The following is a 72,089-nucleotide window of genomic DNA, read 5'->3' as shown; positions in this document are numbered from 1 at the left end:
TATATACAGAATCGTGCAAAAGATTTTGTGGTGGTGGTATGTTGTTTCGTTTTTTTTTCTGGACCTATTTTGGAATTTAAGCTGTTGAATTTTACTTTTCCTCTCCTATTACAGTTCGAGATTGTCAAGGACTTTCTGAGTCATACCAATGTAGTCAGTCATTGCTCGGTGTTTTAATGACCCCGGTGAATTTTTCATTATGTTGTGGTAAAACTCAGAGAAGATAAAGCATCTAGATTGCCTACTGAAGGACAGAGGTATGAGTGCTCACCTAGCAAAGAGGACGAAGCTGCCACCGTGGATTGCCAGGGAAATCGAGGGAGGTGCATCTGTAAAGCTGGCAAGGTGGGTCTAAGCCAATGACACTAACCTCCATTGATCCCAGAAAAAGTTGAATTTATCAAAGGTTGACCACTGTTAAGCAGAACATGAAAGCTCGGTATTTCTTTATTCCCTCCTGTTTCTTCATTAGGCTAATGATACACTTCCAGATCGGTGTGCAGCCACCCCAAGAGGACCTCAAGTGTTTCATGTTCTTTTTGTTTGTTTGTTTGTTGTTGTTGTTTTTTTTTTTCATGTTCTTAGTTCCTCTTTAATCCCCTTTCGCCACCCCCGGCACCTGTGACTTTAACAGGCCCCCGGTTTGACGTGCCCCCTCGAGTACGCACGCACTCTACAAAATACCTGATTTTGATTGCAGAAGCATTTTAAATTTTGTTCATTTGCTGGGTGGCTTCTTTCTTTTATTATTCAGCTTTAAGTATGTAGCCTGTTACTAAGTATATCTCTAGTTCCTGGGGTCTCGAAGGGTTTGATCTCCAGACGTCCTTACACTCTTAAAAATGAAGATTCCAAAAAGCTTCTTTTTACCATTATAGTCCACATGTACCCACATTAAAAACTCAAAGTGAGAGCCTTAAAAACTATTAATTTCTTTGAAATGACAATAAAAACCCATTACACGTTAACATATATATTTTATGACATATAATATATTTTTATAAAAGATAACTAACCGTATTTTTAGAAAAAATTAGTGACAAGAGTGGCGTCGTTTTCCACTCTTTTTGTTTTGTTTTTCATTTTTGCAAATATCTTTAATGTTGAGCTTAATAAAAGATGGTTGGATTCTCACATATATTTCTGCATTCGATCTGTTGCGATATGTTGTTTTATTTGAAGTCTATGAAGGAATTCTGGTCTCAACGACAGGTGTGGCTGGAAAAGGGAGGAATATTCGAATAGCATTGTCAGCTCATTGTGGATATTCTTGATTGGTACCCTAACAATACTGACAAGTGGTAATTTCTTCAAGGTGAGTTGTGATGTGGAGTCTGAAACCATGCCAATTAAGTTTTCATGCTCATTTACATAAAACCCACTGGTCTGTCTGACACTGTGAATAGATCGTTTGCGCATGTCTGACAGCCTAACATCTCCCGTTGGTCACTTCAAAACTATCGATTCCCTGACGAATGCAGACTTCCAAGTGTTGACACACTCACTTCTGTAACATCCAATGACACCCATTGGGATCTCACCACACACATCATCAGAGAAGTCTGTGAAGTATTGGGAAGCTGTCGAAATCCCGAAATTCTCATTTTCGTCTGAAAGTTCAAATCTTACCATTGGGCACACATAATGTTGGATATGTTCCCCAAACTGACAGGTTCACTTTGTTCATTGGGTGGAAAACGTCTGCCCAGATCCGAGTGGGACAACTGTGGCTTGTCCTCCAGCGGGCGTGGCAAGCAGGAACGGTGTTCCATGAACACCTGCTGTTACCGCACAAGCCATTTCCTTGACACGCGATCCCGCCCCAGGGGCCCCGGCGAGTTCCACGTGGGTCCCATTTCCTCACACGGGATAGTAAAGAAGCACACCTACAGACTGAGGTTTAGTAAGACGAACGCTTTTCCCCGTTTCATTCTTCCGCGGGACTGGCTCTTGCTGTCATGTGTGCACATGGTAGTGCTGTCACGTCCGCACGTGTCCTGCTGTTGTTTGACTCACCCTGCGGCTCTGGCTGCTTTGCCCCCACTCGGCCTTGTACCATCATTGCAATGACCGACACACTGAAAAAAACCCAATGGCTGCCTTCGTTTTATTATGACGATGGCTTTGGCCTCATGAATTCTCTGAAAGAGGGGGATCCTTTGGGGTCCTCAGACCGCACATGAGAACTGATGATGTAGCTGACGATCTCTGCCTGCTCAGTACTATGAATGCCTTGACTACAGGGTTAAACCAATCCACTTATATATATAACCAATCCACTTATGTGATGAAAGCATTGAGACTTGAGAGAGGAAATCATCATAATGCTGGGATATAGATGAAAAATTCGATTTGATATTTAAAGTTTAATTTTTTAATAAAATAAGTAAATGGAATTTAGATAAACAGTACACAAATTAAACCATATGCGTTAACAATGAAACCTTTAGATCTAAAAAAAAATGAGGATGCCACAGAACGATTAGAAAAAATTGCAAAGATTCAATCTTGTAACACAGAATAATTATAAATATGACAAGAAAGGACTTCCACCCCCATTTACCTACTATTGTATTCTTACCGTAGTCAAGGTAAAGGGCTCCTGAGAATGCTTAGTGGGGCACCTGGGTGGCTCAGTGGATTAAGTGCCTGCCTTTGGCTCAGGTCATGATCTTGAGGTCCTGGGATGGAGGCCCTCGATGGGCTTCCTACTTAGCGGGGGGTCTGCTTTGCCCTCTCCCTCAGCCCCTCCTCCCTCCTTTCTCCCTGCCTCCTCCTCCCCCCTTCCCTCCTTCGTGTGCGTGCGTGCGCGTGCTCTTCTCTCCTCTCTCAAATAAATAAATAAAATCTTTTAAAAAAAGAATGCTTTAATGCTCTCTTTTATCTGTATAACATGGTATAATGTCATGTTTGGTGAATTATATTTTTAAAACATCTATGTCATTAGTCTTCCCAATATTGAAAGGTTTTCCATTCAATTCCTAAAGAAAATGTATGACTTTTGATGGCAACTGTAACTTTCATCGAAGTCCCATAGGCAGAGTCGGAGACATAAGGCTGACGGTCATTATTTGCCCGAAGGTCTTATCTAGTTACATCTGGTGTTAAAATTCCTGGGACGACTGACCCTCCTCTCTCTTTCTGAAACTGCTTCCTGGAAGAGAAGAGGGGTTATCCGTTTTTACCTTGCTGGGGTTTTGTCTGATTTGTAGTTATTTTCGAAGAAACATTTGTAGGTTTTGATAATATTTTCTATCACATGATTCTTTAATCCATCGATCTCTTCCTTTTTCCATTTCCTTATTTGATGGTATTTATACAAGTTTACCAAAACATGGTATTTGTCCTTTTATTTTTCCCGCTGAATTCTTGGTCCTTAAGAATTTTTTAAAATTTTTAAAAGTTTTTTCGTCTAATTCAGGTCCTCTTCTGACCTGACAGTCTTGCATTTCTTTCTGCAGATTGCTTTAGCTACCCTCGGCGTTCTTGATCTGTCACGCTCATCTCACTGGGTCGTGCGCATCTCGTAAGGTTCTTTTTTGAATTTCCACCCACAGGGTGTGTGATCACATGGCTTCAGTTTTCACACACACAAGCACGCACACAGAAACTCAGTGCCGGGGCTTCTGTGCCTGATTGGAGAAAGACATACCTGCCTTGAGGTCATGAAGATAAGCTCTATTCTGGAAGCGCCATAATTTGTGGGGATTTCTTTTCATGCCCTTAATCCGCCTGCAATCTGCATACTCAACTCTTCGAAGGTCTGAGTCACTGCATTTCTCCCCCGACGAGAGAGTTGTCTCAGCATCATGTCCCCACTTTATCAATAGGAATAGTGGGAAATAGCGTCGTAGGGGAGCCTCCGTTTCCGTGATGCTTAGCTTGGTTGGTCTATTTGATTCTCCTGGTGCAAGGACCTCACACCCTAATTACTCCAGCTTCACGATAAATTTCAGTATCTGTTGGAACAAGTCCTCCCAGCATGGCTTCATTAAGCATATCTTGACTGTTCTTGGCCATTTATAAATTTTAAAACTGGCTCGCCAAATTTCACACAAAAATCAGGGATTCTCATCGGCAATACACTTTGGTGGAAAGTGATGTATTTAAAATAGCAAGTATTCTAGTCCATGAACTTATTATATCTTCTCCTGTATTTCATCCCTTACTGTTTCTCAGTATGGCTTAGAATTCTCGCTATGTAGGTCTTGTCTGTGATTTCTTAGATAAATTCCTGGATACTTGTCTTTGTTACACTATTACGAAACCTATCGTTTTTTAAATACCATTATTTTTTAGTTCTTTGCTGTTGGCATATAAAAATACAATTGGGTTTTGTACATTGAGTTTGTTAATAACATTAAGAAGCTTCTTTTTTGGTTAATTCCCATGATGTATCTGTAGATTACTGGAGAGTAACTGCATGTAAAATGATGTCGTCTGCTACTAAGCACTCCCATCCTCGCACCTTTTATTTATTTATTTGCGTCTTCCTGAACTGACCGGCATCTCCACTATAATGCAATTTAATAGGCATCTCCACTATAATGCAATTTAATAATCAAAAGCAGTACATTTTTTTCAAGTTCTGGATCTCAAAGGAAATTTTAACTGATTTTTTTAATTTAGCCCTTCTATGAAGAATTTTATTTCCTGAATTCCAAATACAAAATCTTAACTTCCAATGTCTTTCGTTGATGAATTTTCTGAGAGGTAATGTCCTCTAAAAAAGATCAGCTGCAGATGTTATCATCATGGTCTGACACGTCCAGTTCTCGTGGCTTTGCACCACTCAAGCAAGGGCACGGGCAGCTCTGAGACGCTCACTCCCAGAAAGCATGACATTCAAGCCCTCCTAGGACCAATTATTTTCTACCACATTGTTTGTTTCACAAAATCAACCGAGGGCACAGCCCGGCAGTCCCCATAGGAAAAGGCATTCTTCGGGGCTCAGATTTTCAGCACACTCCACAGTTTTAGGGCTGGAGCTCTCAGTCCAAAAAGGCAATGTCCATGAGCCGTCAGTTGTTCATCGCTCCGATGAAACGTTTTCTACAGACCAGCACTGTTCATAAATTGGCCAAGAAATCCTGGCGATGATGGCATGACTCACAGAGTCCCACTGCTCTCATCACGCTCATGCTTTGTCTACAAAGACGCCGTTCACTCAGAACGATGCCTCCGCGTACGCCTGGCTTCAGACTTTTGATTTGTGTTTATGACGTAAGCTTAGAGGAACGATTTGACACTGTGGCTCTGAGCTATAAATCCCAGAGTAGGGGTTCCTCGGTGCGTAATGCGGTACTGGCAGTCAGCTGAGACATGGCTTGAGACCTTCAAACCCTTCTTGAGCCACTCGTATGAGATATCAACTTACACCTGTTCCCTTTGATTGGAACAAAACCCCCCATTCCTGTCGCTGGTCACTGCCGTGAAACACAGATTATTCTAGGCGAGTTCACTTGCAAGATGCTCAGGATTATGAGCTCGAGTTCTATATTTAAAACAAGAAAGGACGGTTATGTTTATCAGGGTCTAACTGGACTTCAGGAGTTCTTAGCATGCAAAGTGCTGCAGGCAAGTGGACCGAGGTGGTGTTATCGTATTTGTCAACGTTTTCCCACCCAGAGTGACCAGCCGTGAGAAATAAAGTTTTTAATGCCATCAGGTGATGAGCATTTTGGCAACATCTTCCTGAATATTCACCAAGGTCACCGTGAAGGTGAGAACGTTCCTTGGTTTCCAGGCGTGTTGCTGGAGCGGCTTACCTGCTATTTACGAGTCCTGGGATCCCACTTCCACATGTCATTTAAACAATGGCTCTTCAAAAGGGAAATTGCTCTCTGTTTTAATTTTTTGGCTCAGGGGTCATGTGAAAAGTTATGTTGGCAGGACACGGTTTAGTGACTTAGCTTCTGGGATCTACTGATTCAGTGATTTTGTTCCATTTTTCCATTTGTTAAATTTTCTACAGTGATGAGGACTTGAGAGTTTGAAAACATTTTATTCTCTGAAGAGGTAATATTATTATTTCTTTTTTCTATTATCCAGAACAATGCAAGTTATCCTGAGAGCATAAACATAGTCTCATCTCTGGAAAGATAGTAGAAAGGGAACAGATGACAAAGAAAAGAAGAGACTCTTAAACTCATTTTTCTTTCATATAAGAGCAAATGAACATTTTCTTTGGATGTTGTAACCCCCCCCCCCTTCTTGGATGTTCTAAGCAAGAAATAGTTCCGTAATACATGCATAGACTTTGCACATGACAGATAAATTTAAATGAGTCAGAGCCTCAGGTCAAGATTGCTTTACTTTGGAAAAACCATAGACATGCAAAGCTCTTGAAATCAACAGGAGATTCAGCAGATCACACTGCAGAGCAAAAATACATTTTCCTGGCCGAGCTGACATTTACAGAAGATTTCCCTCATGGCTGCAGCAGAAATTGGCTGAGCCCAGTGCCAGAATCCAGAGCGAGGGCCTCGGGCCCTTTCCTGTTTTTTAGTCTGAATTTCTCCTCCAAAACCCCCCTCGCTTTTCACCCCTCTGTTACGTAACCATCAGTAAAAGAAAAATTGGGAATAAGAATACGAATAACGGGAGAGACTTACTGAACCTTTAGTATACGTGTTTGAGGATGAAATCAGATGACTCATGTGAACGTCTTAAACATCGTATGTAGCGTGTGTCTAAGGATGAATAAACACGCGTCCTTGCTGTGCTTCTTATCTCTCTTGTTAACAAACACTTAGTAGGTAGTGTTTTTAAAGATGAGTTTACCTTGGTATTCAGAGCACACGGAAGTCTCTCTCTTCCCATCAAGCTCATCAAACTCAATTACCTGTATCTGAGCTCGTGCCAAGGACTTCTGCATTTTGGGGGTCGGGGATCCATGACCGCCACACGTGACGCGCCTGCTCTGCATCCTGCTTTATCGGCGTGACGCAGATGCACTCCCCGGACCAGATCTGTTCTGGATTCTTCTCTGAGTTCTGTCTCCATCATCAGCTTGACCCGGTGATTTCTGTTCTCACTGCCTCCTCTCCAGGCCTAGCTGAGTCCTGGCGCCCGTGCCTTTGGGGGGCGCCTTGCCCCGTGTGCATTTCTCCTGCCCACACTCGGTAGGACGGCATCCCTTGCGGAAACACTGCTCCTGCTCCTTTCGTGCCCGCCTCGCCAACGGCCGGATACATAATTTATGGTCAAAATGGTGGAATCATCTATGGAGGCTAATTTTTTTTAAGATTTTTAAAAAAATTTGATAGTGAGAGAGAAAGAGAGCGAGTGCACAAGCAAGGGGAGCAGCAGGAGAGGGAGAAGTAGGCTCCCCGCTGAGCAGTGAGCCCGATGTGGGGCTCGATCCTAGGACCCTGGGATCATGACCTGAGTGGGAGGCAGATGCTTAAACTGACTGAGCCACCCAGGCGCCCTGAGGCTAATTTTTTTAACAGCTTCTCTCGCAGATCATAAGCAGTTACTTCACAAGTATTTGTAAGTTGACGGCCGTTAAGATGCTGGTGTTCGACCACCCAGAATCTTCTGGTGCAGAAACCTCCATTGTACTCTACAGACCGCACGGTATTTCTTCTGTTCGTGTGGCCGGCTGTCACCAGCGTCACCGTCTAAATCACAGTGAAGTGTACAATTTACATTTTAGGATAAAAACAAACAGGGCAGAGATTCGTCTTGAGGACCTTCAAGTAAGAGTGCAGACCCACTCAGCTCATGGTCTGCTCTGAGTCTTCCGGTGGGAGGGACAAGACAGATTCCTGAGCACCAGGGGCACTGTTGGCCGCATTCTCAAGCCCCTAAGGTAACTTGACAGACTCAGCCTATTTTAACTATTACCTGCTTCATTGGCCAACACAACAAGCAACTATCACATGCTAGACATCACAAAGGTGCCAACACATCTAGAAAGATATCTGCCACGTGATTCGATACAATAGCTCCATTCGCAGTTCCTGGAGCAACGAGAATCTTATTTCAATATCCTGAAATCTCCAGTTCCTCAGGAAAGCCTTAAGGGCTGAGACCAGGCAGCTTCTGGGGTTGTCTTAATCTCTGGAATTTCTTACTCTCCCTGCATTAAATTCCTACGAATTCCAGAGCCAGCTGGAAGTTGTGTGAACGTCCAAGCTACACGGAAGAGAGAATCCGTAGAACAATAGTTCAATAACTAGACAGATGTCCGATGTTCCGTCTTATTTTTTGTGAGGTCCCATACAGCTTCCCATCTTCATGTGTAGGCAGGAAATGAAAAGCGTGATTTGTAAGAAACTCAAATACTTGCAGCTTTTAAAAAATTGTCAAAGAGGATGAGACAGGGAGACAGAAATCTTTCCCATATCCCTGAGAATACAAAAGTATAGATTCATAGTTGCTTCTTTCTATTGTATTTTAACATTCGGTGGTCAAAATGTGCCTTTTTTGGATGCTTATGCAGGAAGGCAGGAATCTGGAAACCCACATTGTGGTACAGGCGGATTGTACTCAACAGGTGTTTTTGTTACCCTTTATAAATTGAAATCAGAAACACAAAAAAGGTTGTAAAAATCAGCATTGTAATAAAAATAATAACGGACATTTAGTGAGAACAAAGTATATGCCAGGCCCCTGTGCCTATGCTCAGAGTGAACTCTTGGGATAAGTGTATTCGTCATTTCCATTTTCGTTCCCATTGTTTGGTAGGGTTGGGTAAATGCCTCTAAGTCATGAAGCTGGAAGTAGCTGAGCTACAAAGATGGTGATCTCACCTCTAAAATAGTGACAAAAGGGGGAAGCAAGTTCATCCCTCTGGACCCTTCCCTCAGTGTCTCTATCTTTCCCAGAGCCCCTTAGAACTCAAGCTGAGTTTGGCCAATGGAGCTTGACAAAGGATGAGGGAAGGGGAAATGTAAGCTTGGGGTACTTACTTCCTCCCCGCAGGGACACTGAGTCCACTGGTGCTAGTACAACCTCCCCCCTGCCCCGCCCCACCCCGCCCCTTCCGGCTTGGCTGTAGCAGCAGCACCTGGCACTTCCTAGCATTGGGATCCAGCCCTATCCCACCCACTTTGGGTGCCATTGCTTTCTTGCCAGTAGATCCACAGAGCCTCTCAGAATTGTTTTATCAAAATTGAGAGGAAGCGACAGATTTTCCATGTACCCACTACCCCACACATAACTAGTACCTCCATTATCAACACACTGAACAGGATGATACAAAAGTTTGTTGTTGTTATTGTTGTTGTTTTAACCAAGGACGAACCTACATCGATAAGTCATCATATCCCCAAGTCTTCCTTTGCATCAGGATTCACTCTTGGTGTTGCACACTCTGGGGAGTTGGACATGTGTATGACCTGTATCTGTCATGATCGCGTACGCGTGTTTTTACTGCTCTGAAAATCCTCCGTGCTGCCCATTCTCCTGTCCCACCTTCACTGCTACTCACTTTCATTGTCTCCATGGTTTTGCCATCTGCAAAATGTGATAGAGTAGGACCAGCTTCCGTCACTGCGTGACAGGCATTAAGTTTTCTCCTTGTCTTCTTAGAGCTTGGTAGCACATTAATAATATTTAAGCGCTAAATAATACTCCATTGTCTGAAGGTCCTGCAGCTTGTTTATCTACTGAAATACCACTTATTTATCTACTGAAGGACATACTGTTTGTTTCCAAATGTTGGCAGTTATGAATACAACTGCCGGGAACATCTAAGTGAGGTTTGCACGGACATAAGCTCTCAACTCCTTTGGGTGAACCCCAGCGAGTGTGACGGCCGGGTCCTCTGGGAAGGCTCCGTTTAATTTGGTAAGTCACCAAACTGTCTTCTGGAGTGGCCGTATCCACAAGCAAGGTGTGATACTCCTTCTTGCTCCATTTTCTCACCAGCGTTTGGTGTTGTCACAGCTCTGGATGTTGGCCATTCTGATGGGTGTGTAGCGATATCTCATCGCTATTGGAATTTGCACTCCCTGCCGGCATAGAACATGGCACATCTTTTCCTATGCTTATTTGTCATCTGTGTATCTTCTTTGGTGAGGTGTCTGTTGAGGTCCTTGGCCCATTATAAAACTGGCCTGTCTGTTTTCTTACTGTTGAGCTTTAAGAGTTCTTTGTATATCGTAGATAACAGTCTTGTCAGACGTGTCTTCTGCAAATATTTATTCCCAGACTTTAGAGAAGTTATCTGAATATTTTTAAGTTTAAAAAACAAAGCAAATAAAACAATTGACTTCTCTGGAGTAGTTTAGATGACTCAATCCACGACGGCCTGTTATTGCTAAAAATAAACAAATTCATTTGGGGAAACGTGTTTTTCTCTGATCTCCTGATACATTCCTGAAGCTGTTGACAATGCTAAACAGACATTTTAAATTTCACATCTATATTCCTAACAGAATTAGGAACCTAACAACATATGCTACCAAATGACAGCGGTTGAGACGGTGTTTTATCCGGCTTCCCAGTGAATGCCGCTACCATGGAATACAACCCGGGGACACGTGTGGCACCGGGGAGCCATGCATTTAAAAAATGGCAGGACATGAAGGACATGTACTTTCAGTTGAGACAGTGTGAACACGAAACTTTCCAAGCATGTTCCACCTCGCACGGAGGATACACTACCGGGCCCTAAAGAATGTGCAAGTTTTGCCCGAAATACGCAAGGAAAATTAGGTTCTACTCTCCATTCCTTGTCTGCCTCACAGAATCATCACGGCACTAGATTCACACCTGGTTAAGGGTACGTCAACATTTATCACATCGTCATCAGTCAAGGTCACAGTCATAACACAATGCCAAACATAGAATGGCTCAGATGATATAAAAACCTTCTTCTCAGTCAATTTCCAGATCGATGCTCTTGACTGGCGGTAGATTCCCTCTAGATGGTCCCTCAGGACCCATGCTCCTTCCACCGATGGTGCTGCCATTTTCAGGGAGTGGTTCTCAAGGTCACACTCCGCGCTGTCTCCATTCTGGCCAGCTGGAAGCGAAGACGGCTTGGAATATCCTGCCTGGCCAGCGTTAGGGTGCTGGACCCGCAAGGAGCACACACCACGTCTACTCACGTTGCGTTCTCTAGAACACAGCCCCGGGGGCACATCTCATTCCCATGGCAGAACGAAAGTTCAATGTAGCAGTGTGCTCCGTGAGAGAGGAGTCTGCTGAATGGCCAGCCTGTCTCTCACACGTCTACAAGGAGCTCGTGTGCGAGAAGAGATTTCTGTTCTCTCTCTCTCAATCGCTCCTTCCCTTGTCAGCTTCCATCGAGGAAAACATGCAAATTCTACCCTGCAAAAACGGAATGCCAAATACTTAGCATTTACTCTTAAATACATTGAAAGCCAAATGGCTAGGCATATGCATGAAGCCATCATAGTTGATCATATTTGCCGAGAACAACCACCCAAAAGAAAAGACTCCGATGTGTTGATCCAGAAAGCCCTGGGGGGTCCTCAGAAAAGTGATCAAAATGTCCATTTACCCCATGAAATCTAAGTAAGCATTGTCTGAAGACTATATAAATATACATTTTCACATATTCATGTCCTATTTTTTTTTCAGAAATAGCACAATCTAGTTAATGTCCTGCTGCATTTATAGCAATTTTTTGTTACCATACAATTACTTTTTTCTTTTATTTTAGGTGAAGTCTTACATCATGACGCTTGGGAATCACATTATTCTGAATGATTACCAGCTGTCATCATTAATTACTGAGGCTAAAACGACAGACTGTTTCAAGACATGAGTTCATTCAGATTTTGGAAAAGTCAATTAAATTATTTCTCTGCATTAAAATCTTACAAATTCTTGAATTCTCAAAACAACTTTTTTTTTTCCCTCCAGTATTTTTTCATTCTAAGAATCGAAAGGCATCAAAGCAGATTTCCGGTTAGGACACATCCAATGATCTGAGCAAGAAATATCAAGACCATTGATAGCAACACAGATTTGCCCTCGGGCAGGTGTCTCCAAGGAATATTCTCCTCTGTTCATCCCTTACGGAGCCTGTTAGCACTTTGCTAAGTGTTGAGACACACAATAGTGTGTTGTGCGGCCAGAGGCCGAGGCCCCTCTGCATTGACCTTCAGACCAGCCAAACCATCTTACGATCTGATATTCATGAGTCCCCCTGCTACTCACCGCACAACCCCACCGACGAGCAGGTCTTCACAATGTGTGTGTAGCAGTAAATTCTCCATGTCATTAGCTCGGTATAAAAATACAGCTTCATCGAAGTCACAGTCACATCGCACCAGGAGGAAGCATCATTACCTCTCTGAGGTGAGGAGTGTGCAAAGCCGGGAGTCCAGAAAGATGTGGGGCCTCCGACCGTCCCTCTGGCATCTAGATTTCCGTGAGGCTTGGAAATCAGAATCTGGCCATGAAGAGAGTAGGCATGGAAGAGATTCCCTAAACGTTATGATTTTTCAAAAATGTCTTTTTGCTTTCGTTCCTAAGGCAGATAAATACCTCTTACCGTGTCCTGTCAATAAATACAGCATTAGGATCTTGTACCTTTATCAGTAATGAACCAGTCGACTAAGGCAGATTACAAGAAGTTTTGATGCAGTGAAGGGAACTAAGAAGAAACGTTCCAAGGAAATCGATGCTGGGGACTGGCCCCTGCTTCTCCCTGGGAGCGCAGACCCCTCTCGTGACAAAGGTACGATGCTCAGAGCAGGTGACAGCTTGCAAACCAGAGAGAACATTGTAAGTAGTCAATGAACAAGCTTGTCATCTTGAGTTACTCCATTGCGTGGTGACCTTGAGCCCTCCTTGAGAACATAACCCGGACAGATACTCGCCAACAACTCCCGCCTAATGTTAGACAGTATAATTGGTATTATTAAGCCACTTTTTAAATAAAATTCAGAGTGCAGTATATTCTAAAAATCACAAAACCTGTCTCACGATCACTGGACTTGAACTTCCTTAAAAGGGTTTAAGATCTTAAAAGCCTTCCAGATCAACTCCTCCGGCAGCCCGTGGCTGTTGATACCATGGAGTTGCTCAGCTGACTCTAAGTGAATTGCTCCAACCTTGAAAGCTGTTCTCTTGCCGAGTGGCAATGAGAAATGCAAAATCATCAAGGACAGTTTTTAACAACCAAGAGCTAAGAAGCCACAGCTCCTAACACCCTTGCTCAATTACCTCTTAAAAGGCATTACAGACACTTTTCTCTTCGGAGTCCTGGGTTCCCTTTTGTGTCTCCAAATAGGTTTTGGAAAGAAAAAAAAAAAAAAGGCCACCATCATGGTTGTCATTGTTAATTAGTGTCTCCCGAGGGCTGCTTCCTGCCCAGGGGCGCTCGCCATTCCCTGCCCGAGGCTCCGGGGACATGCGGAGAAGTCCTGTTTACCCAGCGTGGCCCTCCTGCTTGTGCGATCTCATGGCATTCTCCAGAAGGACTCATCAGCGTCTCTCTGTAGGAGCCAGAGTCAATTTTCTATGTGGCGAGCCCTTCAGCTAAGCTAATCTTGGAGTGGTGAATCCTCAGCTGGACATGGCTTCTTACCAAAAAAAAAAAAAAAAAAAAAATCCCAAACCAAACAAAACAAGAAACCCGACTGCGAGGCAGCTTCTAAATCCCAAGCCGTGGAAACACTTCTACTGAGTTCTCTGTACAGATCTGTTTTCATCCAGTGTCATTTTACGCTTTCCTTCTTATTATTTCTTTTCCCTTTCTCAAATATTGTGCTGTAACTCATGAGAAAAAGACTTTTTTGGGGAAATGACATGCAAGTCTTTTCAGACCCGGCAGAGAGTTTTTAAAATTTATAGTTATAATTATTGGAATTCTTTCTGAGGGTTTTTGTAGACCCAGACGCACGCTGACGTGCCAAATGGAGCTGTATTTTTTATGAGAGGTATTTGAAGGGTATCTGCTGTTTTGTTCCCTCTATTCCATTTTTCCTTCTCCCAGTAAATAGGATCCAGCCCAGAGGTGGGTGTGGGATGCGTGAGGCCAGCTGTGACCTTCCCAGGACCTTTCCAGCTGCCCTGGGGAGAGAGGAGGCCGGTTTCTCTCCGGGTTCAAGCCTGAGATGGGGGAGCAGGGGGCTGGGGTCCTTCCTGAAGGTGAAGTCAGCCTGGAGACGGTAGATTTGGGGAGAGACAGAGGCTTCGGTGAGAGCCTGGGGCTCTGGCCCTTTATGCTTGTGGGTAGGCAGGACTCGTCCTTGCTTAGGGTACTGTCGGGTGATAACACTCCCTTTAATTTAAGAGCATCTGCATTGGGTGTCGTCCTGCAGCTGCCCTCATCAGCTTGGAAACCCAATGCCTGTCTGGGATGGAAGACCCCCTAGGTCTTTGGGGTGCTCAGTCCCTCTAGTTTCCCTATTCTCACCTGATTAGTGATTACTAGAAACAGATCATGGCTCCCAGAAATCGAAAACCTGCTGGGCATGGGGCCACGCAGGCCACCTGCATCCTCCCACTGAATTCTCGTGGCCATCCTGTGAGTCCGACGTCATCCTTCCCCCCTTTTCAGAGGTGCAGATGTAGGGCCAGCCACACGTCCAGGAGGTTGCCTGGCTCCGACCCAGGTGGCCAGGTGCCACAGCCCGTGTTCTTAATCCCCTCCCTGGCTCAGTCTGGAAACCTCATCCCTGGGCTGGCACTTGTTGGGGAGGGGGCGGGGAAGAGCACAGAGGTCATGAGCTACCCCTCACTCGGCTTCATGGGACGCGTCCTCTGATCTGGTTGAGACCAAACCGCCGTCGGCATTGGTGCACCTGACTTGTGCCTACAGCTTGCTTCTTCATGGGACAGAATTTGAAATCTCTTCCTGTGTTAAACCTGGAAAACAAATGAAATTCCATGTTTGGAACCTCAAACCAACTATGGAGTTGTTTTTGTTTTTGTTTTTGTTTTTTGTAGAGAGCTACTGCCCGTGTACCGCTATCTTGCAGAATGAAAAGCTTATAGTTTCCTGTGTGCTCAGTTTCACCAGGACCCGACATCAAGAACGACGTCCCCCGGTGCCCTCATAACATCAGAAACACTGATGTGCCCATTGTCAGTCGCGACATAACGTTCGCTTTCTCTACTTTCCTGGTAGAGAGGAAAGAGAAGCCTTGTGAGGTAACTATTCATTTATGGACTTGAGATTTTTCTTTTTAATTTCTGGGCTCTTGGTTTTGAGTCCCAAAGTCAGAAATTAGTTTTGCTCAATGGTTAGACTACTGGCTCTGCTTTTCATTAGCTGTGCGGCCCTAGCAAAATTCTTTAACCTCTCTGAGCTTGTGTTTCTTCAGCCGTAAAATGGAGATAAAAAAGCATCGTATGTTTGGTTGTTGTGGGAATAAAGGGTGATGTCAACACGGAGCAACCAGCCCCGGTGTGTTAGGATAGACAGAAGCCACTGTTGTTATTCGTATAATTAGCTCTGTGGGTTTATGCCCAAAGACACTCATCCCTGGGCTCGAGCGTGCTTCTCTGAACACTCCAACATTTCTTCGCTGCTCACAGCTGAACACAGGGCTGATCACACTGCTGTGTGTGAGGTAGGGGAGAGCCTGGGAGTGACAGATGCTTCGCTTTGCCTCTGAGCTGTCAGGGAGACAGTGAGGGAAGGGGACACACAGAAGACGAAGGTACGCTGCTTACGGTCGGCAAGCTAGTCCCGATAGATACTAGGACTCATAGGATAGGGGAGTGTTCCTGGAGTGTGTGTGTGGGGGGCTCACCTGCTCCTGGGGGGGCTCATCTGCTCCTGGGTAGGGCTCACTTTCTCCCAGGTGGGGCTCACCTGCTCCCAGGTGTGCTCACCTGTTCCTGGGAGGGTTCACCTGCTCCCAGCGGGGCAGAATGGACTGTACGTGGAGTCGTCAAAGAAGCACAGACATGTGGGCATCTGAGATGTCCCCACTGCCAGCTCCTTCTGTATTGTCAACTAACCATTTTCAGCTCCTACTACTTGGGACTCGGAAGCCACGCCACATCCAGGGGAATCGGTGGGCAGCTCATGGTCTGCAGAAGTTGGCCAGGGGAGAGCCACAGGTCTCAGAGAGAATGAGGAGACCAGGTGAAGGACTTACGCCAATGAATTCGAAGATCTGGGTGAAGTAGTTGTAGTTTTCAGAAAACAGTATAATCAAAACTAGCTCAAGCAGTAAAATACCTTAGGAGAAATTGTAAACCTAGTCCAGAAACTCTCCAGAAAATGCATCACATCTCATTCAAAGAGTGAGAGCTGTGACCTCCGTAGGAAAGAACTGAGTCCCAATGATCCTCGTTGACTAAATTTGCCAAATAACCATAATTAATCTACCGCATGAGACAAAGACGATCTCATCCGAGCATCTCAAAAAGAGGTAAATACATGAAGATAACGGGGCATTTCCGAAGGGTGCACTCGATCTGGCACTTCTCCCCGAACTGATGAGTGTAATGTAATCCTAATCAAAAGTCCAAGAATATTTTTATGGAGCCTGACAAGCTCATTTTAAAGTCCACACGAAGGGAAAATATGGAAGATGAACTAAATAAATGACAGGAAAAAACGAGGGAACTTGCTCAGCAGATAGCATGACCCAGGGTGAGGTATATAAAGAAATAAATACGGGTAAGAATCAACGAATAATGCAGAGGATACACACACACACACACACACACACACACACACACACAGAGCATATATATGTACGTATGCATAAATGGGCATCACGGGGGCGCCTGGGTGGCACAGCGGTTAAGCGTCTGCCTTCGGCTCAGGGCGTGATCCCGGCGTTATGGGATCGAGCCCCACATCAGGCTCCTCCGCTGGGAGCCTGCTTCTTCCTCTCCCACTCCCCCTGCTTGTGTTCCCTCTCTCGCTGGCTGTCTCTCTCTCTGTCAAATAAAAAAAAAAAAAGGGGCATCACGGTGGTTCAACGTGGTGATGAATGTGCGGAAGGGGACGGAAGTATGCCCGTGTCACCTGCTATCAGTTATTCCTAATGGATTCTGTGATACTGGGGACAGTAGAGACACGTCCTCATGTACTTCCAACTTTTTGAATCTTTCATACCGTTCACATTAAACAAAGTAAACATGAGTTTATTTCAGTAAAAAGAGAATTTATTTGGGCCTAACCGGAGCAGTGCAGTTCGGGACATGCAAGGTATGGTGAGCCAGGGGAGTCTGAAGAGACAAAGGGCAGGTCCGCTTTTCTCAAGTTTTAGGAGGAAATTGGGGAGGGCTGTTTTGCACAAACGTTTGCGGGAGTACAGGTGTTCTGGGTTGTGCTGGTGAGCACACTGCTGCTGGGGCAGGGAGGCACCATCGTTCTTTTTCTTAAAAGCAGGGCATAAATTTTCTGTATGAAAAATGTCCTTCCTTGTGGAAAAGACTCTTACCTTGCTTCTTCCCGCGGTGGTGTCCCAGCAGCCAGAGGGACGTGCGTGAGAGCGCCCCCTTCAGGCCTTCCTGACTCCATTTTAAATGAGATTGTCTTCATTTTCACAATACCAAGAAATACTTTAAATGAATTATACAATTTTAAACGTTTTTTTCCCAAAGCTTTCTTTGTGTGTTTTCTGTTTTATTTATTTGTTTTGCTGTTGAATTTGTTTACGTGAAATGGAGGAAAGAATTTTAAGAGCAAAGGCCTTCCCTAGACTGGGTTGGAATCCTGTGTGGCCCAGTTTCTAGCATGCGGTGCTGAGGTAATCGTAATTTCATCTCTCTGTCTCAGGCCCCTCCTCTAAAATGGGACTAATAATCCTGTGCGTGGCTGTGAGGAAGGTTAATTGAGCTGAGACACACCATGTGCTTAGCCTAGATTATTAACGAAGCCCTGTCAGTGGCTGGAATGGTTCCACGCAAGGGTGGAAAGTTTGTGCGGTAGTGCCCGGAGAAGGATTTCAGGTTGCAAAATGATTCCTAAAGGCAATGGGAAGCACTGAGATATTTCTATGCAATGAAAACCTGCCATCCTTTTAAAAGATTCGTCCTTTTAAAAGATTCCCTCGGCAGACTACAGCCTTGCAATGTTATTTATGCCATTTCATCGTTTAAGTCTGTGTTCCGTAATTAAATCTACTGTGTATCATCTGCCAGAAACCTTAGTCAATGGACAATATGGGCACTGACGTGTGAAAGAATATACATTTTTGAAAGCCCGTTAAGTGCAACTGTGGCCATTTTCGCTCCCAAGAACGCACTTTGTGACTCACTAGTCGGTTCAGAGGACCTGAGGTTTGCAGCCCATCCGAGTGCTGCACGAGGCCGCGGGTCACTAGCAGGCACAGGGCCTGCGTGCTCCAGGTCAGCTGCGGGGAGAGAGCCAGGCGCACCCAGAAAAGGGCCAGGAAGTCGAGTTTGTGATACTCAGGCTTTAAGTTGTATGTTCACTTTGCATTTTGTTATTCCATGTTTTACTTCGTTACTCTTATTACCCAGCTGATTATCCTAAGAAGCACCTTATTTGAACATGCCAAATACATATGCGTAACTAATTTAGACGTGCAAGCCACAGGCATACATGTCCGGATAGATATGATAGTAAGTTGTGATGAAATTGCTTTGCATTTTCAGAAAGGCTCAAAGAATGACGTGTTCTGGGGCGCCTGGGTGGATCAGTCCTTAAGCGTCTGTTTTCAGCTCAGGGCATGATCCCAGGGTCCTGGGATCGAGCCCCACATCGGGCTCCCTGTTCTGCTGGGAGCCTGCCTCTTCCTCTCCCACTCCCCCTGCTTGTGTTCCCTCTCTCACTGATTGTCTCTCTGTCAAATAAATAAATAAAATCTTAAAAAAAAAATGACGTGTTCTGGCTTTTAGACAGTAAATAATTTTAAATTATGTCTATTGTTAGCCCCTGAAAACAGCGGCGAAGGTTTAAAGAGGCAACATTACCAACCTGTCTCATTTTCATTTAACGCTAAATAAACAGGTGCACATCTAATGACATGGAGGGTGTTAGACAGGGCCGTTGCTCTAAGTGACTTTTGTCCCTCGGCCTTTGACATTTTAATCTTTCCAAAACATTTGTGGGATAGGCACAGGAAAACAACTCCCTTTTGTAATCCTAGGGAGAGAGAAAAATGTCCTGAACAAAATCTTGATGTAATGGGTATTTGCCCACAGAAGGTAAACACAGAGATAGTACTGTTACTATCGAGCAAAGAGAACAGAAGCAGGGAAGCGGGAGTACTTTGCTCATAGTTTTGACACTAAGAGAAGGGAAAGGCAGATTATACATATAAAAACACAGAGTTTTCCGTTACATGCTCCAAAACACACTTACCAGTTGTTTTTAAGAGAAGCGAATGGATTATAGGGCATATGATTCGTACATTTATGTTAGATGACTCAATATTTAATCTTGAATCAGTATTAGAAACATTTTTTCAAGATTCAAAGCTCTGCTTTTGTGAGACAAATCACGGTGTTATGTGTGAAATCGTCACGTAGAGTCGTGGTTACCTGGAGTCCTGGAAAAAGAGACTTGCGTTTGCCTCGGCAACAATGCAGATGCAACCTTAGTTTAAATGTGGGGAAATTTAATGAGATCAAATAATGTGCAAAACCGTCTGCCGAGTCCAATCACTGGAGCTCTCGCTCTCTGTGAAGCACGGATCCTTTGTGTGCTGCAAACATTATTGATGCGTGGCCGATCAAGTGATCTTCAAAGTGTTTATGATAGTTTCTGACTGTTTGTATTATTAGGGTTATTATTAAGGCTCCTTACTCAGAGACATGTAAATATCTCATGAAATGTTTGCTGGTTCGTATGTAATATGAAGAATTTCAAAGAAAAACTCAGAGTATGACCACCACAATGGTCCTCACTCCCTGTGTCTGCTTCTGCCACAAACCCGGGGAGAGAAGCCACTCCGGCCACCACGGAGCAGGTGCGCCTGTGTTTAGGCTTTGGGTCCCTTGGTTTGTAAAGCCTCTGCCTTAGGAAACAGTGTGCACAGGCCGAGTGCTGGCAGAAGGGGCCGTGCTGTCTGTTGTTCTGAACTTGGGCCCAGGGTCAGGTGGGGACCATGGGCGTTGTCACAGTAAGCATTGCCATGTCCCCCCTCCCCTTAGAAACGGGAATCCTCAGGGTGTCCCGGCCAGCCTCCCAGCAGTGGTAAGGTAAGCGAGGGGGCTTTGGGTGCCCTGTGCTCTGTCCTGACGGCAAGGGTGGAGGCCAGGAGTGGAGGGGAGGGCTACACTGGACGTTTTCCCCCTGATCCTCAGAGCACCGCCACTTCGCCGTTCTCTCCACCCCCTCTGCGTCCCGGAGCCCAGGGCACCGACCCCATCAACCGGAGGGGTGGTGGCAAGGGCTGGCAGATGCTGGAGCAGAGGAAAGATAAACCAGGGACACGATTCCTCTAGAAAGTTCTCTGAAGAGATGCTATTAAAGAAAAAAGGATTCCGACACATGTGAACATGGGAAGGGAGACTTGACTCAGAACTGTGCCCTGAGGGGCCAGGAGCACGGACCGCCTTGACACGGGCCCGAGGAGATGGGGCTCAACTCCGAATGTGCCAGAAGGAGCAGGCGGGGGGCCGGTGGATGGAAAACCACTCCAGAGCGGGCGCCAGGGCTGGGGGCGTTCTTGCTAAGGCGTCCTGCCTACCGCTTGGCCAAGGACTGAGTCTCGGTCAGTGAGCCCTCGCGCCCGTTCCCCCAGCTGCCTCCTGCCCTCTGCCCTTGCCCCTGAGGCGTGTGATTTGGGGTGGCTCCCCACCACCCCACAGTCCTTCACTTGGGCTGCACCTGTGTGAATAGCTGTACTGTACGTGTGCAGTACGGTATTTGTGAATAAATGAATTTAGAAAATGGATTTGATTTTCATTTCCATGAAAGAGTCCTATTGTATATTCTGCACTTTTTTTCCCCTTTGATAATATAGCTTAGAAATTTTTCCTTATGCTGGCACACCGGGGTGGCTCAGTTGATTAAGCATTTGCCTTCGGCTCGGGTCGTGATCCCAGGGTCCTGAGATCCAGTCCCACATCGGCTCCTTGCTCAGCGGGAAGGCTGCTTCTCTCTCTCCCTCTGCCGCTCCCCCAGCTTGTGTGCACTCTCTCTCTTTCTCTCTCTCTCACTCTCTCACACAGATAAATAAATAAAATCTTTAAAAAGAAAAGAAATGTTTCCTTATACCAACACAGCTCTATTACTTACATTATTTTTTAATGGGACACAGTAATCATTATATAATTTTACTGCAATGTGTTCAAATTTGACTATAACTTTATTTTATTTTATTTTTGACTATAACTTTAAAAAGTAGTTCTTTATTATCAGTTTGTCTTCAATTTAATTTTAATGTTGAATTAATGACTTAATGAAAGCACTCGAATTTAGACCTTGTCAAGTATACCCAATAAGGTAAATTTCTATGTGTGAAATTGGTGTCTGAAAGTATATGTCTACATAAAAATGTGATAGCATTGCCTCATTTCTTTAAAAAAAAATTAAGCTGTCATTGAAAGTACTTGAGAGAGCCTAGTTTCCCACGTTATTTTTTTAATAAAGATTTTATTTACTCATATAAGAGAGAAAGAGAGAGAGAGGCAAGGGGAAGGGAGAGGGAGATGCAGGCTCCCCACTGAGCAGGGAGCCCGACGTGGGGCTCGATCCCAGGACCCTGGGATCATGACCTCAGTGAAAGACAGATGTTTACCCAACTGAGCCACCCAGGCGCCCCTATTTTTTTTTTTAATTTAAAACTCAGTAATGTTAAGTATATTTGGGATGTGCAAGCATCATCACTACTCATTCCAGAACATTCTATCACCCCACGTGGAAACCCCACAGTCATTAGGGAGTCACGCCCCACTGCCCGCCCATCTGCGTCTGGCTCTGTGTACTCGTCTCTTCTGCATATTTCATATAAACGGAATCTGATCTTACTGAGAAACCGTCACGTTTGCCAATTGTAGGGCTTGGTTGTACATTGTCTCCTCTGTCAGGTAACGCGAGTCTCGGCAGATCGTCCCGGGAGCCTCTGGGGACAGAGGAGCCTGGGAGCCTGCTGAGCGGCTCCTACCAGCCTGCGTCTCCGGTGTTGCTTGGTCTACCAGGAGGCTGGCCGGAAGAGGAAGCAGGTTTGTCCTGCCGAGAGTCAGGCTGTGCTCCTCGCTGCCCTCAGGTTACGGCTGGGGCCATGGGTAGTGATCTGACCCTTTTTGGTTCCGTGTCACCTTGAGCAAGGACTGGGGCTCCGGCTCCACCCTGGCTAAGTAACAAACTCAAGCTGAAGACAGCTTGTTTCCCTCTCAGACGCTTGGCCTTGCCTTGTGTGTGACACGTTTGACTCTTTTTAACGACATCATTTTTAAAGTTTTGTTCTCATGACTTACTTCTGTTTCTTTGTAAACAAACAATAAACAATTTAGAAGTTTTGAATTATAGTTAAGGGCTATTTTATTCATTTCCCTCAACTAACCAGGAAGCTGTAAGCCACCGACGTGCGTTGAGAATGTTCTGGGCAGTTGCGGCATAACTTGCAGGACTCAGTATGCTTTATTTTCTTTATGATTGTTTTCCGGATTTTGATCTCTTCTTCGACTCAGCTGTTATTTATATATTTCACACATTTCCATGCATTTTTCATTCATTCTCTTCGGGGTTGCTCTCCACTTACCTCACACGATGATCAGAGAATGTAGCTTGCAAGGTGGACTTTCCTTCATTGGACTTTATTGGGGTCTTGCTTTGGGGTCTAGAGGGTTTGATTTCATCTGTGTTTCATGGGGCTGGAAACACGCTCATTATTTTCTTCAGAAGCTTGGTCTTCTCACTTGCTTGTGTCCATCCGACACACGGGCTGACAACAGGGTTTCCCGAGCCGCTTACTGTGGTGTTCACGTCAATCTCCTCTCAGCTCTTGACCCTGAAGAGACATGCCTTTTTTACTGAGTGCAACTTTTGCCATGATTCCTTGCCCCTCTTGTCTTGTTTAACAAGCCCTGCCCCAAGTGCAAGCTCACCAGACATTAGTGTCCACAGCCTGCTTCTTCTTCGTTGGGATTTTTCTATGATGTGTTTGTGCGTCCTTTTACTAATGACTGTGTTAGACTACCAGCGAGAAACAACATGCACCTGGCTATTGTTTTTTTTCACCTGTTTATTTTTTTTACTTTTTATTTTTTTATTTTTTATAATTTTTTATGTTATGTTATTCACCATACAGTACATCCTTAGTTTTTGATGCAATGTTCCATGATATATTAGTTGCGTATAACACCCAGTGCTCCATGCAATACGTGCCCTCCTTACTACTCATCACCAGCCTATCCCAATCCCCCACTCCCCTCCCCTCTGAAGCCCTCAGTTTGTTTCCCAGGGTCCACAGTCTCTCATGGTTCATTGCCCCTTCTATTTACCCCCCCTTCATTCTTCCCTTCCTTCTCCTACTGATCTTCCTATTTCTTATGTTCCATAAATGAGTGAAACCATGTGATAATTGTCTTTCTCTGCTTGACTTATTTCACTTAGCATAATCTCCTCTAGTCCGGTCCAAGTTGCTGTAAATGTTGGGTAATCCTTCTTTCTGATGGCTGAGTAATATTCCACTGTATACATGGACCCCAGCTTCTTAATCACCTGCTGTATTAACTGGCTTCGCTTTACTTGCACATACGTGTACATGAACACTTGCACTCCGGGCACAAGCTTCATAACAACTGTGACTTGTTAGCATCCCTGGCTCCTTACTATGAGTCTGGGATCTTTCTGGCATCTCGAATCTTTTTCTGTCCAAGTAAGTCTCCTTCCTCATGCAGAAAACCCTGATGACCACCCAGATTTTTCCATGTTGCACACACATATGATATGGGTGTTTGTCCCATCTGCCTCTGGGTCTGAGTGTGTCTGAGTCTGAGTCTGAGTCTGAGTCTGAGTCTGAGTCCGTGTCTGAGTCTGAGTCTGAGTCCATGTCTAAGTCTGAGTCCATGTCTGCGTCTGAGTCTGAGTCCGTGTCTGAGTCTGAGTCTGAGTCTGAGTCCATGTCTAAGTCTGAATCTGAGTCTGAGTCCGTGTCTGAGTCTGAGTCTGAGTTTGAGTCTGAGTCTGAGTCCGTGTCTGAGTCTGAGTCTGAGTCTGAGTTTGAGTCTGAGTCCATGTCTAAGTCTGAATCTGAGTCTGAGTCCGTGTCTGAGTCTGAGTCTGAGTTTGAGTCTGTGTCTGAATCTGTGTCCATGTCTGCGTCTGAGTCCGTGTCTGAGTCTGAGTCCGTGCCTGAGTCTGAGTCTGAGTCCGTGCCTGAGTCTGAGTCTGAGTTTGAGTCTGTGTCTGAATCTGTGTCCATGTCTGCGTCTGAGTCTGTGTCTGAGTCTGAGTCCGTGCCTGAGTCCATGTCTGTGTTCACACCCCGGTTCACACCCCATCTCATGACATCACTATGTGTCTCATCGCCTGCATGGCTCCTGCATCTGCGTCTTGGCATCTCTGATTCCATGTTCTTTCAGTTTTCCCTCTTTAATTTCTTAAGTTCTTGGGAGATTTAAATGGTTTCTAAAATTCATAAAAATCATATTCACTTTTTTCCAATTGTTTATAATTGTAGGATTGGCCTGGATAATCTAGTCTACCATCACTGGAAACGAGAAGCTCTATTTTAGAGTTTATCTTCATTCTATATCAATTTTTATAAAACCGACATGTTTATGAAAACAAATATTTTCATCCTTTTCACGCGCTCACTTCTTATTGGTGCTGTCTGTAACATCATATAGCTTTCATATATTTTTGGCCTCATGACGTTCTTGTTACATGTATTCTTATAAATTTTAAAGATTTTGTTTTTCTTGTGAATATGATGAGTATATTCATTTGTTTTTCAAGTTGTTTATTAGAAAAAAAGAAAAGTCTTCTTGATTTGCATATACGTCTGGTCAGTTCACTAAATTCATAACCTTTGCCTGGAGTGTCTTGAATCGTCTAGGGGCTCTTGTGTCATCAGCAAAGAGAAAAAACTTTAGCTCTGATATTCCAATGTTTGTACCAGCTGTAAATGTTACATTCAGAATGCTCAGACAATTTTGAAAGCTAACGGGTGCAGAGTGTGTGTGTCAGCTGTCCTGTGGTTCATTCTTCAGGTTTTTATTTAATTTGGGCATATAGTTGATGTCATCATGATATTGGTTGTGTCTTTCTCTTCTCAGTGCTGGTATTGTGGTCAGGATTTTCAGAGGCATGTTCATTCTTATTTTCTGTACTACGTCTGGGACTAGAGTCATGCCAACCTTACAGAATAAACCTGAAGCCTCTTCCCACGCCCGTGTCTCGTCTACGAAAGCGTCCACAGGGTGAGCGGACGCAGCGTGGTCCCCATGGCCCATCCCTCCGTTAAGGGTTCCTCTCTTTCCTCTCTCCCCTCTATGAAAATTGATCTTTGTCTTAAGTCGATTTGGGTGTTTATGGTTCTCTAGAGAATCAATTCTTTCCTCAAAGTATTTAAATATGTTGCATCACGTTGCCTGTAGAATTCACCGATGGCTCCTTCGATCACCTGCATTCAAGGGAAGGCCTCCTGCATCGTCCCGAATCTTGTGCTTTCTTTGCTAACTTTGCTTTGTCTTAATCGGGCACATGTAGAGTTCATCTTTCCCGTTTGACTTTCTAATTTATCTTCTTTTTATAGATGAGATCTTCCTATTTTACAATTCTGATGCGCCATGTCTTCGGTCTCTAACATAGCCTGCGGTCTTAAGCTTCCTCTGTGTCTATCTTTTGCTATTTGCCCTCCCTTGGCTATTTTAGAGCTGTTGTATGTATGAACATGTGTACGGGTGGGTCTATCTGTTAGTAATGTGGAAGTCATAGATTCTGTTTTTGGGTTTTGTAGTGGTTCTTTTTATAATTCTTTATATCGCACTTAGCCCTCCGTTTCTGAATTTAGAACCCTTACAGAGCATCTGTTGGCTATTATGACTAAGAGAAAATCACCACTCTCCCACTTCCTCTCTCTTCCCTCCACCTCCAGACTTTTCTTGGTTTTATTCTTATTTTTAGTCTTTCTGGTGGTTCCCCTCACAGCTCCAAGTGAAACTCAGAGGCTCCTCTCCCTGGCTTACCCACTCCTGCTGTGACAGGCGAGGAAATCAGCCTTCCATGGTCTTCTTCCGGTGCTGATTCTTGTTGGTTTTAGAGTTCCTTTTACTCTCCGGAGGCTCATAAAGTGTGCCCTCTGGAACCAGGATGCCGTGGGAAGCTTCTCATTTTCGGGTCCAATGTCTTCCTCTTGCTACCACTCCTGTTCCCGGCATTCCCTCCTGCCTTGAATCTCCAGACTGGAGCATCTTTTGCAAACAACAGGCAGTGATAACATACTCCTGAACTGCTTCCTGTTTGAGCTGTTCTAGCTCATGACTTGTACCGAAGTCACACCTGCACCTGGCGTCCTGCGGCCCCGTTTCTCCCCTGCACCTGGAACATGCAACATGCTGTTCAGTGTTTTTGGCGGGGGGGTGGGAGTCCCAGACCAGGCTGGTGTCTTGTCCCTGCCCTTGTCAGTCATTTGCTTTGCCCTCCGGAGACATCTGAAGAATGGCTGTGTTGCACAAGGACACCTGGGAACTTCACTCGCCCCTGTGCCTTTGCAGATCATTCTGTGCCAGTTTCTGAGGATCAGGTTTTGCCTTCTAGGTTTGCAGGTTGCTCTTCCTCGGGTTCGGGAAAATGCTGGTCTGTTACATCCCGGCAGGCGCGACCGCTGCCCTCTGACATGGCCACTGTGCGTGGACACCCGTGGTCTTAGTTTGGGATGTGCCTGCCGTCCACCTGTGTCCTCCCACCTCAACGGCATCTGTCTGCTTGCCTTTTCCCTTCTACATTCGTGGACAAGGACTTGAACCTTTTCCATTCACAGGTAACTTGGCTTGACAGCAAATCTATTCTGTCCCTTGACATTCCATTTGTGAGATTACACCAAGGATGTTTTGAAACGAAATTCTGATGTGAGCTGCTCCTTTTCTTCTGGAATAGATCTTTACATGGACAAGTTCATATTAGATTGCTACCGTATTCCTTTCCTTTGTTCTTTTTTTCCTTCTAAATATTCATCGAACCATTCATCTACTTATGTTGTACTGTATTTGTATAAATACCAAATTATTATTTTTTCCGTATCGCTTGTGCTTAAAGAGGGCAGTTGTCTGGATCGTCTTTCTGTCTTGACGCAGTGCAGTGGATTTTCTTTGATACCTTCCCCATCGACTCTGAGACCTGGCTCTGCGTCTCATGGAGCTCCAGGGCCTCTCCGAGGTGTCCCTGGGCTCCCGGTGGGTTTCCTGCATCAGGAGGGTGGTGCGAACAGCCCGGGCTGCATCGGCTTTCCAGCTTCCTTCAGCCTGTCGGGGTGCAGGATGACCCTCAGTGCTCTCTCCTGATCCGGGTACCTCTGCCTTCTGATGGTTCCTCCTCCTCGGCTCTGGCTGTCTTTGGGGACAGAGAGGCCAGTGTTATTTCTCCACCCAGTTCTCCTGTCTCTGTACACCACGTGCTCAGACCCACCTGGGACAGAAGGCTGAGAAGCCACGGGGAAGCAGCTGTGGGGTTCCCAAGGGGAGCCCACAAGGTGGAGAGGCTTTGCTTGGTTCTTTCCTGGCCCCCTCCCCCTTTTTTCCACTGACTTAGGTGGTTTTCCTATACATTTTGTCTTGTACCAATTGCTACTTCATTTTTGGAGTGTATCACCTCTGCTTTGTGACCTTTCTGCTCTCACTCCCCTGCTCTGGGGAAAAGCGGCAGTGATGCAGACGGCCGCCCGCTGCACACCTGTCAGGAGCACGTGCGACTCGGGAGAGACCGCTAAACAGATGCATGACTCACACGTGATTGTTTTCTTATTTAAACCTGAGATTATCAGGGTTGTTAGGTTGTCAAAAAAGTCAAAATGCTTCTATGGTGGGTTTTAAGAGAAAATTAATAAAATTGAAGAACTCTGGATGGATGAACATAGCAGTGTGGGTTCTGGAAACCACACTGTGGAACACAGACGTCAACAGCCCAGATGCCTGGAAAGGTCAGGTGATGAATCGACGTTTGTACAGTGGCCAAGGCAGTAAGGCCGGGGGCTGGGATGAGCTGTGGTGCACGTTTGTACTCACGTTCGCAGTCATGTGGGTCGACTGTAGTCACCCACGTGGGTGGCCGTTGGCAAGGGCACCCTTCGTGCCCTGGGCTAGAGAAGGTGCTCGGGCTTCCACAGTCCTTTGCCTGGTAGTTTTGATAATGCTTGTAACAGATTGTATGACCAGCTAGATTACGGTGTCGTCTGCAATGCACACACACTTCATATAATCCATAATGTCACGCACATAAACACAGATGTCCCCCTTCCTCCCCATAAATCATTCCTTTAGGCCTTGTATCTGTTCATTCATTTACGATCAGCAGCTAGTTTTCCAGCTGCTCCTGTGAAGGGCTATTGTTTTCCCCTTTGTCTTACGAGCACGATCGGGGACAGTTGAAGGTTTGGGGAATGACACGTCCAGAGGCTCCTGGCTCCAGCCGCCGCTCTTCTGCAGGCCACCAGCGAGGCTGCAGCTAGCCACCCCTGTCCACCGAGATCCCCGGGTAGACAGTCACCAAAGGCCGTATGAACAGATGCGCTGCTAGGTTTTAAAACACAAAGGTAAAAAAATAGGGCTGCAGGGAGAGAAGAGAGGCTTTCCTTCTGGGAAGTTGGTTAAATCTGGAAACCACTGAATTGCCATGTTGGTTTTTCCTTCTGCGGGCAAAACACAGCAAAGCAGCTATGGTTTCTTGGGGCGTCCATGGCGAGCCGTGGCTCTTCACACCAATCCCTTTATTTAATGCCATGTCCACACCAGGCAGCGTGGCGCTGGGGTCCGCCATGTCCACACCAGGCGGCGTGGCGCTGGGGTCCGCCATGTCCACACCAGGCGGCGTGGCGCTGGGGTCCGCCCTGCTCAGCGGCCACACGGGCAAGTTCACGCATCGCGCTGAGCCGGGGACTGGCTCTTGTTCAGTGGTGTGTCTCCAACCCCAGCTGCTTCTCCCACTCATTGGATCCTTCGATTAACAATCTGGGTTGATGAAGAATCTAGCTAAGAAGTAGCAGAGCCAAGAGTCGAAGGCGGGAGTGGGACTCCGAACACCGTGATCGTGGGACAGCGCCTGGCAGCTTCTCATGAATTCTTCACTGGGTGGTCACCGGCATCCTCCGTCAGGGCCAGCCTCTGATAATGACAGTTATCACAATCATCTAGACGGCCGTGGGTCTGGGCCTCTGGTTCCAAGCAAGTTACGAGGTCATTCCTTGAAAATATTTGCAGATGAACTGTGTTCGTTTTTAATACGATATATTTACATATGAGACCTATTTACAAAGGATTTCGCCGAATGCCCGGACATGCTGAGTTTTCAAAGAAACTCTGAAGAGCCCGTTTGCTGTATTGCTTGTAAATAACCGCGTCTACGACATAAGACAAGTGCCCAGTGACGTGGATGGACTTCACACACGCCGAGTCTAGGTAAGCGAGTTAGGATCTGTGAGGGCAAACATGCACGCGTGTGAACGTCGTTTGCAAGAAGTGGCTGGACCACAGAGCAGAGCCCCCTCGTCATGCACTCAATACACCAGGTGAGTGTGACAGTGAACACCAGCCAGTCGTTGGTGACATCCATTCTGTCCCCAGGTGTCCTTCGCAAAGAACGCCAATAAAATCCAGAGCTGCTCCCTGGCCCACATGGCGCTCTTGTCCCTGCATCTCACCAGTGGGGCGAGTGTGTGCATTGGCTCCAAGAACCTGCCATCTGTTGGGTCCCTGGCTCAAACCTCAACTCTAGTCCCTGTTACCACACCATGTGGCGGGAAGGCTGATGCTGGAGACAGACGGGGAGCGAGAGAGGGAACATATGGTTCTTGCAAACCCAGGATGCAGCAAGTGTGGGCCCCCCCTACCCGACTTGCTCCCCACTCTCCGTGTTTGCCCGCCCCTTCTCGCTCCCCTTGCACCTCACTGTGTGGTTCCCATCGATCGGGTAACCATGTGCTCCGAACACTGTAATGTGGTCTGGGAGCCTTCTGTTTTGTGACTGCCAGCAGAGGCTGTCCCACCGTACAGGGGGCTGTGCTTAGAGGCTGCCACGGGAATTCCCACCCATGGATTTTCGTGCCCGGCAAACTGAGCACGTTCTCTGTACTTCTCAAACATGCTGGAAACAGTTCTATTTCTACTGAGCCTCAGTGAATCAATGACTGTTGAACATAATCTCTCCCTCCCCGTACACAGACATTATGTTTTTAGTTCAAAAAATATTTATTGAGCTTGCCATATGTATGAGGCACTGGGCTGGATTTTGGAAACAAACACGACAGATTTCCCAGAGCTTACGGTCAAATGGTAGAGAAAAACAAGACTTTCCCATTGTGCTCAAGAGAAACTCCAAACCCCGCTGTGATAAGGCGGCCCTGCCCCTCGGACTTTGGCTCCCCTTTTTCTGCGTTCACCTGCTGCCCCCCGCCCAGCCCTTTCTTCCTGAGGTCCCCACCTGCTTTCTGCCCGTGGTCCTGCTCTGCGGTGCTGGGCCTGGGATGCTCCCGTGGCTGGCTCCCAGATCCCTCGGGTTGGAGGTGGGGGTGATCAAATGCTTTCCCTCCAGAAGTCACTTCCGGATCATTGCAGACGAGACAGCCAATCCGGTGTTTCCTTTCTCCATTTGCCTGCCTGTCGTTCTTCATGGAAATGTTATTATCCGAAATGATGGTGCTGCTTCCCCTGATAACTTGTTTCTGTCTGTCTTCTCTGCAATGCTCGGTACCTGTTATCAGGCAGGCAACCCAGTATCTTGCTTACTGGGTGCCCCCAGCACTGCTCCCCTCCCCACCCAGTGACCTCCATAATCAGGGCACATGGTGTCTGCTCGAGAAGTGACTTCCTGAATGAATGAATAAGGGTGTCACTTAGAAATGCATGTGGCTACAAGCTCCAGAACACAGAGTCACCGAGACGGAAACGAATCTGGGTTTAATCCTCCACATAATAACAGCTCAGAGAGCTGTTTGTGCAGTGCGCGCCTCAGGGGCCAAGCCATGTGATTTCGTTCAGCTTTTCTCTCGGTCTCAGTGTGCGTAGTTGTCCCTGTTTCTGGATGACAGAGCACGGCAGAGGTCGTGACCATGACCTTGCCAGCTCTTTGGGCTGAACTCAGCGCGGCCATCCCCCTCAGCAACTCTGGGACACTCACCGCGGTGAACGGACATCTTTTGAATAGAAGACGACAGGACGAAAGGAACAGGAAGAGTTTGTTCCCAGCCTTTGATGTGTTGAAACAGCATAACTTATGGGACGCAATTATAAAATATCTAGTCTTTTTACATCTATTTTCCAGAACTAGTTCTTCTCCTGCCTTTGATGAAAATTTGAGCAGGCCCATGAATTTGATCTTTCTTGGGTTCCACGAGAGCCTCTGATCAATAATTAAGCTGTCAGTCATGGGGCGCCCGAACACTGAACGGCTGCGGCTCACCAGCTGGCCCGGGCTCTGGGGAAAGAGGCTGGGCTCCTTCTCTCTCTGCCTCTCTTTGGGGATGGAGAGGAGTAACAGGCGTGGGCAAAGCTGTCCTTAACTGGTCCTGTGGTGATCTGGCCTCAGGCTCCCTGTGTCTGCAGAGGCTTTAAACTCACTTCATCTCTAAAGAATGTTCTCAATGGTTCTTCCAAGCGGCCTGTTTGCCCCATAGCAATACATCCCAGAGCAGAATGGCTTAAGCCAACCGCAACTTTATGCCATGTCATGATTTTGTGGGCCAGGAATTTGGGGCATCCACAGCTCGGTGCGTGGACTGGGATTCTCCATCCCAGGTGACCTCGCCTCCCCAGCTCTACCCACTGCAACTCCCATGCACTCCTCCCCACTCCCGAGGACCCCGTGATCTCTCTCTGCTGAGATCCGCCTACCTTCCAGCTGCCCTCATGGCAGACCCGAGGACCCCAGCTGGCTCTCTCTTCCGCCGAGTAGAGCACCTGGTCCACAGGAAACACTCATGCTCCCTTTGCACTGACAATTTCCCTGATATAATCACTTCCCACACTCTCGAGAACTTCTCTGACGCTCTCCCCTGGCGGCAGTCAGACACGTACTGCAGGATATCCTTATGTTCGTGCTCGAGAGGCAAACTCCAGCCCTAGCTTGGGTGGGAGAAGACGAGACCTCAGCTCAGATCTGAATTCCTCCCTCCTGCCCCCCTTTCTCTCCTCCTCCACCCGCTGGCCAACCTCACAGGTGCAAGTGGTCATCTCAGGCAGGAAAATATCATTTGGAACATGCCACTTTCGCAGCCCTTCCATGCTGCTCTCCCAGTAAAACATTGCCTTTCCTGCCTTCAACCTGCTGCAAAACAGATAGGAAGCTTCTCGTTCAGCGTCTATTAGCATTTTTTAAATGATGTGTGTGATTGCTTCAATAAAGTGGGAACTATCAAGAAAAGGTATAGCTTTGGTCTGCAGTGATGGTTTGGTTGACGCGGGGACATTTGGGCTACAGAACACATTGCACTCCTTATAACGTCCTCAGCTGGCCCTTAGCACGCAGGATGGGTGGCACTCGGTACATAGTCCGTAGAGAAACGCTGCAGTCTGAGTTTACGACTCAGCCTGTGCAGCAAGCTGTGCCTGATTGCATTATCATGCCTGGTGCATGAGCCGAGATCCCGCCAGTGACTTCATGCCCGGGCTCCCCGTCCTCACATGCAGGGCTGGAAAAACGCTGTATGCTCTGTAAGGATTACATAAGATATACACACAGAATGATGTGCTCGACCCCTTCTCCTAAAGGTGACAACAATAATGAGCAGCAAAAGTATCGGATTAACTTTTCACACATTATCAATAAGAAAACTGCTCTTAAAATCTCCTTGCCAATTGTCTTGCTTCGAGCGCTGCGATCCGTCATCCCACCGTGTCTCACGTGAGACCTCGTTGTCAGCGCGATCACGTTGCAGAATTAATTGGTGTTTTAGGTTGAGTTGCCCCATCTGTCCATCAAACTCATTTCATTTCTGTTTTGACTTTGTCGTTTTGAGAGCGGAGAGCTTGAGCAGGAACTGGCATTGAGGGAAGGGATGCCGCTCGTGAATATTAACTTAGCATAGAGTCCAACCTGCTTAATTTTCCAAACCTCACAGCTGGAAAAACCAAAGTGGTGATTCTGCGCTATTGGGGTCACTCATCAGTGGTGCACACGATGCAAGGACACGAGGAAGCCATCAGGACTCGTGCAGTTAAAACAGCACTGATTCTGCCTCCGGTGGCGTGGGTCCGTGCAAGACAACATGCTGGACTCATACAATGTGAAATCACCTTGTCGGATGGACATAACTTCCCCGAAGCCCAGAGTGAAATAGCAAGCCGGGCCTCAGCGTCCTCCCCAGCAAGGGGAGACTGGGCGGCAAAAGAACTGCAAGATTGCATTATGAGCCATTCATTGATTGACCATTTTTCATTCACCTATTTGTCTGCTCGTTCAGCCAAAAGTGATGGGCACCAGCATGGCCTCGTGGCCAAGTCTTGGCTCTGAAATAGACAGACGTGACCTTGATCCCAGCTCCTCCGTCTGCAGCTGTGTAGCTGGAGCAAGGTATAATTTCCATTCTGAGCCTCAGTTTCCCTTTCTGTAAAGTAGGGCACTAATGAGCTCTGGCTTCGCTAAGAGGAGTGCATGATATCAGTGGTTCTCATCTGAGCACTACCACCTCTTCTGCAAAATTTGGAAATTTACTGAGCACTTGGAGAGCAAGGAGTGGGTTTCTAGATACCCCATAACATCTGGAATCTTTAATGTCTATGAGATATGTCTCTGTACCCCAGGAAACCACTCCATGTCCCAGATTACTCTTGAATGTTCCAATGCAAACTATGGAGCAGGAAAACTTGAATGGGTGGAAAGCCTCGTTTTGTGTGTAGGTACAAGGTTTTGCACACCTTTGTGCACGGACCTTTCCAGAAAAGGATCTGGCACGAATCAAGGGAAGAGTGCACATTGCTTTATTTGGTGCTTTACTAAGAGTTGTTCCTGGTTTTAGAAAAGCATACGGCCATCAGGAATTTTCTCCTGGTTTCACCTGGGTGGCTCAGTCGGTTAAGTGTCTGCCTTCAGCTCAGGTCATGATCTCAGGGTCCTGGGATTGAACCCCGAGTGGGGCTGCCTGCTCAGCTGGGAGCCTACTTCTTCCTCTGTCTACCTCTCCCTCTGCTTGTGCTCTTTCTCTCTCTCCGATAAATAAATAAAATCTTTAAAAAAAGAATTTTCTCCTGGTTTGAGTCACCAGTAAAGCACACTTCATCAGCCTACAATTGTAGCTCTGGTATTTACAATAATTCTATGGATACATGCAAATACGCAAGTCCAGCCCTTATCTGAAAACGGTCAATACAAAGATACAATGCCAAAGAACGTTCACGTAGCTATCTAATATTGCTTTTATCCTGATATTCACTCTGCAAAAGTAGAGTAAAACCCTAAGTTAGGCAAATATTTTCCCAAAAATGCACCAATAGAGTGGTCAAAAATACATCACACTTTCAAGATATAAAGGGATGATTTGAAAAATGTAATAATGAAACTGAAACATGGAAAGCCTCTTTTGAACAGAAGAAAAAAGATTTCATTGCTCCCTAGCTCAACCACAAATTAATTTAAAATATGGCGAACTACACAATATGAGCCCAAACTTGTTTTGTTAGTGTTATGGGTGATTATTAATACGAAAGTGGAAATTCAAAAGAAGTAATTTTCCACCAAGCAGTTATCAGTGAATGAACACATCCCACGTGGTGACAAAGCTATGCTCTTGCATTAGTTGGCTTCGTAAGGAATGAAAAGTTTGAAGAGGTGATGTTGTTTTCCAAATTGCTAACAATGGATATAAGGAAATTTCGGATACCTGGGACTCTGAGAATTGATAAAAATAGCCCGTTGCTCACTGTGATGGCTGCAGCCCCAGGAGCGACAGCCACAGCAAACAGGGTGGAAGCGTCCAGGGGGCTTGAACCTGCTACCCCCGGGCGTGTTAGCAGTGTCTGCCCCATGTCGAGCAGCACCTCGGTGCCGAGATTGCTAGGCAAGGTCAGCGATTGGCCCGTGTCGCCGCTGTTCCTAAGGATGTGAAGAGTGATCTGTAGACACGTGGACCTCAGAGGGTCCCTGGACCTGTGGGAGTATCGGATGTCTCGTTCTGTACAGCAAAGGAAGTGCTTTCCAAAGGAGGATGCTTTTAAAAAACAAAGATCCTGTTCACTTCTGGATATTATGGAATAACATTTAAATTTCATTTTTGAAAAATTATACATTGAAACTGAAGTATTGAGAAAATATGCAATGTGTTTCAGACAACTTTAAAAATGTTAGATGAGTTCTTCCTTCGCTGTAAGGAAATGAGATCAATTTTATTATGGTGGAGGGGATAATCCTGGTTTTTATTAATAGGTATAGATTATTTAAAACAAAATTTTTAAAGATTTAATTTATTTGAGAGAGAGAGAGCACGAGCAGGGGGAGCAGCAGAGGGAGAAGCAGACTCCCTGCTGAGCAGAGAGCTGATGGGGGACTCGCTCCCAGGACCTGGAGATCATGACCTGAGCCGAAGGCAGATGCCTAACCGACTGAGCCCCCCAGGCGTCCCAATAAATACAGATTATTTAAACATAATCTCACTCATCGAGAATTACAGATGGATACACGTAGAGGTCCTGTTTTGGAAACATACTGGTGTAGTTAGATATCGCTTAAAGTGTATAAAGAATGGATTTAAAGATCTTTACCAACTTACTGTACCAGACCAGGTTACTAATCCATTTAAAATGAACATGTTAGACATTTGCTGGGAGTTAAATAAGTTAAAAATAAAAGTGACTTTGAGCCCCAAATATCTTCATCAGTATAGTTAGAAAAGGTTTCGTATTTAAGGTTTTTCCACCCACCCATTTGGAATGAAAGGAAATTACTTGTTTAGCCCCATTTCCAACTCTGTATTTTGCTAAAAATGGTTTTAGGACAGCCGAGTGGCTGCTAAAAAAAGCAGGAGAGCCAAGTGCAATGTCTGTAAGAAGGCTGAGACTCCCTCTGACAGTTGGGGAAGCAGCCATTGTCGAGCAGAGGGGAGCCCACGGCGCCCAGAGACCCCGCGGCGCTCGTCAGGGCAGCTGGCCTCTCCGATGGTGTCCCCACCACCTGTATTTCCATACGGCACGCTCACACGCCTTCGTGCAGCACGCTGAGAGGACACCCACCTCGTGGAAAGCGCATACTGGATCGATCTGGGGGTTCCGTGTCTTCAGTCTGTAACTGCCTCGGCGTATCACCCCACTTCAGTGCGCAGTACTCCCCTCTTTCCTCTACTGCCCACAATTACTTCTCCTCGCATCGGACTTTATTTTAGTGTCTAGCTTTCCCTCTGCATTTTCATTACCCCATGCCTCTTGTTAGAACGGCCTCTGAGTGCCTTTCTTCTCTCAAAGCCAGATTTATTCATTAAAAATAAGTGCAGGCATTTGTCTACTTAATTATGTCCTCCAGACACAGGACAGCTGTATCCGAGAACAAGCGCCCGTTGAAATATGTGCTGTGTAATTATAACTTCGTTCCCATTTATACCTCCCTGATAGCTCTACTCAGAGTAATCACACGAACCGGACATTTTATTGGTTGAACACTGTTAGATATTAGCAAATTCGTACAGTTCAACCAAATAAGATTATGGCATTATATTGATCTTTTTTGGCAATCATGTGGGGGCAGAGCTAGAGAAGCCCAGGACCATTCTCATTTCTGATCCCACCTGCAGAGTTCAGACGTCCCCAAGATCACCCCCAGATTCACCAATATACTAGGAGGACTCACAGAACTCCGTGAAAGCTATCATACTCACTGAGACAGGGTTGTTTTTTTTTTATGGTTTTGTTTTGTTTTACAAAAAAAGTGTACGGATTACCATCAGCCAATGGAAGAGCCATGTGGGGCAGGGTCTGGGGGGCATAGGCACCTGCAGCTTCTAGCTGTCCTCTCTGCGGAGCAGTGGACAGCTCTCACAGTCCGCTCGGTGGTGCGTGGCAAGGTGCGTGCAGTACTGCCAGCTGGGGAGGCTCGCCTCGCTTTGGGGTGCAGGGTTCTGAACCCATGGGACTCAGTCACGGAGACATGCTTGACTGCCTGCATGGCTTTTTCACCACAAAGCATTCTGTTCACATCTGCTGTGGCTCCAAGCCTCCAGGTAAATAGAGATACTCTTATCAAGCAGGACATTCCAGGGGCTCAGAGCTGACATCCCAGAAGCCCAGGGCAAAGTCCAGACCATTGTTCAGGCAAGTTATCTCTTTACTACACAATAGGATATGGATATTTCATGCCAGGGAGATGGGAAAGGGCACAGCACGCATCTCTTTGCATCAGGCAAAGACAGCGGTGATCTGATGGGCTGAGAAGCATCGGCCAGGTGCGGACAGAGACGCGCTGGGATGGCCGTCCCCTTCGGATCACCCTGAGCAGGCCAGTCATCGCTTACAAGATGACCATATCTCCTCCACTGGCATCTCAGCCTCTCAAAATACAGACCAGAAGGTGAGGCGGTTTCTTCCATGGCACAGAACTAGCTCGTACCACGAAATCTCCACAGCACCAGAGAGGCTCCGGTCTGCTGAGACATGGGATGCGCCCCAACTGCCGTGTGGGGACTTGCTAAGCTCGGTCTACTCTCTCCCTCAACCTGCAGAAATAGCAGTCAAGGCATTCACGTGCACCATCGTGTCGAAGCCTTCCTTCTGCGGACTCGGGGACAAATGTCTTCTGGGCAGATGTCCAACGGTCCAGAGTGACAGCAGGAACAGAATTTTTTTTTAAATAGATGATCTTTTAGTCCCACTTTATTTATTTATTTATTTTTTAAGTAATCTCTACACCCAACGTGGGGCTCGAATTCACAACCCGGAGATCAAGAGTCGGACCGAGCCAGCCAGGTGCCCCCGGCAGGAACAACTTTAAGACTCTTAGTGATACCACTTAGACTACTTAGAATAAATTGGATCCTATAAGCTAGTCAATGAAGCCTAATGATTGTAGCAACTTGTTTCTGCTACTCCAGAAAACAGGAAATTGGTCTAACGCCACCAAGTCTAAGCAATAATACAGTTTCTATAACATCCTAAGAGATTAAAAAGTGTTAGTGTTTCAGGCAACAAAAATCTAGCAACAAGATGTCCAAGGATGAGGGTCTTGGGCAATGTCGGCCCGTTTATCTTAGCTGATGACACTCGTCAGAGTCACGCTCCGGTCGCACATAAATCCAACCCTGGGCTTTCCTGTGCGATGCTGGTCTGCATGCACACTTCGCATGTGCCCTAAATCCCAATCTGAACCCCAAACAATGGGAAGCACCATCAGATTGATTTACTCAGGTATCCTGCCTTCCTCATTGAAATACCGTTCCGTTGTTTTTATTTTGCATATTTGTGAAATAAATGTGGCATGTTTTGCAATGGCATATTTTGCCGTAGTTAGAGGTGAAGTGAAACTGCGGAGGCGAGAAAATGATCTGTGGTGGCCAGGGGTTGGAGGAGAGGGAGGGATGAACGGGGGACCACGAGGATGTTTAGGATAGAGAAACTATTCCGTGTGGCACTGGAATGGTGCATGCATGTCATTCGACTTTTGTCCAGATCCAGAGAGTGTGCACCACCAAAGTGAACCCTAGTGCAAGCTGTGGCCTTCAGACGAGAAGGACATGCCCGTGCAGTTTCATCGATTGTCACACAAACACCGCGTGTGGTGGGGGGGCTGTGCCTGGGGGAGGCTGTGCATATATTGGAAATCTCTGTGTTTTTTCTGCTCAATTTCACTGTGAACCTAAAACTGCTTTCAAAAAATAAGGTCCATTAAAAAATTAAAATTAAAACACAAAAAATGGAAAGAATGGTACAGAACACATATTGGAATAAAAATAGCTCATAATAGATGGAACCTACTTTTTTTTTTTTCAATAAACTCATTGGTAGGGTTTTCCTTTTTTCAGAGTGGGATCACCAAATATCCGTTAGCACTGAATCCAGCCACGGATCCTGGGAGGAAAGGCTGAGTCCAGGACTGACCTAGAAAATGTGGACAGTAAGTCTGGGACTGAATGGGACATCAGAAGGACATGAATGTGAGAAGGCATCAGAGCTCAGTCCAAAGGGCTTCTGAAAGTCAAAACTGGACACCCTGAGAATCCGAAAGGATGTATTTGCAATGGGTTGGCCAATGTCAAACGTGTTCTAATTCATGAGTGCCCATGACATGAAAAATGACACTCTAGTCACCGTTAGAGCTGGCGGGAGAACAGCCCTGGCAACCTGAACGCCAGGGATGGCCAGAAAGTGCCAGGGTTTGCTTGGCTTCTCCGACAGGAAGTGCAGCTCGAGGGAAACAAAGAATTATTTAATTTCGTGCTTACATAAACATTTTATTGTCTTAAATTTGAATGTAAAATATTCCGAATTCATCTGTTTTCTTACAATGTGGATTTCACAGGTGTGTTCACTGAAATGTTTGAGAAGACACATCAAGGCAGTAGCAAAATGTGCTGGTGTCCCCCCTTCAAGGAACCAGATTTCTTGGGGAAATGGGCAGGAAACGTGCAAATGTATGAAAGCGTCCGTTCAGGGCTTGGGCCGGAGAGGTTCAGTGTGGGAAACTTCCCAAAGACAAGCTGATGGCGGCTGCAGGTGCTTGGTGGGGATCTTGCTGCTCAATATTAGGGCCCCAGGCTCAAGAGAAGAACAGTGATGGGCGTGGATGGAAACGTTGGTCCTGTATAAAATCCGGAATGACTTCTGGTTTCAGCTCCAAAATTTAAGGAGCGTGGACATTGTGATTCCCACTGTTACAATGGGGAAAGCTAGACACCGAATGTCACAGCTGCTTCAGGACCTTCCAGAGAACTAGGCTGCAGGGCAAACTCTGAAGTTAAAGAGACAGACACACCCAGAGACACAGCCGCTGAGACGTCTACATCTAGAGCAGAACGTGCCAGGACCACAAACCGCTGGGAGCACTTCCGTGGCCATTTTGACAAATCACTGGAGGTGGAGGGTGAACTAGTTTGAGGGGGGAAAGCCCAGGGCCCCTGTCTCCGGGGGTCTTCCACATTCATGGGATCTCACTCCTAAGCCCCACTAGACTCTCCCCGTGGGGATCTAAGAAAGATCGTGTCGTGGCAAAGCCCCCTCACTGATCACTGATGTAAGCAGAGAGATGGAGACTCTAAGAATCAGGAGATCCTGGAAGCAAGAACCATACTCAGAAATGAAGAACGCCTTTCACGGCTCATCAGCAGACTCAGCGCTGCCGAGGACAGGATTGGGAACGTGAAGGTGGGTCAACAGAAAATTCCCCAACTGAAAGGCAAAGAGGAAAAGTAATGAAAGAGAACCAACAACAGCACAACCCAGAAGACCCCAGAAGAATGGGACAATCGAAAAGGCATAACACACACAATTGGAGAGCACAAGGTAAGAACGAGAATGAAGGAGAGTACTTCTTATGGTGGCCAAGAGCTTTCTAGAAGTAATGAAGTCATGAGGAGGAAACCAGGTCCAGAAGCTCACAGAGCACTAAGCAGGAGAAATAAAAATAACACACCCAAGCCCATCTTACTCACTTGCCAAACAACAAGATGACAACGACAACAAAAACTCCAAAACCAAACCGGAGAAACAGAAATCTTGAAGGAAAAAAAAAAAAAAAAGAAAAAACCCTCACTTATAGAGAAGCGAGCATAAGAATAACAGCAAAGTTCTCAAGAACGATGAGAACAAGCAAGAGCAGAGTGGACTGAAATATACCAAGTTTTGAAATTTTTCTCCACCGATCTAGAAATTCTATATCCAGAAAAAATCTCCTTGAAAAATTAAGGAAACATACGTTCTGCAACCAACAAGCCCACAAACAACACGAGGGAATTTTTGGCCACTCTGACCACCTGTTTTCAATTAGTGTGTTCTGATCATTTGCTTCGAAAGGGATCGTTGAAACGATTGCATTACTATCCAACACACTCACGCTGTTTTCTGCTTGCCAGCAACCCTACCCCGATGCAATGCTGCTAGAAGCAGTCTTGTAGAGAAGGAAAATGATGCAGATCACAGGCTGGGTGTTCGGGGAAAAGGAGGAACATCAGAAGGACTTAAAATAACTTCGATATGTTGATTACTCTCAATTTATATAAGATGTAACAGCTTCTGGGAAGCAAGAGCAGTGCGGGCGTAGCAGGTGGTTGTTACCCGGGTTAACCCAGCTAAGGAAAACCAGTGACCACAAAGTTACAAGGTGGGGGGGGGGGGATCTGAAAGACTCCCTGATGAGTTATTGGCACCGCATGGGCAATGTTATTCTGCAGTTAGAAGGCGGACTTAAATATCTGATAGCACATATTGGAAACTCTATTGTAAACTCTATGGAAAAAAACAGAATTTTTTAAAGGAGAATGCGTGGTACAAGAAGAGAGCTGACAGACTAGAATGGAATCACATAAAATGCTCAATTAGAACCAGACACGGCAGGAAACATGGAGAAACATAAGGGAACAGGGCGTGCAGTGAACAGAACAGAGCTGTAATCACAGTAGACCTTTGTCTACCTGGATTCGTGATCACTTCACACGTGAGTTCAGCACAACTACAGGAGACAACGAGTTCCATATGCAAAAGTTCGTTGCTTTCCTGTATTTCTATTGTGAACAACGGGAATTTAAAATTCAAGAACAATACTGTTGAAAATAGCACCAAGAAGTCCTGAGGTATATATTTCCCCAAAAAAGGTGCAGGATCTCTATGTGAAACTCTGTAAGACACTAATGAAGGGAATCAAAGAAGGTCTAAGTAAACGGGAAGATATTCCGTGGCCGTGCGCCGCAAGACTTGACCTTGTGAAGATGTCATTCCTTCTTTACTTATTATACAAATTCCACAAAATCACATTCAAAACAAGCTAGTTTGTGTAGATCTAGAAACAGATTTAAAAATATATATGAAATAGAGAAAGACCTATGATGCCAACACAATACGAAGCAGAAAGCAAGTTAGAGACCCCTACTACCCGCTTTTAAGATTTATGAAAGCTGTGTACTCAAGACAGTGCAGGATGGATGAAAGAATAAGCGCATAGATCAATAAACCACATAGAGAAGGTAGAACCAAACCCACACAAAGGTAGCCAAGGGATCTTTGACAAAAATGGAAAGGGACTTGTCTTTTTAGCAACTTGTACAGGAAAAATTACATACTCGTAGGCTCAAAAAAATGAACTGGACACAGATCTTACACCTTTCACAGAAAGTAACTTCATATGGATCATACACCTAAATTTAAAAGGCAAAATTATTGACCATTTAGAAGAAAACAGGAAAAAATCTACGTTAACTACGTTAACTTGGGTTTGGTAATGCGTTTGTAGATGTAACACCATAAACTGGACATGACAAAAACGAAACACTTTGCGACAAACACTGTTAAGAAAATGAAAATGTCATATACTGGGGGAAAATATTTGTAAATTACGTACCCGATAAAGGACTTGTATCTACGATATACAGAGAACGTCCACGTATCGACGATAAGATGACAAACAACCCAATTAGAATGGGCAAGAATTCTGGATAGACATCTCACCGAAGCAGACACAGAGCTGGTAAGCAAGTATATAACGAGATGTTCAACATCATTTGTCATCACGAAATTGCAAATTCAAACAACAACGAAACACTGTGTAGAATGACTAACCTCTAAGAATGTGACGAGACTGGTGTCTGAGAAGGATGCAGGGCAACAGGGCTCGCCTTCACTGCTGACGAGGAATGATACAGCCACATCGCCACACAGCTTGCCTTAGGTTCTTACGAAACCGAACATAATCTCTCCTGCATTCCAAGAATTGTGTTTGTATTTATGCAACTGATTTGAAAACTTACGTGCACACAAAAACCTGCATACAAATGTGTATAGTAGCTGTATTCATAATTGCCCCAAACCGGAAGGTGTACACAAACTGTGTCATACCAATATAATGGGATCCTAACCTCTGATCAAAAAAAAAAAAAAAAGAATGTGTTTTGGGCACATAAAAACACGGATGCATTTTAAATGTGTATTGCCAAGTGGAAGAAGACAGTCTGAAAGGCCTGCAGATTGTATGATTCCAATTACATGACATTGAGCAAAAGGGAAATTGTAGAGGTACCACACAGATCAGTAGTTTCCAGGGTTCTCGGGCAATGGGACCATTAAGGTGAATCACACGGAAATTTTTAGGGCAATGAAATGATTCCCTGTAAAGAATATCCACCACTGTCATGGTGGATACAAGACGCTACACATTTGTCAAAACACATACAACGTAATGTCATAAAGAATGAATATTAATGTATCAAATTTCTAAATCATTTAGAAGTTTGGAAGATCCAGATCTTAGGATGAGATGTGCATGGTGGGAAGGAATATATATATATATATTTTTTACATTTATAGCAGCTTTATTCATCGTTGCCAGCTTGGAAACAAACAAGATGTCCTTAGTAGGTGAACGCATAAGCAAACTGAGGTACACCCATACTATGAAACATCGTTCAGAACTAAAAAGAAATGAATTATCCAGTCGTTAAAAAAATAAAGAACATGGAGGAATCTAGTCTGAAAAGGCAGTATGTAATATGATTCCAGCTACATGACGTTCTGGAAAAGGCAAAACCATGGTGATGGTAAAAGGATCAGTGGTTACTGATGTGGGAAATAAAGGCAGAAGAAAAATTACTAAAAACATTATTAAATTTCCTTACAGCCCACTGACAAGTCCTTGAAACAGACATTCTTTTAGGGACTCAATTATCTAGATGTTGACACTTTGCTAAGGGCAAAAGGCAATCCTAGCCCAACCCCCGCCCCAGGATCCTATAAGGCTACTTCAACAAGTAAAAATCTTTTTGGAAATTTCCCTCATGTCCACCTCCCAAGATACATGTTGGCAGTAAAGCCTTAGTCATGAGACCCTTCAGATGTACATTGGTGGGCCATATGCCTGGTGCGAAGGAATCACCTTACTGGAAGGGGCTAGAACACATGCTGGCCCAAGTCACGTGGGGGTGAGAGGAGCACGGATACTGCGCGTAAGTTGGCTAAGTCCTTCCCCAACTAAGTGTGGGCTGAGAACTCTGATGCTTCTGTATATGCCCGCTGCAAATGAACAGCTAAGTAACTGGATGGCAGATGGTGGAGTCAGATCTCTCCCTGTTGGAGTGGGAAGTTGCAGCAAAGCAAAGCAAATGAATGATCCATGCGATCGCAGACAAGGTGTGGAGACATCAATACGCACTGGCACTTAGCTCAATGGCAATGCCGGTGACACGTACAAAAATGCATAGACAAGTGAGCACGTGCACACCTTAGTCCACACACACCCACATTTCTCTGCTCTGTCAGCTAGGAGAGAGCAGAAGCAACAGCATCCCCAAAAGCAGTGAGGATGCCAGCACCAAATCATAGTATCTGAAACTATTCCCCAGCGAAAGATACCAGGACCCCTGGGTGAAATGGCTGGTTCCAGGGTGGGTCAGGGAATATCTGAAATGGGCTTGGAGCATCCTGGAGCGCCATGAAGGAAGGAAACACTCCCCAGATCCCACTACGATGGAGCAGGACAAAGCCACAGGAGCCCGCTGAAAGAGCTCCGAATGGCCAGAGCTGGGACAATTTGAGCAGCAAAATAATGTTGGATTATATCCTAAAGTTTAACATAAATATCCATAGGTCCATGCTATAATTAATTAGTTAATTATATAAATGATAAATTAATTAAATGCAAATGGTTAGATAAATAAATGGAAAAAAGAGAAAATATTCAGTGCAGGATAAATCCAAATAATCTATGTAGACAGCTCCCCAGTGTTTAAATACAAGCTATAGTGGGGAAAGAGCAACTTTTCAGTGGAGAAACCAGAGGAACATACCCCAGCCAGGCGATCAGATCAATATCAACAGTATACGTCATGCTGATAGCATGTGCCTTAATATGATGGGATTAAAATGTCACTTTACCCCTGTGGTCTTCCTTCCAGAGATCCATAACCTTGGTCCAATCATGAGAAGAACGTTAAAAAAAAAAAAGAAAACTAATTGAGAGACATTTTACAAAACATGTGACCGATACTCAAAACTGTCAAGGTCATCAAAAACTGAGAAAGTCTGAGAAATTATCACACTCAGAGGGGTTCTAAGAAGATGTGACAATTACATGTAGTGTGGCATTCTGCATGGGGTCCCAGACTGGGAAAAAAAAAAGCATTAAATTAAAAAGGAAGGAAATCTGAATATAGTAAGGAATTCAGTTAATAAGGATGTGTCAATATGGTTTCATTAGTAGTGAGAGCTCTACCATCCTGATGGAAGACTAGTAAAGACATTAGCTGTGGGGTATGGAAGTTCCCTTTGCTACCTGTGATGGTTATTTTATGTCAACCTGGCTAGAGTAGGTTACTCGAACACTAACCTAGGTGTTGCTGTGAAGGTGTTTTGTGAATGTGGTTAACACCTACAATCTGTGGACCCCCAGTAAAAAAGATCATTCCCCACATATGGTTGGGCTTCATCCAGTCAGTTGAAAGGACTTCAGAGCAAATTGTACCCCCCTCACAAACCACATGCTCTTGGTCTAAATTAGGTCAAAAGATTCCCAATTCTGATCTGGGAATGGCATAATTTTATACCCAGCCTCTCCAATATTATTTTTTTTCAGAACTCGAATGAACTAAAAAATAATAATAATACAGCACACCAGCTGTTTCCCACAGGAAATTCTAGCTCAAGACTGTAGCATCAACTGCTGTCCCAGAGTTTTCAGCCTGCTGGTCTCACCTACGGATTGTGGTCTCTCAGCCCCCACAATCACAGGAGCCGTTACTCGAAGCAGATCTCTTAATGATAGATAGATAGATAGATAGATAGATAGATAGATAGATAGATAGATGATAGATAGATAGATAGATAGATGATAGATAGATAGATAGATAGATAGATGATAGATAGATAGATGATAGATAGATAGATAGATAGATGATAGATAGATAGATAGATAGATAGATGATAGATAGATAGATAGATAGATAGATAGATAGATAGATAGATGATAGATAGATAGATAGATAGATGATAGATAGATAGATAGATGATAGATAGATAGATAGATAGATGATAGATAGATAGATAGATAGATAGATAGATAGATAGATAGATAGACTATAGATAGAGGATCATATAGTTCTAAATAGATGGTCTAGATTCAGATCCTACTGGCTCTGTTTTTCCTGAGAACGTTGATACACTATCTTCACAACTTTTCCGTAAGTCTAGATATATTGTAAAATAGAAAAACTTTTTAAAAAGTCCATCATGACAAAGTGATATTTGGAAAAAAAAAAAAAGATCTTACTATTCCCCATTGGTAATTGCTAAGATACCACCTCACTGCTCTAAAAATGTGAAAGTAACTGGAAAAAATTAAACATTCATCTGTCTTTCAGAGTAGACAACTGCTACATAATAAAAGGCTCTCTCTATACAAAATTCCAACTAATAAATGCAGAGGAAGTGATGGAATTAGGAAATCATTTTGTGGGGCGCCTGGGTGGCTTAGTTGTTAAGCGTCTGCCTTCGGCTCAGGTCATGATCCCAGGGTCCTGGGATCGAGCCCCTGCATCGAGCCCCTGCATCGGGCTCCCTGCTCAGCAGGAAGCCTGCTTCTCCCTCTCCCACTCCCCCTGCTTGTGTTCCCTCTCTCTCTGTGTCTCTCTCTGTCAAATAAATAAAATCTAAGAAAGAAAAGAAAAGAAAGAAAAGAAATAAAGGAAGAAAGAAAGAAAATCATTTTGTGACCGCCTATGGACTGAAATCATTCAAGGACTGGTGGACATGAAATTTTATATTGGGAACATTTCACTGACCCAACATGAACGCTCTTGTGAATTTTAGAATCACTGGAAGTGAGAGTGAGAAATCAAATTCCTCATCATGTAACGTGATAGGATGTTCATGATACCATCTGTGAAGCATTGTTGAAAAAATTAATTTGAATTTAATCATCACTCTGTGTCTCGCTACCCTGTTGATAGGACACACACTGAGAAAGAGAAGCGTGCATGGTGATGCTATGAAGAAGCCATTTAGCGAAGTCAGACTATGAGGATTCTACAGGGTAAGGGTTTCAGATCTTGCCCACCTCCTTAAAATAGCCAGTGGGAAAATCCAGAAGATAGAAGAACCAAATACAATTTACCGATATTGTCTGGATTCTGATTCCAACAATTTCACTGTGAAAAGGTATTATTGAGATAGTCAAGACCATTTGAGTATGGACCGTATATTGGACAATGTGAAGAAATATGTTAATTTTAGGCGTGTTAAAGGCATGAGAAACACGTAAAGAGAGCGTAGGTGTTAGCAGTGCACAGTAAACTATGTACAGGTGAAAGGGCACGATGCCTGCACCTTGCTCTGAAATAGTCCAGAAATCACAGAATGGAAGGGGAAGTGAGTGCACCCAACCTGTCCATGGGTTGATAATTACTGCAGATGGACGGTGGGTGCAGGGAGGGCTGTTACCCAGAAACATCAGCTTTGGGTATGTTTTAAATTTGCCATAGTACGAAATTTTTAGAATGACCTCTAAAATACGTTGAATTATGATCAGCGCCCACAGTCCCAGCGTGCTAACACAGATACTATAAACACAAGAAGAAAGCAAAGGATGAAGAGACAGAAGGAAAACCAGAGGGGAATGAACAAGAGGAAGGACACAGAATTACTGGTAGAGAAGTTTCCATCTCTTGAAGATGAATGCTTCAGCAAAAAATGCTGTTCTCTATTTTTAAATCTGCCAAAGCCCTTGTTTTGCCCAGCAACATCCTAGCCAGAGTCTTGCAAAACTACGATTTTGTTTCATTATTTGCTTGAGAAATAGACATTCCATAGAAGGAGCATGTGGCTGATGTGAAGCATAACCACGCCCCACGTCAGCCACCACCCATGTGGCAGAAACATCTTCAAGTGATGCATCGAAAAAGTAGTTCTCACCACTTTGGCCCTGATCGAATTGGAAAGATGGATGTTGGAATTTCACACAAGGTGTAGAAGGAACAAGATTTTTCCCTTCTCCGCAAAGGGCCCCGCACCCTTTTGTGTTCCGGAGTCCCGCGTTAGCAAGCCTGCTGGCTGGAAGTTAAGGTCACAAGGTCACAGAGGGAAAGAGTAACGTTTGAACAGGAGACGTTGGCAAATTTGTTGCCAGTATGGATTCATTAAGGAGATTTCTTTTGCAGAAGTAATTTACTTTTAGTTTTTGTTTTGCTTCGGATGTTAGCATTGGTGTTTAAATATCTCTCTGCATGAAATCGGTCTATCATCCTTCTGTCCTTTAAATATATTGCAATTTTCTTTGCTTTTTTTTTCTTAGACATAACTTTAAACAGTATACTTTACCCTGTTCTTGGTGTGTGTGATTTATTATCTTTCTACCTAACAAAGAACTGGTTCCTTGACCCCACTTGAGACCGGCTTCCTGAGCCATCTTTGTGAGGTTCATGCATGGTCCCCACCCTTGGGCTGCAGAGCCCAATTTTAGCAAAGACTCTTGCTGAATCAGTTCATCAAGAATCCCTCCACATGGGGAGCCTAGCTGTCTGCATTGGGCACCCAGCTCAGCGGGGAGTCTGCTTCTGCCCCTCCCCCATCCCCCCCCTTTCTAACTCTGTGCTTGTGCTCTCTCTCTCTCTCTCTCTCCCTCTCTTGATCTCAAATAAATAAATAAAATCTTAAAAAAAAAAAAAGAATCCCCCACCCTTGATATCCCCTCAAGCTCCTCTTCACCAACCCTTGATATCTAATTAGGTTCCATCCCCTCCCACCTTCTTCCTTGAACTCGGCCACATTCCACTTGCCTGGCTCTTTTTCAGGGACTGCTCATGGGGGCATGAGTTTCTTTGTGGTTGAGAAGGTCTGTCTTCTCTCCTGCCCTTGACTGACCAAGTGCTGAAGAGGGGCTTCCTGAACTCCACCTCTTTCCCTCAGAACTCTGTTTTACGATATTGCATGTTGCTCCGGAGACATCTGGGGCCATTTTGGTTTTCCTCCCCTTAAGAAACTTACTTTGTCTGTTGGTGGATGGAAGAAATTTCTCTTGTCTTTCATTAAAATTCACTCACACGGATAAGATATCTGTCCGTGTTGGTTATTTTATATCAATTTTCCTGGGACCCATTGGGCCTTTGTGATCTGTACAAGCAATTTTTCCTTTATTTCTATAAAAATCATTTCATTCTGTCTCCCAACAAAATTTTCCTTCCCTTGGGGGGATTCTTTACTACGAAGACATTAATTATCTTAGTTTTAGACGATCTGTTTGTTCTCCATAATACATTATCTTTCCTTCAATCGCATTAATCAACTTGTTCCTTATTCTGCATTCAGAGTAGACTTTAAATCCTCTTTTTTACAGTAGTAAGTCAGTTTTGCGCTGTTCTCCTTTCTCTTTGCTCTTCCTATTTTCTCCTCGTGTTCAGGAGTATATTGATTTTATTTGTAACTTTTTAATCTCTACAGTCTGTTATCATAGCTACTTTTATTTTAATACCCCATGCTTTGAAGTCCTTTAAAAAATAAACCCATTATTTATAAATGCTTCTGTATAGGGCAAAATATTAGTGAGTTTCTTATTTCCTTGGATTTAGATTTTTTTCTAATAAGACACTTCATCTTTTTCCTTCCTTCCTTCCTTCCTTCCTTCCTTCCTTCCTTCCTTCCTTCCCCTTGCCTACCCTCCCAGTCTCCCATCCTTCCCTCTCTCCCTGCTTTCCTTGATGTATCCATGCTGCAAAATTGCTGCGTAAATACCATGACATTGGAAGTGGCCCATTCTGTCCAGAACTTCTCTCTGTCCTGATGTGGTGAATTCTCCTCGACAGTCTCCTCATGCCTCATGGACCCGCTTCACTCTCCCGATAAAGCAATATGATGACTGTGGCTATGTGCTCAGGGCCTGAGGTCCCAGGTTGAGGGTGGTCCTGGGCTCAGAGAGGACTGTATGCAGCGATGGTTGGCGCCCTGTGCTCCCTCTTAGTTATCTCGAATATCTTGAACTCATGGGAGCTGTTCTGGAGTTGATACTAGTCTCCCCTGACCTCACACTTTTCCTGGGTTGCGTCCTACTCTGCCGTAGGAGCCCTGCACCTGCAGCCTCCATTGCACGGTGGTCCCTACCCTCACTGGCCATCTCCAGCTGCGATTGCTCCCCCCGCAGGCAGAGCAGGGCGGCTGGGAGGTGGCTGGGCCCCCCCGGGAGGAGCCCACAGAGCCTGTCTGAGACCGTGTGTGTGTTTCCCATTTACATTCCACTTGCCTGAATTTCTACTTATGGCTCAGGATAATTCAGCCCTTCCTTCCCTTTTTCCTCTCTTTTTCTCCCTTGAGAAAGTCACCCACAGGGAATCCCGTGGTTGTTCAGGCATTCTGCTGTTACTCCTGTAGAACGGGGAGGGTGGAAAGGGCCGCGACACTCTCTTGTCACCTGCGCCAGTCCGGGGCTCGCGGGGAGCTCTGTCCGCACCCTCCTCGGCTCTCTGCAAAGTGTCTCCGTGGAGCACAGCATTGTGGAGAGGCGCCGCCCTGAGTTTGAGGACTTTTAGACAATCCTGTGTCCTTGTTCGCTTGTTGGCCACCAGCCACGAGACCATTTCCTTTGAGCAGGTGTAGTGTTCGCCAGCTCTCCTCATGGCACCTCAACTCCCTCTCCATTCAGTACAACTGACCCTTTGTTCCTGTGGCAAGTCTCTGGAATAGGAAGGTTCCCACAACCAACCCTATGTGACAGTTGGAGATCACACCACGGTTTCGTGAATTCCTGTGGCACCTCAAGACGTCTGCAGAAGCCGGCAGGCACCCGGCCTCGCGGCGCCATCTGTGAGGCCCAGAGCACTTGTAAAAAGCAGACTGAGTGTGCTTGCTTCCAGCCATCCCGGGAGCAGCCAGGAGAGCTTTGCAACGTCACTCTTGCAGGTCTTGGAATGCACTTTTTAGACAAGCAAATACTTTCGCCACCAGTTCAGTGTCATCTGAACATCAAAGGGTTGAGTTTGAGGAAGCACTGGGTTGGCCGGGGAATTTTGAGCCCAATAGCACTCTGAAAATCACCGCTACCCCCTTCCTTGACCAGTTGGCCACGAGTGGATGTGGGTCCATCGAAGAGGGCGCCAGAACAAGGGGGCGGGTCGGGGGGAGGCTCTCGGTGGCTAGAGCAGGAGGATGGCCTTCCTGCCCTCAGCAGAGTGGGGACAATCCGTGGGCTGCCTGGGAGCGCAGCCTCACCGTCAGATAACCCGTGGCTTCTCTTTCCTGCAGCTCTTCGCCTCTCTTCTGCAGTGAGTTCTAAGATCTAATACCTCCAGTGACACCCCCTGCGTGGCGTGCTTCCTACGGGCAGGCACTGTCTTAGATACCTTATCGACGCGCTCGGCGGTCATTGCGGCAACAATCCTACTAGTAGGTCCTGTGCTTGGCGGGGAGAAGGTCAGGCAGCAGGTAATGGGGTCACGGCTCTGGGTTCACACAACTCAAGCTGCGTGCAAACCTGGGCTGACTTCAGAGACCACAGTCCCCCGCCCTGGGCTCTCTTCCTGGAAGTCACAGCCTTTAGGACAGTGCTGTACAGCACAGTGTGGTGACAACTCAGGGAACGTGGGATCTGAAGGACACGGGAGTCCGGGCCTTGCAGCCCCGGCTGCGTGGGATCCAGCCCATCGTGGCGCCCACGCCTGCTTCTCCTGAACGGTAAAAGGGCACAGTTGGACCCATTTTGCAGGGTTGTGCTACGAATTCCAGAGATGATCTCTTTGGGGTGTCTGATGGCGCCCTGCATCTCCCCAGTGTTATTAGCTTATTGACTTTCTCTTTGTATAAAATGTATTCTCTACATTTTACAAATTTCATAAATTTCTCCCCAAAGCAATTGCTACCCATGTTTTCCATATGCTACCGCATTGCAGGTTAGCACCTGTATACCTACAACCAGCAGGAAATATTTTCATATATGTGTTCAGACTGATACTAGAAGTTTAATGATCTTCAAAACGTAAAGATATGTTAACGTTTTCAAATTGTCGACCTAAACAATGACTCGTCTCTCCACAGCTCTCATTATTATTTACCAATTATCGACCCTGTCTCTGGCCACATTTCTAGCGAGTGGGAGTGGGGCCTGTCCGCAGGGAGGACGCGTCACTTCTAGGCCTCGGTGGAAGTTGGCTCTGGCTCTTCGTCGTCTGAGCAGGTGGGAGCCTGTGGCTTTCGAACTTGTGTCTTGTCTGCCCCACCTGTCGACAGGCTTCTTGGTGACCCGGAAAGAAAGCACAGTTGTCTCGGCCTCAGGGAGCCAAGATGAGGTGGTCTGTCATGGAATGTCACCCCAAAGGATTTGAAATCCTAATCCCAGAACCTGTGAACATGACCTGATCTGCAAAGAGTCTTTCTTACAAAAGGTCAAGTTAAGATAAGGGCCTCAAGGAAAAAAAAAAAAAAAAAAAAAAGATAAGGGCCTCAAGGAAGGTCCTAATACAATATGACTGGTGCCCTCGTAAGAAGGGGCAGCTTGAACCGAGAGACCCAGACACGGACGTGCACACCTGGAGACGGGAGGACGCAGCCTGGGGTGATGGACCTGCAGACCCAGGAACTCCAGGGTTGCCCACCAGGCTCCAGGAGAGCGGCCTGCAGCCCATTCTCTCCTAGCCTCAAAAGCAACCAGCGCTGCTGACTCCTGGCCTTCCGGCTCCCGCCCCCCGGAGCCCGAGATGATACAGCCCGTGGCTGGCACCACCCAGTGGGTCACACATGGTTCGGGCAGAGGCACTAAAATGCTGTGCTGGACTCTCACCCTCAGAAGGCATGAAAAGTTCCAGAAAGTTTGAAATGGAGACGCAGACACAAAGCTGCAGGTCGGGGCTGGAACGGTAGTGCCGACGGGCTGAGCAGGGCAGCAGGGCTGTCCTGGAGAGGGGAGAGCTGCTGGGGGGCGTGGGAGCAGCCAGGGCAGAGCAGACGCCTCCCCGCCTCAGGCCCCAGGCTTCCCGTGGATTCACCCTCAGGTGCGGGAGCAGCAGAGACCCACAGGGACCCACAGGGCAGACGGGACCCAGTTAGAGCAGCCTCTCAATGGGACCAGGTCATGTGCTGAGGTGGACTCGGAGACGGTCGTGGCAGAGGGAGGAGGAAGGCGACCTTCTCCTCCATGCTGGATTATTCATTGCCTTTGGCATGTTTACTCCCCAAAACTCAATGTGACTTTTCAAAACAGCAGGAATTTTTCTTCACACTTTTTTTAAAAGACTTTATTTATTGGGCCACCTGGGTGGCTCAGTCTGCTGAGCGTCTGCCTTCGGCTCAGGGCATGATCTCAGGGTCCTGGGTTCGAGTCCTGCATCGGGCTCCCTGCTCAGCGGGGAGTCTGCCTCTCCCTCTGCCGCTCCCCCTGCTTGTGCTTTCTCTCTTTCTCCTGCTTACTCTCTCTCTGTGTCCTACTCTCTCTCTTGTAAATAAAATCTTTATAAAAAAAACCCTGTTATTAATTAATTAATTAACTTATTTATTTAGAAAGCATGCAGGGCAGAGGGAGAGAGAGAGGGACAGAATCCCAAGCAGACTCCCTGCTGGGCAGTGAACCTGACGCAGGGCTCGATCTCATGACCCTGAGATCATGACCTGAGCCGAAATCAAGAGTCGGACGCTTAACTGGCTGAGCGAGCCAGGAGCCCCACTTCACACTTTATAAAAACAAAAACAAAAACGTGTCGCAAGAATAATAAAAGAGCAAATATAAGCCTATAAAAGATACCTTGCTGGTGGGAAAGACAACTTCAAAGAGTATTGACAATTCTAAGGACATGGGTAAAACATTGAAAGTAATCTGCAGGGAAAGGAGGAAGAAACCTAAGATTTATTGCTATTAGCCAGGCTCATATATAATTTAGTAATAGAAAGAAAGATAAGATAATAGCATAGGATATAATACCAAGAAAAGCATGAATTATCCCTATTTTATAAACGGGAAACCTGAGGCTCACAGACCCTACGCAGTTTCCTCAGGTCACCAAGCTGGCGAGAATCAAAATGGGAAATGAAGCCCAGGCAGGTCTCACCCGAGCAGCCAGGAGTTCAGACCATGAGGAAATGTCTGGAAAAGTGCGACTCTCCCCTTCGAGTCAATAATTAACTTTGCACGGTCAGCTCCGTGACCGCTGCCCGGAATATTTTTATGGCTACCCATCCCGAAATCCGTTTTTGTGAGAAAGATAAAATGTTTAAAAAGGAGGTGTGAAATAAAGACTGAGTCAAAGCAAGTGAGTTCTGAGGTATGTCCTGGGGAAAAAAATCCATCCCAATCGCGATGTGACCGCATGTTCCCCGATGGCTCTATCCGCTGGGCATCCGGTGACCAAGGGCTTGAAGTCGGCGCCAAATCAAGTGAATTTCCAAGGACGTTTCAATCCGAAATAGGCTTCCAAGCATCTGTCACGTATTAAGTCAATGTGTTCAGAAGCTGGGGAGGCAGGAGAAGTATCTTAAGAAATCACAGGAAAACACCTCACGCGGAACAACACCGGGGTGAGCCGCTGCCGTGACTTAGCTGCGAGCCAGACATGAGGGCATAAGTTATGATAAAATCCATGGAGACAGTAGTTACCGTTTCCTGAGAACCCCGGTGCCGGGGACTTTGCACACAGGATCTGCAGCCCTCCTGTCGACGGTGGAAGGGGCAGGTAGCATTTATGGCCCCCTCTACGTACAAGAGGAAACGGTCCCAGATGTGACTCACCTGCCCGAGGACAAAGGCTGCCATATAGGTTGCAATGAAGCAATCCTTGGGGCGATGGCTTTGCCTTCCTGTGGAGTCTCAGAGCCACTGGAACCGTGGCTTCGGTGTCAGTCCACGCGTGGCGGGCGGTCTCGGGGGAGCTGGTCTGTGGCAGACGTTCTTGGCTGCCGGTGGACACACAGGTGCGCTGTCTTGCAGAGTAAAGGACAGATAGATTTTGTATCACGGGAATCTCAGACGCAAAAGTGGAACGGCATGAACGGCCACACACGTTACCAAGCCTTGACAGCTATCAGCACGTGGCTCGTCTCAAGGGATGATGCTTTTAATTAAGAGAAAAATCCAGATGCTCCCTGTGTCAGCTTTCCTTTGTCTCACTTTGCGCACTTACAGTGACTTACAGATGTGGGTTTAAGGATGAGAAACTGTTGATACGGGAAGGTAGAGATCCCTGAATTGAGAGGCACACTGACCAACTTTACTAGTGATTTGTGAACAAGGGCAAAAACCAAAACACTTAACAACTCTGCACATCCTTAGGGGTATTCAGATCTGACACCGAGCATCGGGCATGTTTTCAGCAAAGGAAAAGCCTTGCTGGTTATTTCTTCACTCAGGACTGTATCCGCCATCTTTACACCACAGTTACGACGCTGAACATCAGTGAATCTGTCGTCTCACCAAGGCTCTCGAGCCGCAGTGGCCAGGGCTATCGGACAAAGGACAGGGAGGATGCTAGGCCCCGCAGGGGGCGTGCGGAGCGCGGGGCTTCTTGAGAACGCAGGCTTGTCTCACAGCGCTCCCATTCCCAGCCGAAACCACTGGCGGGCTGACTTTGTCCTACAGCTGCCAGCCTGCAGCCCTGCCTTGCCTTTGCTATCTCCCTCATCGCTCAGTAGGGATTATGTTTGCTCCTATTTCTCAGATACCCGGGTGCAAGCTCGGCCTCAGAGCGGGTAACACACAACATCCCTCCTTCCCCTTCATGCCAGCCATTCCCAAGACTTGAACCCACAGCTCGTGAGCTGCTGACATGGAACCCCTCTGGCATCACCGTTTTCATAGGTCCTGCCTCCTGCCCCCCTCCCGGGACACGTGTTTCCAGCTTCAGGGAGACTTCAGATCTTCGGCTCTTCTGTCACTCATGACTTTATTTACCCCCAAGGCATAGATCCCAGGGATGCCCAACTGTCTTTCCTCAGAGCCTGACTTACAGACTGTCACCTTCCTTCCACACTGGGCACTTAGTGTGCACCTGGAAAAGCATCATGTGACCTGGGGTTTGGTGGCTGGAGGAAAGCCATTTGTGGTCTCTGACCTCAGCAGAGGGGGCAGTCTTGCTGGTCACCAGCTTCTCTCTCCCTGGCCACTTAGGGTCACACTGTAAGACTGACTGCAGTTGAGATCATCTTTCTCCCCTCTGCCCAGCCCATGACTTGGTCTCTTATTTTCTAGAGGAAACAGTAAAGCTCTTCTTCATTTTGCTGTCCCTGCCACAAATACAGTACGACACCATTCCATACACCTGGCCTCCCTTTCCCCCAGCTCAGGGGTGCTCTCAGGCTCTCCCTCTGCTTGCACTCTGGGTCTATGTGTCCTTGCCTTCTCAAGGACAGCGTTCTACTGAGGAGACCCTCGTGCCTGATTGTCCACCCCTCCCTCAATTCTACTCTTCCTTTGCAGGTTTAACTCCTGTTGTGTTTTGTGTGATTTTTGATCAAAAAAAGTCCTTTCTCTGTTCCATGGCTTTTACTTCTTGCCCCATCTATCTCAGGCACTTACAATATGAAAAGCAAAATATCAACTCCTCAAAAATGTCTGTGTCTTCATCCCCGGAACCTGTGAATATGTTATGTCGCATGGAAAGGGGAATGAACTTCGCTAATCAGCTGACCTGCAGAGAAGGGGATTATCCTGGATACTCCACGTGGATTTGAGCCTCCTTCAGTGAGGAAGAAGTGGGGAGAAGGGTGTGTCAGAGTAAGTCCATGTGAGAAAGACTCAAGCGGCCGCGGTTGGCTTTCGATACGGAAGGGACCATGAGCCAGGGAATGTAGGAGATCTCTAAGCTGGAAAAGGCAAGGAAATCATGTCTCCCCTAGAATCTCCACAAGGATTACAGCCCTGCTGATACTCAGATTGATAATAAATGTCATCAATATATATTGTCTTGAGCCACCGAGGCTGTGATCTTTGTTACAGCACCAGTAGGAAATGAACACGTCCTCCTATCACACACCCCTCTCTCGGACTGGTCTCCTTTTGAGTCATTTGTTCAAGGGAGAAAGATGTAATAGGTTCAATGAGACTCAACATGCATTTAAGTGATCACAAGTTTTTTTTTTAATATATTGGAGAATAAAATATTTACGTGAACGTGTGTGTATGTAAATAGGATTAGGGTTAGCCATTGGAAACTGCTATTTGCGTAGGTCAAAACTGAATATTAGCAATTTCAAATAGTTCAACCCTCTACGTGGTAGACAAACATCATCGCTCCACGTGCCAGCAATGCACCCTTGGTTCTGAGAACAGCTCGTAGGGACTCTTCAGTCCCACTGGAGTTGAGTCCCACAATTTGACCTAGACTTTGGGGATCATTACTCCAAGGGCACACACAGCTGGAAGATAATAGATCCACAAATCTGCTTGCCTTTCCTAGCACTTCTTCCCAGAGCATTTAAATGATTACTAGAGCTGGGAGAAAAACAAGGAACCAGGTTTGCAGCACATGTTCTAACCATTGCTATGTCCCTCCAACTTAGCAGAAGAGGGAAGGAGCTAAAAGGGAAGGAAAGAAGAAGAAAGGAGAAGGAGGAGGAAGAGCGGGAGGAAGGCAGGACAGAAGGAAGGCAGGACAGAAGGAAGGCAGGACAGAAGGAAGGCAGGTGAGGGAGACAGATAAAAATAAAGCACTCAAAGGAAAGAGAAGTTTTCAATATGACATGGCTCATGTTCCCTTCAGATATGTTGTCCTTTTGAGATATCCTTAAAACAGGCTTATGATCCCCAGATAATGATATTTGATGTCATTAAATCATCGATAATAATGCACTAAGTTACTTGCCTCCCCGCTGCTATTGAATGCATGGCATTTAGCTACTGCAGGAGCCTAAAACTACGATAATGACATCATTGGGTCTGAGTCTATGTTTTAGCATCCTCGGAGAGAGGGCTTATTCGCCTTTGAGGATTGAAGTCTTTTTATCTTATTTCATCACTGCTAGACCCAGAAAAAGCTGCATCATCCTTTGATTTATTTCTTTGAGACACTTCCAACGTAATGGCAGACTCTGTGTATCACGACTGTTTTTTGTGTCTGGTTTTAGGGTTTTTTTTTTTGCCAAACAAAGGAGATAAAAGTTTGTTGAATGCGCTGCAAGGGAGCAGCGGGCAGGACAGCAGAGGACAGGCTGTCTGCGCACCGTGACTGTTTTTAACTGGAACCCTGGGCTCATTTATAGCCAGATCTTCACAAAGAGAGGCACAATTCTTACTTAGAGAAAACGTGATGGCTCTGGGATCCAGTCGAGTTCACATGCAAAGTAAGCATTTTACACTAAATATTGTTAAAAATAAAGGAAGGTGAGATTTCTCACATGTTCACTTTTGCTGTTGGAGTTGTTAGCAGACTTTTTAAAGAGCCCTTTTAAGGTTCACAGCAAACTTGAGCACCAGTGCAGAGACTCCCCAAGTGCCTCCTGCCTCCCCATCCCTCCCCGACCCCAGCTTCCCCACCATCAGCATCCCCACCCGATGGTGCGTGTGTTACAATCAATGAACCTCCCCTGGCCATTACCGAAGTCTGCAGTCGACGTGAGGCTTCACTCTTGGTGCCGCGGGTTCTGGGGGTTTGGACAAACGTATAACGGTATGTACCCACCATTACCGCCCGTTGCCCTAAAAGTCCTCTGTGCTCTGTCTACGCACCCCTCCCTCTGTCTCACCCCTGATGACCCCTGACTTTCTACTCTCTCTAGAGTTTTGCCTCTTCCAGAATGTCATATAGTTGGAGTCGTACATTCTACAGCTTTCTCAGACTTGGCTTCTTTCACTTCGTAATACGCATTTAAGCTTCCTTCATATCTTTTCATGGATTGATCGCTCATTTCTTCTTTAGCCGCAAACATTATTCCGTTGCCTGGATGGACCGCACTTTATTTATCCTTTCATCTCCTGAAGGGCATTTGATTGCTTCCAAATTGAGACGATTATGAAAAAGGCTGCTATGAACATCACACACAGAATTTTGTGAGGACGTACATGTTACCTTTTAGAAAAAAAATATAGATGAAATCTTTAAGCTTTATGTTATAAGACAAACTACAGTTAAATGACGCAAAGTGGGAGGGCAGAGGAACAGCATGGTGGGCCTCTTGTTGAAATCATGACCCCTTGAATCAAGCTTGATGAATATAAACAAATCCGTAGATTTACAGTTACATGTAGAAAAACCACAAAAATGAACAAAACCCTCCTGGGTCATGATGAAAGGGACGATTTTATTCAGAACTTCTGTCCTTCTGGTACCAATGTACTGCAGGGACCAGAGAGTAGGAGTTGGTGAAGGACAGCCTTTCTCCAGAGGACTTGCAGATAATAGTGGTGGAAGGGGTTATGCGGGGACAGAGGCACCATCTGGCATCCTCTCCGGACATCTTTCCTGCAGGTCATCTGACAAGAGCCTCAGGTGAGGCTTGATGAAGAGACTAGGTGTCACCACCTCATCGCCTCGTGGGTCCCGGCTCCTGTGAAAGAGGAGATGAGTTCGATGCCTCCGCGATGCGATGCGGCCACACTCACTGTCACCCGGACGGCATCCTTGCAGAAGGGGCTGAATCTGCAACTCACAAAAGCCCCAGAGCTTCCGGTCACAGCTGCACGGGGGACGCTGGAGACATTTAAAGGACACCTTGGGGACAGAAGGCACATCCAGAATTCACGATATTCTAAAGAACAGTTGACCCAGTTACTTCAGCAAAGCGACCTCATAAAACGAGGGAGAGGAAGTTCAGCTAAAGAAGGACCAAGGGGTGAAGCCAAAGGCAGAGCGTGGGGGACATTTTCTGGGTTTCTTTGCTGTTGTTTTGGTCCAGCTTTGAAAGAAAGAAACCTCCGTAGAAAGATGTTTTCGATATGACTTCATTTGACGTCTTTGTGTACCAAGCTATTATTCTATTTGCTGAGAAATTATTATTAATCCTGTCAAGTGCTGTAAAGGCTTTGAGATTATGGGGTTTTTTAAAGATTTTATTTATTTATTTGGCAGAGAGAGAGAGAGAGAGAAAGCACAAGCAGGGGGAGCGGCAGAGGCAGAGGGAGAAGCAGACTCCCCGGTGAGCAGGGAGCCTGATGCGGGGCTCGATCCCAGGACCCCGGGATCCTGACCTGAGCTGATGGCAGACGCTTCACTGACTGAGCCACCCAGGTGCTCTGAGATTATGTGTTGTTGTTGTTGTTTTTAACTTTTTTTTTGTCTTTTGAAACGCACGATGAAATAGGGCAGGAGTGAAATGACAGGAAGCATTGGTTTTGCTTTAAACCTTAACAGCAAGAAATGAACAAAATAGGGATAAATAAAGCACGTGCAGCAAAATCTTGATTGTGTTGGGCCTGGGGGTGTATGTGTGGAAATTTTCACCATAGCAACAATACACGGTGTACAGTATTTATGAAAGTTTGAAATACAGTGAACCTGAAAAAAATACCATTCCTTAATTCCCATTTAAAAAAAACCAAAACAGTCCTAAAACACGCTCCGATGAGCTGTTGAATCCCACCAGCCCTGTGCCCTCCGTCCCCCAGTAGAATGCCCCTGGGCACCTGCGCCCCAGCGCTAACTCCCCGCCGGGAGTGTGCTGACCCCTCCGCACAGCTGGAGAGGGGCTGGGGCTGGGCAGCGGGGGGATGTGTGGTGTGACTCACACCCGTGTGCGGAGGCTGGAGCTTGCGGCACCACAGGCTCAGTGAGGCAGCCTTACAAATGGGCGTGAGCTTGTGGCCGAGGCCGGTGCCTGTGGATGGTGTCTGGATCTCTACCTCTGGTTTCCTTTCTAATGCTCCTCTCTTGTACCTTCAACCCTGTTTAGGTCTCCAACCAAACTCAGCACCAGAAAAACCAACACCCCTTCCTTGACTTACGTTTCAGGGACGCGCCGAGCCTGCCCACTCTGCCAGGCGCAACGAGCCATGTCCACGCTGCAGCTCCCATCCACTCAGTCACCCGCTGGAAACACCCGGGGCCACTGCTCTCCGTGCCTTTTCCTGCGTTGTGACCCATAGAATGATTCTGAGGTTCAACAAACATCATGACCACCCCCTCTCGAGCACCTTCTCTCTCTCACCTCCTCTAGATGATAAGTCTGCTCCGACGTCCTGAAGTTAATGATCGTAATGCATAGAGGACCTGCCACTCCCAGAGATGGTATCGGTCACTCCGTAGTCATTACCTCGCCGAATTAGGATGACCAAACTGAACATTTCCATCTTCTCATTTTCATTAACTGAGGATTAAAGAAGTTCAAATGACTTTAAATTGAGGTCACAGAGGTACACGGTAAATAGTAGCAGGATCAGGATAGAAACACGTGCCAGACCACCCCCCACGCCCAGTGTGCCCACATACATGCATTGAAGAAGGATTCTATTCTTAGAAGGCAGAGAAGTCCTCTAAGCCGATAACATTTTGGCTAGGACCGTTCCTTGTGCAGGCTAAGAGCGGCTCAGGCAGAAGAAACAGCACATGCAAATGTCCTGGGATAACTTTTGAAAATAACTTATTGAGGTGAAATTCACACAACATAAAATCAAGCACTCTAGAGTAAATTCACAAGGTTGTATATTTACAATGCTGTGCAGCTACCACCTCTAGTTCCAGGGACCTCCTGCCCCTTAAGTCTTGTCTCCGCACTCCACCTGTCGTGTTCTGTCGCTAAGGATTTGTCTGTTTTGGATAATTGACAGGAAAAGAATCCTACAGTATGTGACCTCTTGTGTCTGGCTCCTGTAACTCAGTGTATGGTTTTGGAAGTTTCCTTCCTTTTGGTGGCCGAATGATGTTCCATTTTATTTCTGCACCACGACGTGTTCATCCATCCCTCCACTGATGGACATCTGGGTTGTCTTCACCCTTTGCCTGCTGTAAATAGCATTGCTATGGACACGCGTGTACTTATACTTGCTTGAGTCCCTGTTTTTAATTTTTTTATGTATATATACCTAGGAGTGAGACCGCTGGGTCACATGGCAATTCTATGCTTGACGTTTGGAGAACCGCCGAGCTGTTCTCCACAGCAGCTGCACCATTTGACAAGCCCACCAGCAATGCACGAGCGTTCCTAGTTCTCCACATCCTCACCCTGAGATTAGATGTTAATTGAAGTTTTCAGGGGAAAGCAAGGGGGCTGCTGGGTCGGAACTCACAAAATAGGCAGCAAGGCAATTAGAAACGATCGTGGAGAGCAGCCAACGGCCAGAGCTCACGAAGGCCTGTTGGCTAAAGCGTATGCAAGGCACCCTTTGCAAAGACAATGTCGAAAAGCTTTTCTCTTCTGCTCTCTTCTAGACATTTGACAGTTTTTTGTCTTTAGGTTTTTAATTCGTTTTGAGTTGGTTTTGTTTGTTTGTTTGTTTGTGTTTTTTTTGGTATGGCGTAATAAAAGGGCCCGATCTCATTATTTTGTGGGTGGATAGCTAGTTTTCCAGTGCCATTTGTTGAAGAAACTATCCTTTCCCCATCGTGTATTCCTGGCACCCGTGTGAAAGGTCAATTGGCCTTATATGGTGTGGGTTTATTTCTGAGCTCTCTGTTCTGTTTCGTTGGTCTGTGGGACTGCTGTTACGTCCGTACCAGACTGTTGTAACTACTGGAGCTCTGCAACGTGGTTTGAAATCAGGACGTGCGATGCCTCCTTTCTCAAGACTGCTTTGGGTATTGAGGGGTTTTGTGGTTCCCACATGAATTGGAGGAATGATAGAAGCCAATTAAAGGCTGTGAATCAGAGCACGCTACATGATTTTTGTTTAGAAAGAGAATTCTGGCTGCCTTGCGGGAAACAGAACACAGAGAGGCAAATTTGGAAGGAAGGAAACCAGTTAGAAATCCACATATATTCATCAGGGATCCTGGCCTATAGTTTTCTTGCTAGTGGTGTCCTTTTATGGCTTTGGGATCAGGATAACGGGGGCTTGTAAACCGGGTTTGAAAGTATTCCTTCCTCTTCAATTTTCTCATTGTGAGAGATATGATTACTGATTCAATCGTTTTATTAATAATTGCTCTATTAAAGATTTTCTGTTTCTTCATGATACACTCTTGGTAAGTTGTATGTTTCTAAGAATTTTTCCATTTCTTCTAGGTTATCGAGTTGTTGGCATAAAGTTGTGCATAGTAGCCTCTTATGGTCCTTTGAGTTTATGCTCTATCAGTTGTAATGCCTTCTTGTCCACTTACAATTTTGTTGAATTGGGTCCTTTCTCTTTTTTCCTTGGTTGGTCTAGTTAAGGGCTTGTCAAGTTTATCTTTTCAAAGAACCAACTCTTAGTTGGGTTAATATTTTCTACTGCCTTTCTGTTCCCTATTTTATTGATTTCTGTTCTGATCTCTATTATTTCCTTTCCTCTGCTAACTTTAGGCTTGGTTTTTTCTTCTTTTTCTTGTTCATTAAGGAGTAGAGTTACATTGTTAATTTCGGAGTTTTCTTGCTTCCTAACGTGGGCATTTATGCTGTGAACTTCTCTCTGAGAACTGCTTTTCCTGCATCCCACGTGTTCGGTATGTGGGTCTCCGGATACTTTCCTATTTTCCATATAATTTCTTCTTTGATCCATTGGTGGTTTAGTTGAGTGTTCTTAAAATCTATTTATTTATTTAATTTTTTGGCTTTTGCTTCATTTCCATGTGTTTGAGGATTTTCCCATTTTCCTCTTTTTATTGATTCATACATTCATGCCATTGCGATCAGAGAAGGTACTGGCTATGATTTCGATCTCCTTGAATTTGCTAAAACTTGCTTTGTGGCCTAACGTATAATCTTACAGAAAATGTTTCATGTGTGCTTGAGAGGAATGTGTATTCTGCCGCTGTGTAGAATGTTCTGTGTATGTCCGCTGGGTCCACGTGTTCTGTGGTGTAGTTCAAATCTGCTGTTTCTTTAATGATTCTCTCCCTGGATGATCTGTTCACTGTTGAGAGTGGGCTGTTAAAGCCCCCAGCTCTTACTGCATTCCTGTTTATTTCTCCTTCTAGCTCTGTTAGGTTTTGCTTTTTGACATTTAGAAGATCCAATGTTGGGCACATAAACATTTTCAGTTGTTATATCTTCTTGGTGGATGGACTTCTTCATTATTATATAATGACCTTTTTTGTCTTTTTTTTTTTTTTTTTTTTACCATTTTTAGTGTGAAGTCTGTTGGTCTGATGTAAGTATCTCTACCCATGCTGTTTTTTGGTTAGCATTTGCATGAAATGTCTTTTTCCATCCCTTCACTCTCAGTCTGCATGTGTCTTTAAGACTAAAGTTGAGTCTCTTATGGGCAGTGTATTTAGACCTTTTCAAATTATTCAGCCATTCTGTGTCTTTTAATTGGAGAATTTAATGTGTTTACTTTTAAAGTAGTTATTGATAGGTAAAGACTTACTCTTGCCCTTTTTGTTAATTGCTTTCTGCATGTTTTATTGATCTGGTGTTCTTTGTTTCTTATTCTCATGTCTTTTTTGGTGTTTTGATGTCTTTTGGTATCAATGTGCTTTGCCTTGTTTCTCGTGTTCTTTTGTACAGTTGCTCTAGGATTTTCCCTTGTGGTTAGCATGGGGCTTATATAAAATGTCTTAAACATACAACACCCTGTTTTAAACTGATAACAACTCGAATAGAATTTGTAAAATTTACACTTTTTCTTTTCCTTCTGCTCACATTTTAAGTTATTGCTGTTACAATTAGGTGTTTATATTGTACAACCAATAACAGGTTATTGTGGGTTATGGTTATTTTCTTTTTACCACTGGAGGAATGAGAGGCTCAGGTGAGACCTCATGGCGTGCTGCTGCGCTGGCCTGGGGGAGGGGCGATGTGGTCAGTGTGTAGCCATGCCTCTTGCCCTCCTGATGCAGTCTGTCCTGGTCTCCATGGCGCAAGGGGTGCATCAGCCTCACCCCTATATCCTGATTCCTTCAGAGGTGTCTTGTTCTTGAATATTATTCATTGTTCTTGTGAGGGGGAGTGGGGTCAGGAATAATCTTTGTCACCATCTTGAGTCCCAAAGTCCAAATTAGACTACCTAGGTGGTAAGTATTAATAGGGAAAAGAGTAAGGCCAAGGACAGGTCCCTAAATGATTGAAACGTATCTAGACTGGGCACAGGAAGAGGATCCATAAAGATGGGGCAGTATTCTGTGGACAGGAGGAAATCCAGGAAGAACAATAGCCTAGTGAAGAACTCATTCCAAAGAGAACGTGACTCATTATGTCACATGCACCTGAGATGCTTGTTACCATGAGAACTGAGAAGAAGCCATTAAATTAAGCAGTTAAAACAAAATCTTTTCCCAAATCCAGTGCCACTGTTCTCCTAACCTTGAACTACAATCTGCCTGGGAAATGCCACCATTGCCATGGCCCGAAATTCTATCTACAGACTCGTGAACGTCAAGACCGTCTCTCCAGGGGCAGCCTCTCGTCAGCCTGAGCGTCTGTGCCTGGATATCTATCAGGCCTTCAAGCTTAGTTTCACCAGAACCATAACACCCTCTCTGTCTCGCTGCTTTTTATGCCCTCTCGTTCTTGACATCATTCAGCAGTAGGACCCTCTCTCTCCAGGTTAGAAAGCCCAGCATCATTCTGACCCCCTTCTCTAATCCCCCTCCCAAGCCCAGCAGTTATTTAGCCCATCAGTCCTCTGCTTTCTATGTCATAAGTCTTGGAAATAATTCCAAGCTTAAGTTCCAACATTTATCATCGCTTGCTTCTATTCTTATAAGAGGCTCTTCAGTGATTTCTCTATCACTATTCCCTTCGCACTCCGGTTTGCCTAATGCATTGATATCAGGGTAATACTGAGTACATTGAGAAGAGCAAAAACCTGGTGGATTTATAATTAAAATCTCCAGGATCAATCTTAATCCTTAAAAATTGTCTGTCTAAACAATTAAGTAACATTTTTAAAAGATAAATTTTGTGAAGGGTCACATTGTAAATCATGAGCTGGCTACACAGAGTGCTTTATGATCCGGCCTGTCTTCACACGAATCCCCTCTCCCGCCTCACCATCTCTTCTTCCCCACATGCCGTGACCCGCACCAGTTATGGAAAGAAAGAGGGGATCTTTTACTGTGCTCCTTTGCTTTAAAGTCAGTTCTCCTGAGTGCTCGGTAAATTGCTTCTGCTCCTTATAGACCCAGTTGAAGCAATACCTTGCTTGCCCTCCCCGGTGCTTCCAAGTAATTAATTACTCCATCCTTGTTGTTATGACAACTCCTTACTTTGACCACATTCACTTAAGAGTGCTCCGTAACACCCCTGTGCACCTCACCTTGTCCTCACTGGACCGCTGTAGTTTTGTATTATCTATGTTTGTTTCCCAGCGAGGGCTGCAAGTGCTCAGTACATACATATATATATATTCAGTGAGTGTGACGCCACTGAATAATATATTGTCTGGTGAGTAATAACTACCAACATGATATTCCTAACGCAGCACCCACCAGTGGTTAAGAGCCCTGAGAGTGAAGTGTAGGAATTGACTTTTATACAAGCACGCCGTCCATCATTGCTCAACAACCGCTCACAAAAGCAGAAACAACAGCATGACCTATGCTGTCTTACCACCTTATTCTGTCTTTCTTCTCCACAGAGTCCAGGTCTGCCTGGGGATCTCACGTCAGTATCTTACTGGATGTCTGGACACTTGTTTTCCTTTTGAACGCTTTTATACTCTTAGGAAATCTGGCAAGGAGATGACAAAATTGTGCAGAGCTGCCACCGAACCGCTATTAGACTTGGACTCCATAGGTAGAAACTGGCCATGAGAAAGCCAGTATTCCTTCATGCAGATTCCCACTCATTACCGTGATTGCGAACGATATATTATAATACCACAGTAGAATCAAAGGAAATAGACATGCAAGGTTGGTCCTTTAATGACACGATCATTATCATTATGACTAATATATACCAAACTAATTTTTGGCAGATTATTAATGTCTTGTTAATTCTTCCATTTAATCAAGTAACATTGTCTCTCTATGGTCTACTATCGCATACACACATGGAAACAGGAAGAAGAGTGCATGCATATCCGTCGATGGTCTGTTCTGTTCACATCGATCCATATCTGAAATGAACGAACTGCAGCCTAGGAAGAGGTCTCTTCGGGAAGAACAGCAGTCAGCCTCGGGTAGAACATTTCCGCTAGAGCACAGAACTTACACGAAATAAGGAGAGGTTTAAAAAGATGTAAATGCAGATTTTACAAATGCAAAGAAATATGCAAATGGTTTCAGATACAGTGCTGTAGCATTTCTTGAAATTCAATCAGTATCTCAGCCCATCCCATGAAACAAACTGGGGGAAACTGTAGTTTCAACTAATATATGCTCAATTTAACTTTTAGATCTTGTTAATTCTTTGCTTAATCCTTTCATGTAATCAAATATGAATTGTGTAACTGCTGTAAGCCAGGCACTGAGGAAACAGAGATAACCTAATAGAAAATTCTGTTCCTGTCTCCACTGCTCCCACGTGCTGGTGAGACGGTCTCGACATATCAGCATATAAATGGATAATACATTAGAAGGTGGTAAGTGCTTTGAAGAACAATAGGAACTTAACCTGCGTGAGGCAGGACAGTGAATTCTCAAGGCTACTTGGCCCCAGCCTGGTCAGAGAGAGGATTAAACAGGTTCTTTGTAAAACCCGTGACCAGTATCAGGATGGGGAGGCAGAGGGGCAAGTGGGCACCTCACAGGGAGAAACTCACCTGTGTCTGTGTGGTCCACACGGAAGACAGTATGAAGTGGAGACGTGAGGATAGATCCCATTAGTCGGGAGAAGGGAATAGTGTGAGGACCCACACCACAGCCGAAGAAGTCCGTGGGGAGAGACTGGGCATCCAGGCTGAGCCAGACTGGGGTTGGTGATGTGGTGAGGTATTCTGCAGGTTTGGGTCCCCTTGAAGCTGCCTCCAAGAGGTGAGCACTGGAAGGAAGGCTGGCATGGAGCCACGTTCTGGGGGACAGCAGTGAAGGCTCGGGCTGCGTGGAGCGCCTCCCGGGGGGGGGGGCGTGCTGTGTGAGAGGAGAGCAACCAGCCAGCCGTCGAGTCACACTTGACGTGCCGAAAGAACAAGCGTAAGTGGGGGATTGTTAACGTTAAATACAAAATACAGACAGGACTTGACAATTCCCTGAGCAGACAAAACCATTTCAACCCCATGAACAAAACCAGATCTAACTTATTTCATGAACATATGGGAAACTTGGGTTATCTTTTGTAAATGCCTCTGAAATTGTAAGAGAAACTCCCTGAGTTTTGGACCAGCCTCTGGAATGGGCTCGTCCTTCTAGTCCTGGGCAACGTCAAGATGCCAGTGCTCAGTGTTCTTAATTGTAAAATGGGGAGGCTTGATGAGTTAATTGCTTAGTTCAAAATTCAAAGACGACGTCACCGTGTTAGGACACTCGACAGCATGACAGAACTGTTCAATCTTCTCAGAAGGATACACGAGAATCCATTGTTTGCATCTCAGACATGCTGTAAAAAATATTCTTCCAGAGAACTGGAGAGAAGACAAAATCGCATGTGTACATGTGTGTGTCGGTGTGTGTATGAGCGTGTGTGTCTGTGTGTTAGGAAAACACATTAGCGAGTATAGAGAAAGATCAAATTAAAATATGCAGAGACATTACCCACATAGAAACCTGATTTAGAATAAAATAAAGTAGCAAAATCGGTTACTGGGAAAATATTCCGATTTATATAATTTGCTTCACTTCTACCTATTTAAGGATATATCAGCACATAATGAGAAATATAATTACCAACTCACAGAAGTTTCTTAAAATATTATATGAATCTTCACCACGACAAAAAGTTACATGTAATAATTTAGCTGACTCTTCTAACAAAAATAAAAAAGGCACAGCCTCCAGAATGTAGTGATAAGATGATACTTTAAGGTGTAATTTCTCATCCAAAATTTGTATAGTTTCGGCGTTGTAAATGCCCAGCATAGGTATTCAATAATTATTAAACTGTTATCACAACAAGGTGTTTGTAGCATAGACAAGAAGCTATTAATACGATCCAGATCTTCAGGATACGGAATTCTACAGACTAACCATGTTTTAATGGTTTGGGATAATTTTTATCAAAATAGCAGTGGCCACTGTAATGCTGTCACTTATTAGCAAGACCGTCTATTGACCTGGGGACCTGGAGAAAAGGCCAAACCTGTTCAAGAATCCCTCGGGTTCTGGGAAGCACGGGGTCAGCCCCACAGCCGTCAGGGCGGGGAGGAGCTCCCCTGGCAGCTGAGAGGCTGACTAGTGGTCCCCTGTGCTTGAGACCTGGGGGACAGTCCACCAGGAGAAGTGAGAATGGTCTGAGCAGCAATGGCAACTTGGGATTTCTCAGGTTCCAGATATAAGCCTAAATCTATCCATGTGTTATTGGAGAATAAGGTCTGACCCTGAATTCCAGTGCAATATTTGGGTCAGGGAGATACGTTTGGTTGTATGAGTCCCTCTTAAGTTCCTCTAGGGCTCGCAGAACGGTTAATCGAGAGTTTATGCCTTGGGGTTGCTTTTATGAACCATGGACGTGTAGGGCTCACGGGCTCTATGCTCTTAACCGCGGCTCCTGTGTTCCTCATTTGGTTATTGGGACTGATGTCTCCGTCGGCTGATTTCATCATCGAGCGAAATATTGAATGTGTGTTAATCACATTGTTCTGTGTCATTCAGCGTAGGGGAAATGAAGCTAGAAAGGGTGGCCACTTCCCAGGCCCTTGGGCGGATCAACAGAATTCCCACAGGGCCTGGCCCACGAAGGCCTCCACAAACGTTCGCCGCCTGGAAGGAGCAGGGCTTTGCGATGAGTTCTTCCTTTGTGGTTGGTGTGTTTGTTTTGCTCTGTTTGTTCTGTAGGGACTTATTAGTTGTTCTTTAAAAAAAAAAAAATTCCCAAATCGCAGGTGACTTGTGTGGGTGTGGGACCCTGGACATTGAAGAAACGTCCTGCTCTCCGAAGCCCGCACACATTTCTCTAACGTCAGCTGGCCCTGGGCCAGTGTTCGCGTCGCGCACTGAGACGGCGGCCCGCCTCTTACTTCCACGCTGGGGATTGTTCTGGGGCTGAAAGTTTAGTTTTGGTCGCCGTGAGCTGCAGGGAGTTAACCAGGTTATGTTGCAGGATTAATCTCTGTGTGAAAGAAAGATCTGGTTCCACAAACTCGGTGCTTCGAGGAAACTTTCTTGCTTTCCTTCTCCGTCAGCCGTGTTCTCTGTTTCACGGCCTCCTGTCCCTGACACGGGGCTGGTTCTGGTGTTTGGGGGCTCTTTCATTTCATTATCTTCCAAACTGCTTGACTTTCTGTCTTTTGCTTTCCTGCATGAGCGCATTCCCAGGAATGCTGGGTTTGCTCCTTGTGATTTTGCACACTGCTGGCGGTGTGTTTCCTTCGCTCTATCCTCCACGTTATTCTGCTCGCTGTCCCGTGGCCTGCAAGCCCGCCGTTCACTGCCTCGTCTCCGTCCTCGTGAGACTGTCTCCCAGGCTGGAGTACGACGGGGGATGTGCCTCTCTTGCTCGGGTTATGGCTTCTTCCACACGAAGCTCCTGAGCCCCACGCTCCTGTCCTGCTTCTCCACCTGGCCCTGGGGCTCTGTAGCCAGGACGTGCCTCTCTCGTGGGAGCCAGGCTGGGCCGTTCTGTCCACGTGAGGCCTGGGGCTCAGGTTGGCCCCCGCTTCCGTGGCTCCCTTCATGCTTTTCCCGCCGAGTTTCCCGTTCCAGATGCTTTTCTGTGGCCTGAGGAAATGGGGGCGGGGTGAGGGATGGGGGAGAGTGTATCGTGGGCCCAGCAGTCAGGGCCTTCCCGGCCCGTGAAGTGAATCTCCGGGTTCTAGAGAGTCGGCTGGAACCTTCATTCACAACAGACAGAGACATAACCACTCACAGCATTAACGTCCCCCACCCTGGACTCTTGCCAGAAAATATGCACATGGACATTCTTCCCAGATTCGGGCATGAGGGAGTCTTCCCTGAACGGTGTCTATGCCCCAGGCAGACAGAGTCAGGGCCAGGGTCTACACGAAGCTGCTGTGGACTGAATCGTGTCACCCCCGATTGACCCACGAAAATTGTGACCCCCCCATGTGGCTGTATTCATGCTAGTGCTTGTGGGGAGGTGAGTAAGGTTGAATGAGCATAAGGGAGGAGCCCCAATCCCGTAGGACGGGTGTCCCTATAGGAAGAGGAAGGTGTCCCTCTCTCCTCTGCACATGGACGGCCAGCAGGTGGCCGCGGGCTCTCCAGGAACGGAGTCTGCAGGGGCACCTTTGTCACCATTTCCAGCCTCCGGAACCGTGAGCACTGTGGTTTGAGGCGCCCAGGCTGTGGCAGAGTGTCACGGCAACTGAAGGGACAGCCAGCCTTGTCCCCTGGGCTCCATTTCAGGCCTGCACACAGAAGCAACCAGAAGGGGTGCAGCTCCTTCCTCCAGGCCGCGTTTTATATTTGGCTTTATATTTTTACTTCTGAAAAAGCTTGCTCATTTTAAAGGCGATGCTAAACGTCCTTGACCTGGAACATTGAGCTGTTATAATACGCCCAAGTCCGGATGCATTAAAAAGTGCAGGTGAGCATTTCTGCACTTCGCCAGGGGTTCACACCTGCCTGGGACCTGCAGGGCGAGCTGGTTCGCAGCTCAGGGACTCAAGGTGTCTGTCCGAGTGGACACAGCTTGGCGGCTCTCCACCTGTCACGGGGAGCGGAGAGGTGCCGCCAACCCCCTCCGTGGGCTCCATGGACGCGGGCGCTGGCAGGGCAGGGAGCTGGAGTCCTGCAGTTCCCATCATTGCCTCTGGTTCCTGATTTCAAGTTCCATATGCAGGCTGAGCAGGAACCCTGCCTCTGTCACCTGGCACTTGCCAGAGCTCTGAGTCAACCGTCTCCTAAATGTAAATAAGGCTGAAGTTTCAGCAGTATTTGCCTGTTAATGAGGGATAGGCTGGTGGAGAGAAATGTGTGCAGTTTCTGGTT

This window comes from Ursus arctos, unplaced genomic scaffold (genome assembly GCF_023065955.2).
Source record: "Ursus arctos isolate Adak ecotype North America unplaced genomic scaffold, UrsArc2.0 scaffold_33, whole genome shotgun sequence".
Lineage (NCBI taxonomy): Eukaryota > Metazoa > Chordata > Mammalia > Carnivora > Ursidae > Ursus > Ursus arctos.
This window is presented reverse-complemented; position numbering follows the sequence as displayed.